Here is a 70,929-nt window from a genome sequence, read left to right on the forward strand (position 1 = left end):
GATCATCCAAAACAATCTCCGCAAAAATTTCACACCTTTACTCCCATCCACACCTAGATACCAACAATTTCAAATCCATACCAACAAATCACATCAAATTAACAAAAAATTCAGCATATTCATCATCATCATAAACAAGATCAAACAAAAACGACTGCAGGGGTTTCCCGGCACGCAAAATCGAACGGAAACATTAGATTACCTGCAGAATCAAAGGCATTGGATCACAGGGCAAGAGAGAACCTCTAGAGGTTGGAGAGGAGCCGGCCCCTTGTGAGAAGAGGGGGCCGAAGGAGGAGAGGAAAGCAGAAGACTCTGGGGATTGGGTGAGCCGTCGCTTTGCTTTTCTTTCCTTTTTCTTTGTTTTTCTGGGAAATAGTGGGTGCTCGCACGTGTGAACCACGTGATATACGGCATTTTTTCCTTTTCCCCCTCTTAATTTTCAGAAATATATAAAGAAAATTATTGCTCATATAGTCTTATACTCTTATGTATATAGATGCTTTTTATAATGTATATTATGCCTCTAGATACATTAGGTTATCATACATTTAATAATGAAATTATGATTTTTTTTTTTAGAAAAAATTTTTTTATTTATTTATTTATTTATTTATTTTATGAATCACGACATGCGCCGCCTATAAAGAATGTCAAAAGAATAGACAAATACAGTAATGCACTAGTCATAATTACTTAACAATCCCTTAAAAATTTACTTTATGAGGATAATTAGGGCATGTCACTGATACCTAAAATGATATATTAATAACTATAATTTCACATAGTAAATTCTTTTATTTTGTAAATCTGGAGCAGTGATAGAAGTAGAACTCATCCCACGACGGACCAAGTGAATATTAAATAAACAGACTAATATAATATTTTTATAATATATTTATAGTATATTTGCATGGTATTATGGTATAATGTTTATAAAACCCGGTAAAAACATTCAAAAGAAAAAACGTCAGATAATATAATACAATTTATTAAAAGAATTAATTTTATTTAGAAAACATTAAACTAAATCACTTATCTTCTTATCAGTGGCCACGAGTTATTGACCGTAAGATGGACTCGAGATTGATCGATATCTCGATCTCGAGGCATATGGACGGAGGATGTCTCGTCTCTTAACGGCGGATGACGGCGTTTCCCGCAAGTCACGACTCACGCGAGCTACATCTTCTCTCTCCGTTTCCGTATTCCCGAAATACCCCTCTTCCCGAAATGCCCCTCTGATAGCAATCGTCTCCCTCCCTCGCTCCCCCAAATTCCCAAGCCCTAATCCTCTCTTCTCGCCTGCCCCAGTGGAGAGCTCTTATGAATCAGCGGCACATTCATGCTTTCAATGCTCTGTTGATTTCTCTGGCTTTCTGGGTCTTTCCTGATTTTTTTTCTCTCTCGAAAGGTGGTATCTTTCTGCTTGATTGTCCTAGTTCTGGTGTTGATTTTGTACTCAAGTTTGCTTTTTTGCATTTTAGTTTTTCAATCAATCTAACTTGTTGTAGGATTTACGGAAGTGTTGTTTAGTAGATTTTAGCTTTGTGTTTTTAAACCAATCTTTTTGGTTTATATCTGGTCACTGTTTGATTTCAGACATGAAAGCTCATTTTATGTAACTTCTGCATTAGTTCAGGGCATGAATTTACTTAAGTTTTCTTTTTCATGAAGTATGTGAAGTAGTTAATTCAACTGAAAGTTGTTGAGATGGCATGCATTCTTTGATTATAATTACTGAATTAAATTGCGTCTGTCTCAATTGTACACTTCTTTACGTCCACTTCACGGAAAGTTTCCGTGATTTCTTGTGTATCATTCATTTTTTTTTTAATATTTGAAAGAAACAGCAGTTGTACAGATTTTGGAGTAAGCTAACTTGAAATGTATGCTTAGTTTAGGTGGTACAATCTAATGGATGAAATAACCAAGTAGAGAAATCATGTTGCGCTTTTAAGTGAATCAAACTTCTGGTCTGAGAAGTGAATGAAATGATGGCAGCTGGCCAACAAAAGAAGAGATTAACAAGCTCTAATCTGCATGACCAATATAGAGGGAAGAAAAAGAAGCAGAAGCAGCAGCTGGATCCCTCTGATTATGTATTGAATTTCAGATCTCATGTGCAGCTCGAGTGGGATGATAGTCGGAACAGAGTCATAGGAAAGAGAGAGCAAGTTGGGGTAACATGGACAGACATGGCTCCTTTCATTGATTCTCCTCATCCACACTATTCAGGTCTAGCTGATGTCCTTTCTGTGCCTCCAACAATTTTTGATCTGGAAAATTTGATGGAGGTGCTCTCTTATGAGGTAAATATACTCCGATGACGACCTGCGCTTATGTTTTGAAGTGGTGATCTTTGGTTTTATATACATGTGTCGTTTTATGATTGCCAATCTTATTTCTCTTGTCATCAGGTTTGGGCCAAATTTCTGTCTGAATCAGATAGAAAGCTTCTCACTCAATTCCTTCCTAGTGGGACCAGTGGAGAACAAGTACTGAAGCCATTGCTAATGGGGGATAACCTTCACTTTGGAAATCCATTTCTCAAATGGCAAGTTAACATATGATTGGCAAGTTAACATATAATATCATGTTCAAAGTTCTAGTGCAATAGCATAATGTCCATTAATTCCATGGAAAGTGAAACCTGTATTTTAGCCATTTGCTAATCATTCTGTCAGTTTTCCATTTGTTGTTTTTAAAAAAATTGTCAGAAGGTTAGTGCTGATTTTTGTCCTGGTAGTTGTTTGTCTCATCCTTTCAGTTTGTATTTCATTTACTAATTATATCAAATGAAAAGGGGTTCAATGAAATATGAGTTTCAAACATTATTAATTGTCAACTTTTATTTCCTGTTCCTATTTGTATTGCATGACTAAATTTCTTAAAGGAAAACCATTACATTTTTTTGGAATCATGTCCCCTATATATTTTTGTATCAATTATTGAACCATCTGTGTTGTATATTGATTATTGATAGGTCTACTTCACTTTGTTCTGGTGATCTTCATCCTGATAAAGTTCTTCAAAAAGAACGGCACATCAAAGCCGACAAGAGGGCATATTATTCAGAGTTGAGCAAATATCATAATGAGTACGTCTACTGTGTAGTAATTCAAGGTTTTTATCATTTTTGCTCTCCTTTAACATTTTGTTTGAGGTTATCTGATGTCTGCAATTATATTTCTGCTGGTAGCATACTCGAAATTCTTAAGAAGTGGAGGGAACAGTGGGCTAGTTGCAAGGATCCAGAGATATCGTGGAGGTCATTTTCTTATAAGAACAAGGAACACTTATGGTTCATTATGGCTATAATGAATGTTTAGAAATACATTAGAAGATTGCTACATTCGTAGAACACTCTTAATTGACTATGGCTATAATGAATATTTGGAAACTCCTAAGCACTTTCTCCTTGTACTTAATTTTTTTAAAAAAATACAGCTTTTCTTCCATACGTCATATGCTGCTACTAATCTAGCATTTCTTCACCAAGCAATAGCATCTTACTTAACTGTTTAAAGTTGAGTTAGATGCTGTTGTTAAGCAATTAGTTGAACTTGTCGTCATTCGGAGGGTTTTTTTTTTTTGTTTAATTTTATTTTTTACCAACTTTACATACTACTTAGTTTTGTATCCTCAACTCAAGTGATGTGAGCTATTTAAGTCAGACTAGCTTTCTAACCCTAAATATGTGGAAGACAGATTATCATCCATTCAGTTTTGGAGGATTTTGTTATACAAAGAGGAATTGGAGGGTGACAGTGTCACAGTGGACTGGGTAGCCCTAGCTCATAAAATTTTCGATTTGGACATAGTTCATTGGACATTGGGACAGGCCCTGGCTTGGAATTTCCTTATACCCATATTTTCTTGATTTTCTTTTGGTGCTAATTTATTCAAAATTGAAATTAGCTTGGCCCAAATGAATAGATCATCACTAGTCCAGGATGATCAATCCAGGGTCTGCAGTTGCCTTTCAAAGATTTTCATCCGTTCAGCCTATTGCACTCCAAATTTAGATTAAAAATAAAGGCTTGCTACTCAAGGGATGATCATTTGATTGCTTGTATGCAATAAAGACAGTTTTTGTGGGTGATGCCAAGGTGGTCCTGATTGTCTTTTACTCGCAAAAAAGGTAATCATGACCCAATCTGGCTGATATTTGTGAGAGCAAGACTAATATTCTTCTACTTGTTTGCAGCATGTTGCTGTTTTCTGGATGAGCTTCTTGACTAAGTTATATTCTTTTTTTCTCCTTTAAATTTTGTGATTATTAGAATTTTTTTCAAAGTTGGACTACATTGGATTTTATTCACTTTGTTGTTATATTTTGGCACATGCAGATAATTGGGCCTTTTGATTCTGCAGGAAAGAGTTCACCAAGCACAACCAAGAAATTGTATCAGTTTCAACAGAAAGGACTGTTGTTCCCATCTCCAAGAAAGAGATTCCTCATGAAAATTGTGTTCCTGGAGGTGATGTTGGTAAATATATGTCCTATATCAAGGTTACAACACCTTTTTCTTCTTCTTCTTCTTCTTTCTCTTTCTTTTTTTTTGGTTTTTTCTTTCTTTCTTTCTTTTTGTTTTTGTTTTTGGTTAGTTATATTCATAGAATTTGTGCAGCTTCTTATTCTCTCTTTTTATTGTTCGCCTTGGTTCTTATAGCATTATGGAAGCATCTCTTCACTAAAGTATGAATAAATTTCCCTTGCTTCAACAGACAAATTTTTATTGTTGTTTGCATGGAAATTGTGATCTTTAATATGAAACCAGGGGGAGATGACATACGATATGGATGAGCATAGGATGATGTGTAATTAATCCCATTGAAGGTTTCTTGAAGATCTCTATTTCGGTGCCATGTATTCTTAGTTCAAATATGTTGTGCAACTAGATTATTGCAAATAGGCTCTTGTCTTGACCTTAGCTTGATAAGTGAGCCTAAATAGGTATATTGTTGTAAATGGGCCCTTTAGCAAGGACACATTGCTTTAGTGCTTAGGCTCTAAAGTAATTGGATAATAAAAACCAAGGAGCTTTTAACTTACGTTTGTATTTTGCTTTAGACTGAAATGCGTGCATAATATTATTTTGGAAACATTACTCTCTCATAATGGTGTCATTTGTAGTTGATTATGTGACACAGTTAGGTTGCGATTCTACCTAACATTTTATTTACTCTTCAAACATATTCAGATAAGTAAACAGCAGCTCCAGCTCATAAAAAATTTGAAGCGAAAATGGTGACGAGATTCAGCCCATTTCCCTCAACCGCGTGCTTGGTGATATCAAAGACTTTGTTGTGGAACCATATGCATCATTTGAAATGGAAGAAAGGAAGAGGTTTAATGATCACTGGTTAGTACTTCTTTGTGTCATTAATGTTTGTTTTACATGAGAATATTCAGGCTTTGGAATGTTAATCTTGTGTTTACAGGTTAAAAGTTGTTAACAAAGATCTCTCAACAGCTTTTAATATCTGGAGAGACAAGAAGTGGAAGAGAGAAGAATGGAGCAAAACTTTGAAGCAGGAACTTACTGAAAAGATGAAACTACGGGTAAGGCTTCCCATGGCTTCTTATATCCTAGTTAACCCTCACAAAAACGTCACTGGATGTTAATGATTATGCTTATCGCTTCTATTGACAATATTTAAGTTTGCTCTTGTTAGTTATTAGAGAATTTTTTTTTTTTCTTGTTTTAAAATGGTTAACATATATTTGGTGTTATATCTCTCATGCATGCTCAATTGCTTTCATTCTTTGTGGGTACCTCCATCCTTTAAGTTGCTGCAGACTAAATTTGATGTCAATGTCGGAGTTGACAATGGGCCTGGCGATGTCTCGCAGAGCATGTCTGTGATATAGCATTTGATAGAACTCCATCAAATTGTTCTTGCAAAATTCATATATGGTATCTGTCCCTGTAAGAAATAATAGACATGATGGGATGCTTTTGAATAAGAGATCTCAAATATCAATGAGGCTAAGAAATCTCGTGGTACTTGTGTTGTTGGACTTTTTATTTAAAGCAACTTTGAAGATAGAGCCTTTACTTTAAAACTTATGTACCTACCTTTCAGCCAAATTGGCTCCTTTTGTTTGGAAATAATTTCTTGCCACTGTAGAATTCTGTCCATCCAATGTGAGATTTGCAAAATTGGAAATGCTTGACATCCAAATGACCTTGATTATGATGTCTTCATCCATGCTTTTGAACATCTTGATTGCATTGGATATATAGGAACTTTCTGGTAATCAAACTTGCTTCTCAGACAATGACAGCGGTGCAGATGGCTGGTATGGAAGAGATGATTTGATAGCAGACAGTACTCATGCCATTCTTCATTTGGTTAGGCTGATAAGCTTCATAGTGTTAATTATAATAGACTTTACTTTAGATCTTTGAAAATTTCCTGTGACGCACCATGAAATGTTATAGTGAACATGGAATTCTTGATTCATTAGCCATGCTTATGTTAACCTTCCCATTGTTTAAATTTTAAGTTTCGGCCTATTCATTCTCACGCACAAACTGACCTCGTTTAAGTTTGGGACAATCATGTGGAAGCTAGTTTGATTGGTGATTTGATTTATAAAGTCAGATGCAAACCAACCCTGCTATCTGGAGCCAATTCAACCCAAAAGCTTCAGTTGATAGGATGAGAGACTTGGGTTTATATATTCAAATCCATATTTACCAAATCAACTGTTGATACTTGCTAGTCTATTTTAACTAATCACGTTTACAAATAAAAAAAAATAAACTAAACTCTAATACCATGTAAGCTGATATGATAAGAAACCCATGCTTATATACTAAGATCCATATTTATTGGTTAGTGTAATGTACATTAATGCAAATGTGGATCAGTTTTGATGTCTTGCTGGACGATCGCATGTTACTTTTTTGCATACATTGATGTCAGTTAATTTATTATCCTTGAATCAACATTTTTCTGGTTATTGCACGAGAATAGATTATGCTATCTCAGGAGATGAAATATTTCAATCAATCGTTGTCTGGTTTAGCTTTTAAGAAAATCTTAATGGCAAATTAGATAATTTAAAGCCTTTGGGTTCATTATTTTGGAAAGAATATATTATTGTTGTGCTAGTAGAAGTCTTATGGAGAATGTCTTACTTATAACTATGTATCTAAATTGAATGTTGTTTATTTGAGAAATAGGATTGGCATATATTATGTTTTCTAAACCTGGGTGAAACTCTTCTTCTTTATATGCACTTTTGATAAAGATAAATATAAACATGCTTTGATCTTGGCAAGTTCATATTAATCTGAAATCAATCGGAGATGGTCATGACTGTTGTTTTTTGTCAGGGTAAGGAGGGAACCAAGTTGGTGATTTTAGTCGAAAAACAAATGGAAAATGGAAATTCTGACCCCTGTATGGATAGTGATTTGATAAATCAAGAAAAAGTGAGCTCCCTAGATATACCAGAATTGACTCGGAGTTCTCTAGTCTCTTCACGTTTTGTCAAAAAAAGAAATCCTTTGGAAGGTGATGCTAAATCACAGGATCAAGCAGTAGTGTGTCAAGGCACAACAAAACCAGCAGAGGATTCTTCGGTCATTCAAAAGTTTCTCGGAAAAAGTAATCCTCCAGATAGTACCATGGAACAGAAGGTGTCTGCATCATTCCCGGACGACATGTGGCAATCTGTTACTACTCAGGATTCATGCTATCAGGCTGCTGAAGAGAACCATAGATATCCGTCTGCTAGTGGGATTTCTCTTGGACAACTTCAGCCTACTGCACAGGTGATAGATTTGGAAAGAGATGCTCTAGAACATGACACTAGAGACGATGACACATCCTCACTTTGTTCATATGCTAAAAAGAAACATGATGAGCTCCTTCAACCTTTTCCAAATGGACCTGGGACGATGCCCTCATACATCTTGAGACAATTTCAGGAGCAACGAGGTTTGGTGGAGCAGAGGCAGGCCAGAGAGAAAGAGCTTTACATTCATCAAATAATGAACAAGAATGTCTACTCTAATGGGGAATTCCCAGGGCGAACGCATATTGCATCAACTGAAGTGCAGGACTTCTCTGAATTGCCATCTTCAACAAATGGCGGGATGGCGAGCCAAAGTTGGTTTTCCGATGATCATCTGCCGTCTAACGGGTGGCCTGGATATGAATTGTCAAACAATGGTCAGAATTTGGGAGATGCTCTCAGTGCAGATGGGAGTCTCTTCAGTGTTCTATCTGAATGCAGAAAGTTGCCATCTCGCCCATCTTACGCCGAAACTACAAGTTCAGAACGGTTCATCCAAGCCGGGAATTTTAGTGGTGCTGAGAACATACGTGGATTCCCTGCTCGGCAACCCAACAGCTCAACTCCCAGTGATGCAGATGAGGTCTCTCCGGCCTTAGATAACGTCTCTTGGAACTTTTCGCATCAGAATAAGATGCCTTGGAAGCACTAACATTAAGGTTTTGGCTTCATTGGCATGGTTATTAGGTTTTTGTACATATGCATCTGGGAGGAACAAAGTTGGTCGGTCGCTTTTCTCGTTCAAAATACGAGCTCTTTCTGTAAAATTGTCTGGCTTCTTGCCTCACTCTTTTTTTCATTCTAAATAAGATATAACTGGTTATTTTCCATTGTTGATTTGATTCCTTTGGCAAACAATGTTCTTTTGCTTATCATTTGTTTCTCTTGTGACCAGGTTTATTGTTAATGATCATCTAACTGTTTGCTAATCTGCAACACTGAAATCTGGATTCACACCAATGCCAATAATTTAATTGATATGCCACAGCAAATAACAGCAAAAAAAGAGGGTTTGTTTACACATGAATTCCCATGAATTTATGGGAGGTAAAAAGAAAAATTACAAAGAATACAACGCTTCTTTTTACACTTAACTCAAAGCTGATGAACTAATTTACAGGTTTGCTCTGAGAGTTTGAATAGAAAGATGTTGGTATTCATTTATCTTGCTGCTGTAAAGAGGTGGCTTCCAAGGGTGACGGTCGGGGTACCTTCGCCCATGACCGTTGTCAGGCTGATTTCTTTTTCATGTATTCTGTTGAGCTCTAACACGACAAAACTCATCGGTGGGCGTCTTTCTGAAGATGTGTTCAGGCACCAGAAGGCAAGCCTCAAGAACTCTTTCATGCCTTCTGTGGTGAAACTGCTGCCCATTCGGGAATCAACGAGGGATGAGATGGTGCTCGGGTCTTGATAGTTTTGTACCTTCACTTGCCAAGCCCAAAATACCGAGTTTTTCTATTAGATTACCGAATTTGAGAAATCGAGGACAGTAAATAATTGCAGCAGATTGATGCTATAAAAGCTATCATGTTGGAATTACATTTGCTTGACATCTGAAGTGGGAAAACAAGTTTTGACAATGAAGAATAATGTGGTCATACCAGAAACATGTTTCGGTCTAGGTCACTGATCCATGAAAAGTGCAGTCCTAAACATCAACATCAACAAAATTATTGTTTATGTCTTGAGGATCTGAGAGAGTGAAGCTACTAGAATGCAAACAATTATCATTGTGGAAACATGTGGTAGCTTTATTGTCGAGGTAGGTGATCGGAAGAAGATCATGAAAAGAGGAACAAATGCTTTAGCAGTAAGTATGAGGGAGGAATGCACTAATTTTGATCAGAGCATGATCAGAAAAAGCTTTACTGTTGAAAATTTTGAAATTTTCCTGCATATGTCTGAAAGGATCTATTTCTAGACAAAATATTAAGTGAAACAAGGACTACTAAGTTTACCTTTGCAATGAGACTTTGATCTGTTCTAGCATCCCGTCCGCTAACCAATTCAAGAAGAAAAACTCCAAAACTATAAACATCACTCTTTGCACAGAAAGTCCCTGAATGCTTTACCCTGTGTATATGTTAAATATAAACATGGATGATAAGTATCTGAATCATCAAAGTTAATAGATGATGCATGGTTTATATTACATAAAGAAATCCTCATAAATGCAAAGTAATAGCATTTCAAAAGGCATAGAATTAGTCAAGGGAGTACTCAGGATCGATGAAAACATCGTCCACTATCATTTGGGAGGTTGAAGAGGCACCACCAATTCTTTCCATCAAATTTCGGAGCCCAGCATCTGCAACTTTAGGAATGAAATCCTCATCCACTAGGACATTTGCCGTCTTAAAGTTCTTATGTATCACCGGAGGATCAAAACCATGCAAGTGAGCCAGACCTAAACAACAAGAACATGCAAGAAGTCACAAAGAACGCATAACTTCAGTAGTGTCTTTTACTAGGCAATATGAAAAGAAAAACTTCAGCTTCAGGAAACAACAAGAAGATTTCAGGCAAGGTTAAGTAGCACCTAAATAGAGTCCTTTGTTTTTTTTTTTAAATATATCTCACTAGAGAAAAACCTGTATCATGATAACCACCAAGGCTCAGTTATTTTGCAAATGATCACCTTTAGCTGCGTTGTGGGCTATCGAGAGCCTGTTCTTGAATTCTAGCTTTTCACTCGACATCTGATTGGCACCTAGAAAATATGCCAAAATTCATCCAAATTGAAGCTTGTATGATGAATTAAACGATGAAGACCGAAGAGAAAAAAAATCTGATGTGAAGAGAGTTCCAAGTTACCATATAAATGGCTGGAAACACTGCCATTCGGTATGTACTCATAAACGAGCATCTGCAAGTCCTTTTCTTGACAAAATCCCAAGAGGCTCACTAGATTTCGATGCCGAATAGTTGATAAATTACGTACCTAAAAGAAAAGATTAAGCTTCCTAATGTTGTAAGCATAAGAGCATCGAAAGGTGCAGATAATTGATTAGAAGGAACTTCTGAGCACCTCTTCAACAAATTCCCGACTAGGGGCAGCTTGACGACTTTTAATGGCAACGATCATCCCATCTTGAAGCAAACCCTTATACACTTCTCCAAATCTACCATATCCAATAAGATTAACGCTGCTGAAGTTTTTGGTAGCAAGATTTAATTCTTCAAGAGAGAAGGATCTTGCGCCTTGCAAGCCGGACGGGTAAGACACACCCCCGGACAGTTCGACATTTCCTCCGGCTGAATCATTATGGAAAGCATACACTAAATCAAATGCTGAACAATCCAAAGAATTGACTGAGAGAATGAGTACCCTGTATCGATGGTTCTGATGAATTAGTTTCCGAAGTTCTTGAAATACTTTTACGAAATAAGCAATACCATAGTAGAAAAATTATCCCCACAAATGCCACCACTCCTGCAGCAGCTATGAGAGCTACTACAAGAGTTCCTGACATTTGGCTCGGGATTCACTTCAATCCAATGGCAATGTGGCTGAGAAATCTTTGTCTCTACACATTTGACCTGAAGACATAAAAAGAATCAATCAAGAATTACATTGATTCGAATATGACAAAAGATTTGGTAACAAAAATTAAACAAGTAATCAGTAGAAGAGATTATAGACCATTCAATATAAGCAACATTGTGAATTTCTGAAAAGCTTCATAAGAGACACACAAAAGGTACATTCCCATATGCATGAGCAACAAGATGAAACCCAAAAGAACAATGAAAATCGAACACAGGACTCTCAACAAACACATATACCTGCAGTTTCTTCGAAATCAAACACCAGGGTGGCTCTGAACAGCTTCGCCTCATTCGGCAATCATCGAAACGAAGAAGATCACATTCCCCATTTACTGAGCATGCCAAATCCAAAACTTGCAATCCCAAACACACACCAGCCCCAAATCACAACAACAACAACAACAACAACAACAACAATGGCAATGAAAATGGCAATGGTTCATTACAACTAAGCAATTGGTTGCTCAGTCAGCATCACCAAACAAAAAATAGCAAGGAAAAAAAAAAGAAGAAAAGAAAAAAGCTTAAATTTTGCAATGATTCATATCATCTAGTGAATGCAGACAACGCATAGGGACAGTGACTAAGCGCCGACACAATTTGATACCCTCTCTGAACTTCTCAAACTCTCAACTCCCTACCAAACTCACAACCATTAAAAATCCCACCTTTATAAGGACAAACAGCAAGGAATGAAAAATCAATGAAGCCACAAAGAGTGCATACCATGATTACCATTGAATTGAAAGCAGATGAGTAATGAAGTGGAGAAAGTACTTGTTTTCATTGGCTGTAAAGCAATCTGAGAGGGTCTTTGTTGTCTGCTACTACAAAGCTTGTGTTGAATCTCTCTCTTTTCCTTCTCATCATCATCCTCCTCCCTCCTCCTCTTCCTCCTTCTTTTCATTCCTCTTTTCTCATGGTCATCTTCATCTTCATCTTCATCTTCATCTTCATCTTCATCAATGGCAATAGAAAAACTATTGCTTCTTTGTTGATTAGTGAAAGTATCACACAAGAGGGTGTAGAGAGAGAGAGATAGAAATAGAGAAAGATTTAATTGAATATTGGAACTTGATTGAAAGAAAGAGAGCTTCAAGTTTTTTTAATTTTATATATATATATATATATATACACTGGTTTGGCCTTCTTTATTAATTGCCAAAAATAGTATTGAGATGGAATGGTAAATATTAATTCAGTTAAATAAATTAGCACATAAGATTAGAATGTCTGGGTTGAATAAAATTGGACTATAATAATAATATTTATTATTATTATTATTATTATTATTATTATTAACAAAATACAGTGTCACAAGTGTGAAGCATGCAATAAGCACCCGTGCCATCAACTTGCTTGAATTATTGAACTCAGAATTAATAAACTAAAATATCATTGATATAATTATTATTTATCAACTAATTTATTCTTTTAATATTAATTTTTTTTAACAATGTAAACAAGCCATTCTTTACCTAGAGTCAAATGTTTTAACTATTCTAACATTATCATATTAGAGTTGAATGTTTTAACCGTTTGGTTATTACCACGGTGTCTGAATTTAATTTCTTTCATGGAATTTTTAAAGTTTGTTTTATCTTTTTTATTTATTGTCAAAATATTTTTGATAGAAAATGGTTAATATTAATTCAGTAAAATAAATTAGTACATGAGATCAGAATTTTCAGATTAAATGTAAATGGACTGTACTTATTATTAGTCAATCAATTTAATTTCATGAGTTGAACTTTTATTCTTGTTTGATCTCTTTTTGTTTATTGTCAAAATGGTTTTGATATCAAATGGTAAATATTAATTCCATGAAATAAATCTGGACATTAGATTAAAAGGGTTTATGGTCAATATAAATCAATCAGTTTAATTTAATCAGCTGAGCTTTTTCATTTTATTTGCTCTACATATCAAACTTTTAAATTTTAATTGAACTGATTAATATTATTTGTAAAATTTAAATTTAGAATTGTATTTTTTTAATAACAATGTCGGTAAAGTTTCTACTCCACACATATGAGATGCAGTTGTTATCAATCAATTAGTTTGGTTCAACAAGCTTAATATATTAATCTCATTTGATCTTAGAGTTGATTGATTTAAATTTATTAATATAGTTAATACTACATAAAATTATATATGTTGTTAATTATTTTAATTAAGTATATATAATAAGTGAATTTTTTCTACAACACATGTATGATAAACTCCGGCAAATTTTATTTAACTTTCAATTATGAATTAGAAGGAAGTCGAATTTTGATCTATATAGGAGTATGTTATTAATTATTTTAATTAATTATTTTAATTAAGTATATGTAATAAGATATTTTTTTCGCAACACAAGATCAAAATCCCATAAATTTTATTTTGACTTCAATTATGTATAGAAGAAAATTGAATTTTGACTCATACATGAGTTAAATACTTTACCTATGACCTTTAGTTTTTTAAATATATTTAGTCAATCAATTTATATCAATCAATAATTAATAGTTAACATTATAATTTATTATTGATTATATAAAAAGGGAATATTTTGGTTGGGAGTATGGGTGAAGTTTCTAATGATAAGAAAAAGGAGGTGGTTAGATTAAGGGAGACAACAGGCTGGTAATCCTTGGATTCTATAATGTTTCCTACCTGGATTGGATTTAACTTTTGTTTTCTTGTTTTTGTTTTTATTTTTGTGTTTTTTTTATTATTATTTTATTATTATTTAATTATTTTTTGGGGTTTGGAAATGAGTGCAATACAGCTGGATGTTATGGGAATTTAATGAGAGGACCAATTGCACCTCAATGGGCCACAGGACATTTGGTGAGGAAGGTTTGGGATTTAAGCTTCCTCTATTTTATTATTATTATTATTATTTAATTTTTATTTTTATATAAATGTTTTTTTTTCTGTGATTTAATTATGTATTGGTTTCAAGTGTGGGTTTCTAGGATTTTGATTCTGTATTATACCTCAAAGACAAAATATTTATTGGTATTTGGACTTATTGGTAAATTGGATGGAAGTGGAAATATAATAATTAAAGTTATTTTATGTTTTATGATATATATATATTATTAGCTGTCTTATGTATTTGACTTTTAAATTTTTGATTAAATATTGAGTTTCTATATAAAATTTTGTAGAAAAACACTAACTTGACTTTATGTTTGAAATTGGATATATATCAAAACATGTCTAAACTTTATTTATATTAGAATTCAGGATCTTATGAGTAAAAAAAAAAAAATTTAATGAAAGAAAATAATCAAAAATCCTTAACACTATGGTATGACAAAACTACTATAGACTAATAGATAGATAATTTTTTTGGACAATTATTTTTTAGAATTTTTATTTACATGATTCTAGCTCTTTTATACAGTTTATATGTATATATATATATATATATATATATATATATTCCAGTTCTTTATGTATATGTACTACATGTGTTTTATTATAGAGTTTACGCATATAATTACTTTATTCTTTCTTGATATATTTTATGCTTTTTATTAATTTTAAAAGAGTATTAGATGGGTTTGGAAAAGACAGATTTAAAAAAAAAAAATTATAATGTAACATTTTACACAAAACAAGCTCTCATTTAAAATAAAACCAAGAATAAGAACATGTACATGATTTAAAGAGGAAACAATGCTATATAATAATAAACTTGGATTTATGTTGACCTTGGGAACAAATGGAACAAAGTTATGGGATGAACTTTAGTAAGATAGAAAGAAAGAAAGAAAGAAGGAATCATCTTAAAAGAATGGACCAGCTGCCACTCTGGTCAGTATCAACAGAAAGACTATGGACAACTTCTTGATTGGTGGAAGCCAATACTAAGATCCTCCTTATTTAATCAACCCTCTCAATCTCCTAAATTATATATCTATCCGTATATGGATCAAATTAAAATTTTCTTTTTTTTTTTAATGTGAGTGAAATAGAGCAAAAAAGATAGTTCCCATTGATCCCAACCGTTGCCAAAGGACCTTTGTCCAATGACATTTGCTTTAGTGTGAAAGGTTTAGTTTACGGGATGCTCATTACTTGGATATTGGAAATGCACTAATTACAGTAGTAATGTAATACTAAAGATCCCTGACTGTAGATGTGGTTTTGCAGCCCATTTTTTATGTCTGCTGAATGAAAATTTATTTTTGGGCCATCATTGCCATTTGTGTATATGTCCTTCATTGTATATGTGCTTGTCACGTTCATCGATATATATATATATATATATATATATATATATATATATATATATATGCAAATACTTGTTTTGATTAAAAAAAAAGAAAGGATAGGGAAGAAAAGAGGTATTTATTTAGATTATATTAAATGTTTTGCTCATTTTGATGTATATCTATTGTATGTTATAGTTATTTAGATAATAAAAATAATTCTTGAAGTTAGTATACAAATTTTTATGAATTGTTTATAGTGGTTAGTTTGAAATATCTAGAAGTAAAAAAATTTATAGTGACGTGATGCCGGTGTCAGTGATAAGTCAAAATTCAAGGTAAAAAAATGCAATATAGAATAAAAGATATAAAAGAGAACTTCTATATCGTTACATATATTAAAAACTATATAAAAAACATACTATATATATATCTAAATTAGTTTGAGGAAATATAATTTAGGTACGCCCCTAAATTGTTGTTGTTTAGGGTATTTAATCACAGTCATCGAATTATTATCTAACAAATATTTATTTATATAAGTACTATACATTTTTTTACTGTTCATAAATATTGTGTGATATTGTATAACGCGTTTTGATACTATTTATGATGATAGTAGCCGTCAAATGGTAATCCGATAGCTACTAAGACGTTTAAGTCCTTTACAGCATTGGTAGACGATAAGAAAAAAAAAATGCGAGAAGAGAGAGAATGAGAATGGGTTGAATGAGACATGGGCTAATCATGTAATAGAGACGTTAGATTAACATTCAACGATCTAACAACATCTCACAAGACACAAGCGTTATATAAATATTGGATGAGAAATGTTTCTTTTATGTGGAGGTTATTGGGATGATAATTGAATTTTAATCCAATGGTTAAACACAACGTAGATTTTATATATTTATTTTTGGGAGTAGAAAATCTTATAAATCATCATCAAGTTCAAATATTGGAAACTTAAATGAGCTCAAAATTCTCAATAAATAAATAAAATACGGGGAAGTACCAGAAAATCCCTCAAAAGTTTCAGTTATTCATTTTAATCCCCCAAAAGTTTGTGTTTCCGCAGGGTCCCTCCTTTTTCTGTAAATTCTTTTTCAGCCCAAAATCGGTTGACGGTGAGGACGGAGGCGTTAAATGGGGTGTGCAATGACGATGCTGCCCCTGAGAGAGTTGTGTGCTTTGGATTAAATTCAGCCCACTGAATGGACATTTTTACCCCTGTTTTTGTCCTTAGGAACCGCCGGAGAAATTTGATTGGACTGCAAATCGTTGGGATTCAGGAACTTTAGTTTTTTTATTTTAAAGATAATAAATTTAAAATTTATTTTTTAAAAAATTTATAGTATTTTAATTTTGTTTAAAGATTAATATAGTTTTAAATAATATTTAATTATTATTTTATAAGTAATTAATGGACGCATTTTTAAATTGGTTAATGAAACTTATTTTATTTTGTAAGAATATCAATCACTCTTAATGATCTATAACAATTTCTTTACTTCTTTCTTGTCATGCTACTTTTTTTTTAATTTTTTTATTAATGAAATTATGACTTATTCAATTTTATAAAAAAAATTCATTCCATATCTAATTAGACCATTATTCATAAAAAAAAATCCAAAAATATATTAAGTTTTTCAACAATTTTGAAGAATTATTGAATTTGTAATTTGTTTTTTTTTTATAATTTTGAAAATTTGGTTTATGCAATATATATATATATATATATATATATATGTTTACTGATTGTTTTAATTAAACTTTTTTTAATTTTAATGGTGTGTTATACATGATGGATATTAACTATATAAATTAAGCTTTTCTTAATTTTAATGGTGTGTTATACATGATGGAGGAGACAATGGTAGACTTAAACGGCAAACCTGAGATAAATCTATAGGGCTCTGACATCAGTACCTAATATAAACATTAACATTGCAAGAACTTCAGTATCCATATTATTACTTGTCTTTTTTTCTTTTTTGTAAGTGACAAATATTGTTGTTTGTAATTACAAAATCAGTTGTAAATCCGAAATGTACTCAACAAATGATGCACATCAAATGGAATATTAAACAGAAAAATATGGACAATACACAATAAACATAAATAATTAATGTGTAGTGTTTCACTTTTATGTGTATATTATATATTAACTGTGTATGATATGCTGACAACATTATATTTGTTTTGTGTTTGCTTTGTAGTTCTTCAAACTTGTGTTAGCTAGTAACAAAGAGAGTTGTTGACGTTAGGACATCGACAGCAAAAAAGAAGCTATTGCGAACGACGAAGCCGTTTCAAAACGGTCATAATGTTGATGTATTCCGTATTCATGTGAATAAAAACATTTTCATAACTTTAGTTTCCATATATGTATTTGTGTTTTTTTTTTGTTCTTTGTGAATAAAAACATTGCGTATACAGTTAATTATAAAATCGGCCTTAAATAAGAAATGTACATAGAAAATAATGCAGATCAACATAATTTACTAAACAAGAAAAAATTAAAGATACACAGGAAATGTAAATAATACAAACCAACTCAATACAACACATAGGAAACGGATATAGTACACAACAAACCGAAGCACACCAGAGGAAGTCGGTTGTCTACACATGAAACGAAAATAATACATAGTACTCCGAATATATACACATGAAACAAATTTAATACACAAGTAAAAAGAAAACTACACAACAACAACAAAACAAACACAGTTCATGCTTATATTAGACAAAAACTAAACATGGCAACAGTAAAAACAAATAAATTACGTTACCTTTATGAATAGAATGTTTAGTCCGCTATGACTGCATTATATGATCTACGATTATGTCCAGCTTGATGGCACAGGTTACAATGTAAATAGCATGCATCAAAGGCTTATGACTCAATTCTTTTCCTTCTTGGACGGTTGGACCATTTTTTTTTATATTGGCGGTTGAATTAAAAGCTCCTGCTTATCGTCAGATAGCTTGTCATTGTCAGAAAATTGAGGATATTGGGTTGGCATACGCCCGACAATACCATTCAACTGTGAATTAATCGTATATGTAAAAAAAAAACATGAACAGTTACACAATTCCATGTAAGATCTTGCGTTTGTAATGAATAAGTTTGTCTGTAATTGAAAATGTCGTTATGCACTAACATATAACGCCTGCAAAATAGCCATAGATTCCCGATGTAGTACACAGCAAAACATATATCATACACAGTAAAGCAAAAGTATACACAGGAAAATGTATTTTACACACAACAAATTTAAAACATACACAGGAAATAAGGTTTTCAACACACAAACGGGAGAATAACACAGGTAAATGAAAATGTCATAAAAGTCGTGCTTCCGAACATGTGAAAGCAAAATCAAATGTCATACGCTACCGTGAGGTTTACCATGGTCAGTCCGCTATAACGGCATTGCATGATCGCTGGTTATGGCCAGCCTCGTGGCACCAGCTACAATGTAATTCACTAACATCGAAGGCTTGTGACTCTATTCGCTTCCTTCTAGGACGTCCTGGCTGTTTCTTTCATATTGGTGGCCGAAGTCGTAGTTGATGGTTGTCGTCAGATGGTTTGTCACTGTCAGGAACATGGGATATTGGATTTGCATACGCCCGACGATACCATTCCACTGTAAAGTAATCATCAACATAAGGATGGACATTCGTGTCTGTTTGCATAATCGCTACACATGCATGCTTGCGCGGTAGGCCATGTACTTCCCACCTTCTACATGAACAGCTACGAGACTGAAGGCTGATCGTGTTGTTGTTATTGTCATTCTTGAGCAATACTGCACGCCCCAGAAGAATTATGTTGGGAGAGAAAACTATCAACATTGAAGTTGATGCTGTCTGACAACGACTCTTTGCGGTTAAAAAATACACACAATCAAAAAGTATACACAGGAAACATATATTATATACAGGAAACAAAAATTATACATATGAAACACATATTATACATGGGAAATTTAAATAAGATACAGGAATCTTGTATTATACACAGGAAACATTTTTAATACAGTAAGATATATTAATACACATGATATATTAACAAAGGAACACATAAACAATAAGTAACCAGCAAAATCAGTGATTGTAGTATTACAATGGGATCAAGGAGGCCGAGTTTCCATCTGCAGAGACACTGACATCCTCGATGATGATGTCCACGACAAATTTATTGAAACTATGGTATATATAACGCATACGTTGAAAATTAGCGTCAGACTTAATTGGGCAAAGTGTTTTGTATGTGCCAGGTGTTACAAAATTCACTTTCACTTGAGAAACATCTACGGCCCAACGAGCACATATCTCACCCATGACTGACTCCCATGAACTTAAAACGGTGAATTGAAGCACACGTCCTTCACCTTTGTATCGCGCCACGGTGGAAAATGTTTCCATTGTTACTGACGCTTGCCTGGAATTCCAAAAATGACAAAAGTGATTAAGCTTCGTATATTACAGATGCAAAAGCGTGCTTAATTGGACTTAACAATAATAATAATAATAATAATAATAATAATAATAATAATAATAAGAAGAAGAAGAAGAAGACAAAATGAGCAAGATGAAGACAAGATGACGAAGAAGAAGGTTAAGAAGATGAAGTTGATGAAGAGCAGATGAAGAAAATGATGTAAAAGAAGGAGAACAACATGAACAAGATGAAGAAGAAGAAGAACAAGAAGAGGAAGAAGAAGATGCCGAAGAAGAAGAAGAACAACAACAACAACAACAACGGGAGCAACAGCAGCTTACGTATAAATATTTTCACTCCAACCTGCTAACTAAACAAGGTGGGAGACGAAGTTGAAGCTTTGGCAACCAGATCAAGATGAACAAGCACAACTTCAAAAACAATGGCAACGTTGAGAAGAAGGAGTGAAATATCATCTTTTCTCTGACAAGGAAGCTTCATTGGAATATTTGACCATACTTTACATTAAATGTGATGTGACTTGGAGGGAAACTTTTTGTTTTTTTTTGTTTTTTTTTTTTTTCATCTCACATGGTTACATGGACATTTGAGTCATTTTACCTCCACTTAACTAACGGAACTAACATGAAGGACTGAAGAGAACATGGCTATAAAAAGAAGGGATCTAATGGGAAACGAAATTGTCAGAGGGACTGCAGTAGAAGTTTGAAACAATACAGGGACTTTTAGGTAATTTTTCCAATAAAATAAATACTGAGCACTACTTATTGAGTAAAGCATGCAAAGTTAATTATGCTTCACTCATTGTAAAATAGTAATCAAAGGAGATTCTTAACTAATCTCTTACAATTAATTTCAATATTAAAAAAAATCCAAAAAAATAGCATAACATGTGGCATGCCATTCGTCATTAATAAAACAATTTTAAGCAATTCGTATGAGATTCGTATGAGATAATATGGCATCTAGATTATCATCAATATATATATATAACAAAATGGATAAACATCTAAAATATATTGAAATAAAATTAACATATAGGACAAAAATAAAATGAAATAAAGCGTAAAATTTTAAAAAAATAAATTTTCATTAATTAATATTGAAATACTAGTGGTTTATATAAAAGATAAGTTACATCACATGTCATATATAACATATCCTTTGCATGTTCGGCAACATGCAAAATAACAAGTGGTTTGTTGTTTTTTTCTAAAAAATAAATAATTATATCCTCATAAATAAAAACTGATGTAAATGAATAACTATGACCGATGTCATCCGATGCCACTCAAACTTATTAAAGACAATGATATTGTATTTTTATTTATTTATTTATTTTTGACTAAAAATATATAATTATATCATATATCCTGTTAAATAAAAACTTACAAAAAGTATTAACTGTGGTAGATCGATGTCATTATATATATCTCCAAAATAATTAACAAGGCCCATGTCACATAGAAAATAACATTAAGTGCAAATATGATCATAAATCATAAATACATTAAAAAAAATTCATTAGTTTGGATGCATACAATAATTTTATACATAATTATTTTTTATTATTTTTTTACAAATATAGGCAAGCCATACAAATAGGGAGTTACTATTTTTAACATATGTGTTACCTTAATCTCACCCCGCTTAAAAAGAAAAGTTTAAACTCATCTTTAACATGGACATTTTAGGTACAGAATTCAGTAACTATAGATCAAAAGATTATTGAAAACTATAATTAATGGTTAAATGGTTGGATAACAAATAAAAAAAAAAAAAATTGAAACGGTACAAAATCTAGATAACAAGTGACATGAAAACTTTAAGTTTATGATAAATTTTTAAAAATATTTTATAAAATATTTTGAATTATATTTTCACTGTTATAAAAAATTAATCAATGAATCAATCATAAATTTGACTATAAGAAAAAAACAGAAGTTGAAGTTATGCATTCTCTGAACTTGCCACAAAGTCCAGAGTTATCTGACAGAGGCAAGCCTATCCTGATTGTAGGAATAAACAATTAAATCCAAACAGCATTGAAATCATCAATCAACAAAGACAGCATTGATGATGTTTTCAAACCAATTCAGACTTAAACCTTTTCTCTATTTTAGCACTTCTGCCTTTTCCTTATCATTTTCAATCTCAACAATCCTTCAACAAATAATTTAACACAAATAATAATAATAAAAAAAAAAAACAAAAGCTAGAGTTATTCATGCAACTCACTTGGTTTTAATTGATAACGATTTTTTTATTTAGTAGTACTAATTTTTTTATATAAAATATTTATATCCTAAAAAAAATCAAGCGTTAGCTTACCTAAAGTAAAAATAAATATGATTTGACCGATTTTATGCTCAGTTTTAATATAATTTATTTATATTTTATTAAAAAAATTTAATTGGTCCAATCATGAACACTCCAAGTCCTTTCAACAGTTATCATTGGGGCATATCGTTGTTTTTGTACCCTTTATATTTTTATTTATAAGTACAAAGACATCAAAGTATCAAACTTGCTATAAAGATTTTTTTTTTATAATAATTAAAGTGAATAATAAAATGTTTATATATATGCATCCAATTGCTATGGCATAAATTTAATAATAATAAAAAAATATTGGTTGTAAAGAGTCTTAGGTGGCAATTGTTTGGCAAATTGGCCAAGTTGGAGATTTTGTACTTTGTAGGGACTTAAAACAGCGCAGCATTGCACTCTCCCATGCCATGATAAGAAGCTTAACTATTGCTTTGAAAACAAAAGAAAAAGATAAAGTTAAGCATTTTAGAATCTCATTATAAGTTGACAACTTCATGGCAAAGAGAAAGGCAGATTTATCCACTTACTATTATTTAAAAATCATCAACATTTCTTCTCATTCTCTTTCAATTGTTTAATTATAATATATATATATATATATATATATATATATATATATATAATATTTTAAAAAAACTAAACTTGATCATATTAACACTCACATGAAGAATTAACTAACTTAATATAATTAATCATATATATATATTGATCAAGATGATGATTAGAGTTAATTAATCATGTGGAGTAGTGCGCATCATTAGTGAACAACTCCCTAATGTGGTTTACAACTAATAATGAAATGGAAAAAGGTGTGATCAACATTTAGAACAGACAAGTTAGTTCAAAGGTTTCATTCTTCACTTATCCATCTATCAATTGCACCAAATGATCCACTATAATACATTAGTGCAAATTGTTGCATTCAGTTTGTTTTTATGTACTTATTTGAGACCCGTTCAATGTTCAAAAATTTCATAAAGCAAAATAGCGAGGAGAAGTCCATGTTCTTGGTAAAGAAGTGAGTAAAATTCGATGTTATTGATGTAATTGAAAATGCTAAAAAAAATTATACATTAAGTAGTCATTTTTGTAATTAAAAAAAAACCCTAAGATGATCAGGAGTTTATGAGACTTCCACTATGACGGGAATGATTGAATTACTTCTCACTCATTATTCCCAATAAGATTGCCCGATAACAAATCGCTTCGTCTAAAGCACGTCCCGCGCGTTCTGCTCGCAATAATCCGATTAATTCTCCAGGTGAAAAAACATTAGACATTCCATCTTCTGAAACCAACACTCTTGATGTTACTTGACGTACAATAATTTCTATATGTCTATTATGGATCTGTACCCCCTGGGATCGATAAACCTTTTGAATCCTATTAACCAAAGAGATACGACTTTGGGCTATGGTTAGCTCAGATCCAATCATGAATCCCCAGGGTCTTCCTGTCATGATACTGACAATAAACAAAATTGAGATATATTATGCCTTTATTTAAAAAATATTATCAGTCGGCAACGAAGACACGGACATGGTGCTACAGTGCCATGCCAGTACCTGGCCACACTTGGTGGAGGGGTCACAGTCCACGGGCCGGAAAGGCCCATAACTTAACGCCCCATGTTAGGTGTGGGACACAGTACGGACATTTGGGTCTCTCTGGGTTGAGTGGTCGCAGCCCAAAGGCCGGCAAGACCCATAACTTGGCCCACCATGGTTTTACAACCAAGTGAACTGCCCATCTTGTTTCCTTTTCTCTCTCTCTCTCTTTTAAATGTATATATGTATGTATATTATTTAAATATTTTATAGTAAAACAAGTGAAAATTTTAATTATAATTGTGAAATTATATATAACTAAATGAATGAATAGGTTAAAGGGGGAAAAGTGATTTTATTAAATAATTTTTAATAATAATATGTGTATTTGTCAAGCATATAACTATATTAAATTTTAAACTGAGATAAAGTCTTATTTTAAAAATAATGGCTAAACTACAACTTTAATAAATTAGAAATAAACACTCTTACGAGGTTAATGTAACACAAGAGAAAAATAGTCATGAGATATAAATTAAAAAGAAAAACTAAAAAAAAAAGACTAATTCATTAGTTATGAATAGACTCCAATTGACACAATAAAGAGCATACAATACTTTAAAAATGGTTTTACAAGAAACCCGAAAATAATAATTCAGTAAAAAAACTAATAATCGTTGTCTAGGCGGAATGGCATAAAATGTACATGCCCCACAGTTGTTTGTTGCAATTGATGAAGAGCTTAGTTTATATGTATAAATTTATAATGCATGCGTTTTAAATTAATTCTATTAAATAAATTTTAAATAAAGAAATGTGAGAGATTTATAATATAATTTTTTAAATCTACATTTAGGTATATATATAAATCTAAAATTGAGCATCTCCATAAAAATTAACATTATTAAGTATTTAGAAGATAAAAGAGTGATATAAAAATTGAGGATAAACATAAATAAATTAGAAAATATTGTAAATAGTACGCCATTTTAACCATTCTGTAGAAAACTTAAACAGTACTTGTTGGGTTTAAATTTTAACTTGCTTAAGATTATGCTTGTTTAATTAATAAAAACCTGAGCCAGCAAGATTTGAAATCATGTATATAAGCAAATAAGTTTAGAATAGTGTGTCATTTTTAGTACATTTGTCAATAGTTTATTAATAAAATATCTAATTATGAATTTATTTTTAATGAATGGTTTTTATATAATTTAATTTAGTGGAAAAAAATTTTTTAAAAAAAATTTATTTGGAGTCCGGACGAGGCTATGAAAGGGCCAATATAAATTTGGACATGCCATTACATGATTAACATGAAAATTGCAAATGGGTTTCTTAAAATAAAATAAAATAAAATAAATTGTTGAGAGTGGGATTTGAACCCACGCCCTTTCGGACCAGAACCTTAATCTGGCGCCTTAGACCAACTCGGCCATCTCAACCATTTGGTATTGTAATAAAATAATATTTATATATATAATAAAATCTTTGTGGAATTTTCTTACTAACAACCTTTTCTAGTCAAATTTAAAGATATTTGCTCTTCAATGATCAAGACTTTCACCTAACTAGCATGGAATAAAAAGATCCTTAATCTAGAGAATCTATATAAAAGAGGTTGCAAATGACTTCCTATGCCCACTTATATGTTATGTTATGTGATTATTAAAATGGTGGATCAGTACTTATTTTTCTGTTGTTGATCATCTATTAAGCACATATGGGAACACTTTAGTTAAAGCTTAGAATTACTCAGCCTTTATAATTTCTTGTCAAATATGTGGGAACTTGGAGGTCTCAATTTACGGTTTGTTTGGATGAAGGTAATAAACACTGTTAGAATGGTAATCATTATCAATAGTAGTTTATACCCATGTTTGGATGCACAACTGTTAGAATGAGAATTGAATGTATAGGTAATAAATAATGGTACTGTAGAGGCATATGCATTACCCCCAAAATTGGGAGAAATAAAACTATTTAGGGAGAAATAAATAGTATTAAATATTAACTTTTGAAATGACACTTTTCCCCCTATGTATATTTAATTAAATAAAACTTATAAATTAAATAATTAACTATGATAATTAAATTAAATAATAATTAAAATAAAAAAATATTTTATATAATTACAATAATAAAAGTAAAATGACATTTTTGTCTATTAAACTAATAATTAATTATAAATAAATATTTAATCTGAAATATTTAATTATAATAATTATTTTTAATAATAATATTTAGAATATTCTTTAGATAAAAGATTTATTTATTATTAATCTGATTTTTGTGTATTAAGGGTATAAAAGTAATTTTGTCACATTCTCATTTTTAATTTTTTTCATTCCCAATGAAATATTTTTCCAACCAAACACAGTTTTTATTTATATTCTTATTCCTACAGTATCATTACCATTATCTTCCCCATTCTCAATCCATTTCAATTTTCCATTCCGTCAATCAAACGCACAGTACAACAAAGAAAACTTGGGGTTCTCTCACTAGAGTTTATTCTCTGAAATTGTGCGGTTAGAAAAAAATAGGTGTATTTTTGGCATATATTTTCTTCCCTCTCTTAATTATTAAAATTACTTATACATTCTATTTATGGCATTTTGTAGCCCTAGATCTAAAACAATAGAAGTTGAAGAAGGCAGCAAGCACAATAGAGAAGCCTGGAGCTCATTGATCCCATAAAAGGTGAGGCTTGTAGCCCCAGAGAGATGTGTGATAGCACCAGCTCAACATGATAAGAGAGCTCCTCTAGAGATCCCTCATACTCTAGCAGGGTGTTTTTGTTTTAATAGAGTACAATTTATGTTTCCGGTTGTTTCACTCATGGTGGACTTTTATATTTGTTGCTTATCATGGCTTTACTCTACATTGTTTGTACTTTCTTTTTTTAATTAAAAAATTTTACTATTTTTTAAAAACAAGTTGTGGTGAAGAGGAGATTTGGAAGTAGATGTGAAAACGTGTGTGCATATATATATATATATATATATATATATATCCATGCTATGATATTTTTCATTTTTTTGTACTCCTACGTCATCGCTTACTCCTCAAAATCAATGAACAATAAATTTATTCGACGGAGGCTTGTCCTTCTCATTAACATTTCTTGCTTGGCACTTCCAATCAATCAAATTAAAGTTCCCAATTAATTAATGTCATTGACAATATCCTCATACTCATATTCTTTAAATTTTATTTTATTTTTTAACTAGTGGATTGATTAAATGTAGTCTTTTAAAATAATAATAAAAAAAATAATAATAAATGTAGCTCTTCATAGACAAAAAATAGACCAGAAAATACGCCAATATTTATGTCAATATTTTGTAATATGTACAAAAAAAAATTGCTATATATTGTATATCAATAATTGTAATAAACTCAACTATTTGCATATGGGAGAATAAGCTTTTAGACAAATCTTTAACTAAGATTTACAGAAAAGTTTGTGAACTACTTAAGATAAAAACAGTTAATTAAATCAGGAAAAATAGTTAATTTAACTATCAATTAAAATCTTTTTTTTATTTATTTGAAGGAGATCAAATATATTTGTTTATGGTGCACAATGAAAATCATACATCAACCAACATTGGATAGGAAGAGTAATGCAGTGATAATAATAATAAATATTTCATTTTTATCACATTAATTAAACCCCATCCATCATCAAAACCAAAGTTCTCTTCTTTTTATAATTTAAATAACATTTCATTTTCATTATCAAAACTAACGCCCCAAGAAAGAAGAAATTAATAAACTCATAATTTTAAAAAGGAGAAATTTCATGAAGTCTTGATCCTGATTTAACGCAAGGATGCAGTCAGCATTGCCACGTTGATGCATTAAATGTATAAAACCATGCCATGAATAAATGAACTGCCTTCATTGCACCACCACTTGTGCACTTATTTTTAAGACTTCAAAACAACAGGTGAGCGTGGTTAGTTTTTCCTCTTTCTAATTTCTCTATGCCTTAATTTCTTAGTTATATATTCATCTTTAGTCATATTACTTTCCTCATTCCATGAGTTTTGTGCTTCTGTTGTACTTTGATGTGTAACTTTGAGAAGCAGTGATGTTTTTCTTGATTAATTCTTAAGTTCTATTGGAAATAGAGAATGATCTTTTCTTCTTCTTCTTCTTCTTCTTCTTCTTCTTCTTAGTATTTGTTTTATAGCTTTCTATATATTTATGTTTTTAATTTCTTTAGATATTTCGCTTTGTTTTTAGTTTCTATTGGAATTCCAGTGATGTACTTCTTTGATATTTTTGTTCTTTAATTGTTTATGTTTTCTTTAAGAATTATTATATATAGTTTCTTCTGCTTTACTTTGATTTATAGGATGTTGTTTGAGCTCAAGTTCTAGAAGACATAAAACAACATCTTCTTCTTTGGCTTTTCTGTTTCTATATATGCCTGCTTTTCTTTTGATATTTATATGTATCTGTTTCTGTTGAATTAATTTGATATTTAGTTTTGAGCACCACTATATATAGTGAATCATCATCATCATCATATATCATCATCATCTTTTTCTGATAATCATTGTTTTTAGCAGCACTTATCAATTTTTAGCAGTATTTGAGCTGATCAGTACTCATATATTATTTATGATAGTCAAACATATTCATAGATAGTTTTGGTTAGATTTTAATGGATATTATAGTACAAGGAACAATATGAATGAATTTGAGTACTTCAGTTTTTCCCTTAGCATTCTTTCTTGCAAATAGATACTAATTATTTGGCTTTTCTGCTTCATCCAAACAACAACGACAAAATTAAATTAGCAAGATAGTTTAAATAGTTTCTTACTCTAGTAATTCTCCACAGATAAACTCAGAGTAATTCATAATTGAATAATTTTCCGCAGATAATTAAATTCAGAGTTAACTGTAGTCTCCTTAGTCTATATCTTGTTTTGTGTTCATTTGTTTTTTAGTTAATGATGTATTTTGCTGTACCCATCCACTTCTGAAAGATGTTTTATTCATGTTGTTTCATCTTTGTTTTGTTATGTTTTGGTTGTTTTTAGTCTGTATTTGTCTTGTCGTGTTGTTTTGTCTTTTTTTTTTTATTTAATAAATTATAGTTTACCTATTTTTATTTAAAAAAAAAACTTAACTGCAGTGAAAATGTATGTTTGATGCTTTGATTACTGTCATAGTTAATTTTTTTTTTTCTGCCGTCAATTGAGTTGAACCGGTAAAAAAGTTTCACTAGCAATGTAGTCTTCTACACTTTCTTACTTGAGTATAATTTTCAGCAGATAAACTCAGAGCTAATTGCAGTGAAAATGCTCGATGCTCGAGTTTGTTTAGTGTGTATTTTCATCTTGTCATCTTCACTAACACTCAATGCAATTCGATCTCCGGGGAGATCCTTAAACTCTGTCAAGTCTGCTATCTTCCTCTCGCCGCCATTTTTCTTAAGTCCGGGCTCAGTTATAAACAAGTACTACTTTGATGTACCCTTTCCAAGAGGACATATTGCTCTCAAGAGCTTCGATGCTGAAGTTGTCGGTGAGGCCGGCATTCCGGTCCCCCTCCATGAGACATACCTTCATCATTGGGTGGTTGAAGGGTACTATGGCCGAAAAATTACTAAAGATCCAATTGAGGCAAATCCTTCAGATTTTCAATTCTTCGATTATCAGTTTGTGAGAAACTCTGGAATTTGCAACAGAACTCTTAGGCAATACTTTGGACTTGGGTCGGAAACTCGAAGGACAAAAACTTGGGTCCCTGATCCCTACGGAATTGAAGTTGGAAATCCAGAGCAAATCCCAGATGGATTTGAGCATCGATGGTTGATGAATGTTCATGCTATTGATACAAGAGGAGTGGTCGATAAACTCGGGTGCACCGAATGCAAATGTAGTCTCTATAATGTGACTAAGGATGAATACGGGAGGCCATTACGAAAAGATTACATCGGTGGACTGCGGTGCTGTTATGATCACACTCAATGTCTGGTTCAAGAAGGGTATGGAGGATCAAGGAGGAAGCTTTACCTCCGGTATAAGGTCACTTGGCAAGAATGGGATAACACCATTATCCCTGTCAAGATCTATATATTTGATGTCACTTACACGGCAACAGAAAAAGAAGGTGCTCTCTCCGGTTGCAAGGTGAGCAAACGATAACATAATTATGTAAAAGTATTTAAACCATAAATGTCGTTTGAAATGATGGCTAGCTATTGTTCCTTCCACTCTATTAGATGCAAATTAAATATATTATATGAGCTCGATTCAATCTCAAAAGCTTAAGTTGACAGGATGAGAGACCCAAAACTTGTATAATCTAATTGATACATTCTAATTTATTTTAAGTAGTTGCGTTGCAAACAAACTAATTTAACCCAAACCAAACTCTTATACTATATTATATACAAATTTAACATATTATCTGCGTTCTATTTAAGCCAAAAACTTAAACTGATAAGATGAAATGCTCAGATTTATACAAAATAGTGATACAATTTTTACAGGTAGAATACCAAGTCGAGCAGTGTGATTTGTCTGAAAGATCAAACAAGGAATGCATTGATACAAAGAAGGCAAAAATGATTATTCCTAGAGGAGGTGACATTGTTTACGGTAGTGCACACCAACATTCAGCCGGAATTGGGTCTACTCTTTACGGTCAGGTAATTATCGGTTATCGGTTATCGTTTATCATACATGTCCAAAGAATTTATATATGAATATCTCACATAGTTCAATCTTAATTATAATCTGCAATATGATCAGGATGGAAGAGTGTTATGTACTTCAATGCCTACATATGGAAATGGAAAAGAAGCAGGGAATGAGAAGGGTTACATTGTCGGAATGTCTACTTGCTATCCAACACCAGGCTCAGTAAAAGTTTCAGATGGAGAAGTTCTCACTCTTGTATCCAATTACAGAAACACTGAGATGCATACTGGAGTGATGGGTTTGTTCTATATTTTGGTAGCTGAAAAGCAAGAACAAGTGAAGAAAATGAGTCTGGATTTCCACTCCTTTCCTCTTTCAGGTGAGTTGTGTCTCTTATTTGATTTTGATTTATGTTTCAATGAAATTTATACATGAGTTTGTTCTTCTTTTTCTTTTTCTTGTTTTGTGTGATATTTAGTTTGTTTTTATTTTTCTTGGTCTATATATATATATATATATATATATTTTGTTTCTCATGAGTTTCATGTGAATGCATTAATGCAGTGAGGGATGAAGTTGCTTGAAGAAAATGCTCAAATTGTCTCATGAGTTTCATGCGCATGCGGTGAGGGATGTGTGAACTACATATATTCCATCATCTTTGTATGCATGTGATGTACAACAGTACCCATGTATAAGATTATAAGGGCTCGTAAATAAATCATGCAATGTTTAAACAGGATCATATATATGTATATATAAATGTGCATTGTATTGGACATGCATGCACGTATGTATGTATATCAATAAATAATATCTCATGTCATAGAATAATGTCATATAAAACCGTGGCCGTTCTAGTACCAGGAAATTCTGGTTGTTATACGTGTTGAAATAACATTTTTCCCCATTTAAAGATATCAAAAAATTAATAGATATCAAGGTGCATCAGTGATTTAATGGCCCTGTAAAGATTCACCACGTGGGTTGTGGTCTAATATGTGAGATAATGATGATCGTCACTTGCACCTAAAATGATTTATTAAAAATTATAATCCCGTAATGGTAAATTTCTCACACATGTAATTCTAGAGGAGTGGAGAATATAACTTTTCCACATTGAAACTTAATGTATAGTATATCTTTAATTTACAATAGTTATAATTTAACATTTATTAAAAGAGTTATCCTTTTCTCAATCTATTCTGGTTGGTTAAATTTTTTTATTTTTTATTTTTTTTTTGGTCTTTTGATCACCGGTATTTAGAACTAATGGCTTGTAGGCTACTCTTGAGCAAAGTTATTGAAAATCCATTACAAGAGTTAATCTCACTCAAGAATTTTTCGCACTAGGCTTTTAACCACTAGGATTAATACCCGTTCATAAGAATTATTTCTTATTATTTTTAAACCAACAATTGAATAAATAATTCTTAAAAAACACTACAAGCACAATATAAATCATGAGAGAAGAGCCCCATAATTTTTTTGTTTGTCATCATTGTCACAATTATGACTTCCGATTTATCGTACATTAATTCATTTCTTATATAACTACAATCAAACTCATAATTAATATTGAATATTTATTAAATTACGGAGATAAAAAAATGTGCTATTAAGTATTGGGGATCGTCTTAATAAAATTGTGGTTAACGGATTATGTATTTCTATGATATAATTTATATTTTATAAATAATGAGATAATAATATAAATAACCGATTTCATTAATCATGTAGAAGTACATGTTACATTGACCTTAAGTTATTAAAGTGTTATATCTAATTTTTTAAAAAAATTCGCTTTATGATTATTAATATTTTTCAAAAAAAATCCTGGGCCTGATGTTACATAGTCAATACGAGGCAAAAATGAGGTCCGGCCCAATTTAAAAGTCCTTGAAATCTGATAGACGGCCAAGATTTCATCATCTCTCCATCCAATGGCTGAGTTTCATCTCCCTGCTCTTTATATTGCAGTTAGGGTTTTGTGGCTCCTTCTCGTTCAATCCCTAGAGCGCGGCTTTTGTGGAGCATCCACCGCGCGAAACAAGATGGTGAGTTTTCTCGTTGATTTCTTCTCCGTTTGGCTTCGATTCCGGTTGAAATGGATGTTATTGATTTAGATCTGATTTCTTGTTGTTAATGGCGCTTATATGACTTGTAAATTCTCTAATTTTTCTTTTTTTTTCTTAGATTTATTATTGATTAAGGTTTGTGGTTCAAATGTGCTGGACTTTTTGTTCAATCTAGGATTCATGTGCCATGATCTGTTCTTAGGTTGAGCTAGATGATATCGACGTGAATTTCTATTCCAAGGTGTTTCTTTTCATGTTTCTTTTTTTGTGAGTAATCTGTATTTTTTTTTAAAAGAACAAATTTTGTGGTTGATTAATATGTTAGGGTTTCAAAGATCATATATACTGATGAAGTTCTTGATTTGGTTCTAATTTGATATTGTACTAGATGTGGTGCTTTGATTATTTCCAGCAATTCAAAGTTGAAATCTTTGGTTGGGATGTTTGTCTTTGGTATTGATCTTTTGATTTGATGAATAGGTGCTCCCAAACGATATTGATCTGCTGAATCCCCCAGCTGATCTTGAAAAGAGGAGGCACAAGCTCAAGAGGCTCGTTCAATCACCAAACTCTTTCTTCATGGTATTTATATTTCTATCCTTTTTCTTTTTTTCTTTTTGTGTACTTTGTATATTGGTTGATTGTGCTTGATGAGTCTATATGGCTGTTTGTTTGTTATGGTTGAAGGATGTGAAGTGCCAAGGATGCTTTAACATGTAAGAATTGTTTTTGACTTAAACAAGAATTTTTTGATTTTAGTAAACTTGGATTTGTGATTTTGTAAATGTACTGTTGTGCTTTTGCAGCACTACGGTATTCAGTCACTCTCAGACTGTTGTTGTATGTGGTAACTGTCAAACTGTCCTCTGTCAACCCACCGGAGGTCGTGCTAGGCTCACTGAGGGATGCTCTTTCCGGAGAAAGGGTGATTAAGAGCGGTGTGTACTCAATTGTTTTGTTGGAAGAGGTCTTACTATTTTTAGATGTTTGCAAAGTACTATGTGATGTCTATTGGCAATTTTGTGGTTTAATTTGGCAAAACTTGCGCTATATTGATGAAACATTGTTACTCTTCCCTTGCTTTCATTTGAAATGATGTTTTGTTCCTAAAAACAGCCAGTTATTTTATTTGTTGGTTTTTATTATTTAAGTATGAGGCTTTTTTGCTTCTTTGCACTAGTTTCTTCTATCTTGTTGGGTTTGAGATGCCTGAGTGTACATGATGAAAACATTTGAATTTAATTTAGGATCCTGCTGCTGCTGCATATAGGGATATATGGCTGGCCTATCCTAATATGGTATTATCTGAATTTTGCCACTTGAATTCGTATTGAAATCTTTGCATTCCTTTGTCTTCTGTTCTATTTATTTTCTTTCAAGCAAAGTGACTATTGTCATTTGTATCCACAGATTACCTATCTGCTATATTTATTGTGGCTGGAGGGAATAATGTCTTAATTTCTTATCCTTTTGGACTGTAGTTTCTAAAATAGAACCGGTTAGTTATGTCTTGCTGCACTTAGATTTTGATTATCTTATGTAATGCATTGAAATATTATATTTCATGTTATATTAGTTATTATTTGGATGGGTATTCTTTTGAGGGTTGTTTTAATGCTAGTGTAGTAATGTTTTGAATTGACTACTGTTTAAAGATGTGAGGACGAAGGCTAAAGACAATAGATACCAGTATACCACTGCCAACCATAAGTAAACCTGCTTTCATGTTTTGAATTAGCAAGTGAAATCTGAAAATCGAGCAAATGAGGATGTTAACCTCGTGTTATTAACTAGGATTCATTATGGATTAATTTTTTTTTTAAACAGTAGTTTGTTTGCTACTTCTGCTTTATTTGCTTAGAGTTTTGGTGTTCATATTCTCATAATTTTAGATGTGCTAAGACAGGTGATTTACATACATGGACATATACATTATGGTGTATGTATCTATTATATTAAGCTTGATTTATGTTGCATGATTACATTTGTAATCTCTTCAAAGTTGCTTGTTCTCTTTATTGGTCAACTTGCAAAATGTTTTGTGACTATTTTGATCAAAAGCCCACATGTTACCTTGAGTATAGTTTTTATTTATTTAAAATATCTTTTTTATTTTAAATAATGCTTTCAATTCAAAATAACAGTTTTTAGGTTGATGAATTCAATTTCAATTTGATTTCTGTTTCAAGGTAAACCGACTTAACTCTTGAAAATCAAGATTGCAAGGAAAGACAGATTTGAACCGCACAAGGAATAATGTTTCTTTTCAAGCCATTAATAGGTTATTGATTTGGAATAGTGTTTCTTTTCAAGCCATTAAAGATTATTGATTTCAATTTTCAAGGGATGTACTCTGAGAAGCTTTTTGCTCATGGCATGTAATTGTTTGAGCTCTAATTTGCATTTTTGCAATTAGGGTAATATCTATACTAATGTTAATTTGCATGTAGATGGTTGGTTCACATGGTTTTCTATGCTATTTCAGATGAACGTATTTCAGATGAAGTATATTTTATTTATGAGTGGCTTTTTTTTTTTTTCTTTTCATTTGCCTGAGCTATTGAGTTACTAATGATTTGTTTGATAGTGCTGTAATCAATGGTCCATTGTGTGGTGTGAATTTGTTAGATGTTAAATTAAAAAAATAAATGCATTTGAGGAAACTTAGTTCGTTGAGAATACTAAATTAGAAAAAAAGAATTGAATACAGAATTTTAATTTGTTCAAAGTTTTAGAAAGGGCTTTTTAATGTTATTTATTTTACATTGCCATTAGAATGAACACTAAGATTTGCATTTCTAATAGCCATTTTTGTTACATTTGTCTTTTTTTAAGACAATTATTAAATTTTTAATTTTAATATCAATTGATAAATATAGTCAAATAAAAAATTATTAATGAAAAAACATTAAAAAGTTGAATGTCAATTATATCTTAATACACAAAAGATTTAAGTGTTATGTGATTTTTTGTTAATATTGGAAAGATTTATTGATAAAATGTTTTCTTATTATGTCCTTCCAACATTGAGTTGTCATCACAGATATTTTTAGGGAAATGAAGGATTGATAGTAACTTTATGAGTACCAATTATATCTTTTTCATATTTACATTTCAATAAATGACTTTATACACAAATGTTTTGTTTTAACCATTATTTGTAATTACTTGAGTAATATTTATCAGAAAAAGGGTATGTGGAGTATAGAATCTTTTTCTTATTAAATGTTGTAATTGTTTGAAATTTGTAAAGTTTTGTTAAATCTGATTTATGAGTAAAAGGTATGTATTTGAAATCATCTGGTTTTTGGGGAAATTCTGGTGATTTTTTTTAAATTTTATTTTCTGAATCAGTAGCACGAGTAATGTCAATATACTGCGAAGGTTATTTTTAAAAAAATCTCTGAAATAAATATAATTTGTCATAAATTACTGAATAACATTTAGACAATCCAATCATATCCTCATCCAAAACTTTGTGCATAAAAAATTAACAAGGCTTAATATCATGAACAACATGAGTTTATAATTATAATTTTTTTAAAATGGTCAAATTTTATATTGTTATCAAGTTTTTAGCTTGATAATCCTTTTTTATTGTCAATAAATTAGCCCTTCGAGCTCTTTCCCAAACTTTAAATAAAAAAAAACCATTTTGTCTTGTGTTTTAAATTAAATTGTGCTTGGTTATAATCTAGAATTAACTCAAAACAAAGTTCAGACTCTAGCTTAGAGAAATAGAGAGGCAGTTGCTCCTTGCCATTAATCTCAGGATTGCAAGGAAAGATAATTTTAAATGTATGAAAATAAATGAAAATTGTTCCCTTTTTTTCAAGTCTTTTGACAAACATGATTTCAATTGATGTCTTTGTGAAGCCTTTATTCATGAAAAATGTGTGTTTCATCTGTTGGATATACCAAACATTAGACTTATGTTTAAGTAGCATGTAAATGTTTGGTTAACACTCACAAATAAGGTCTGAGATGACTTTATTTTAAGTTTTATTCGGTTATTTAATATAAATTAAGTTTAAATGGTCTATTTTGATTAATCTTATCTCATTCACGAGTAATCTGTGATGCTTTATTTGGTTTGGTTATAAATGTAGGATTGAGTTGCTTGGAGTTTCTGAAAATCAATGTTGAATCATACATTGTTGTTCAGTGTTATTAAAGTTTTGATATAAAATATTAGAGGAAATCAAATAAAATATATTAACAGTTTTAAAACTTGAAGGCCGGAAGGGATGGGCACAGGGCGGGTTAGGGGAGAGGGAGTATCTCCCCACTAACTCCTTCATTCCGGTTAAATATTCCCCGTCTTCGCCCCGGTTAGGGAATTGAGGAGGAGGAATCTCCCACTCCCGGCCGGTCTTCCTACACATTTTTTTTTTAATTCTCTAATTTAATATTTAAATTCATGAACTTAGAATCTTAAATACCAATTAAGATACATTTTTTTATTAATAAGAAACATGATATTATATTATATATTTTTTATTTTTTTTTTTATTTTAATACATTTTTAAAAAATACAATAAATTTAAAAAAAATTCATAAAATTAGATATTAATTGAGACTAATCATTACTAATAACAAACATTATCCTATATTATATTATATTATATATATATATATAGGCAGAGAGAGATCACTCTTCGTCCTTGCCCCTGCCCCAACTCCGCTATAGTAACCAGGGAATTTTATTTCTCATTAGAGAGGAAACGGGGGATTCCCGGTCCCTAACTATCCTCACGGAGACGGGACTCTCTGCCCCATGCCCATCTCTACTGGATGTCTTGCAATTGGAATGAGATCTATCTTAATTTATATAAATTAACTATCAATTTATGAATAAAATGGTGAACTAATTAAATGATAAATTTATGAAACGGTTTTAAAAATTATAATTTATTTTTACATGTTTCTTTAATTCATACGAAATCAGATTTTGGTGTATCATTTGATGTGCAAGTGCATAACTCATCAACTATTTAAATTAGGTGAAGTCAATTTTTTATGCTGGTCATCATTGGAGTGAGATAAAAGATATAAAGGAAAAACAGATATAACTAATAAATTATTATGGAGTTAAAAAAGACATGAGATAATCCAGAAAATATAATCCATGATCAATGATCAAATCACTAAATCTGTATGAATACTGCACATTTAGCATTAATAAATGAATTCTTTGCTGCAAGGATGCATAAGAAAAATGACCGACCCATACCCATGGCTTGTACTTTCATGTCTAACATGAGTTTGCTTTTTCCGTGTATTTTAATGGATAATGTAACTTTAATTATTGTCTTTAATTTTGTTATTTATAAAATAATTACATATATATGATCAACATGTCAACATGTATTAGCTATCTTAATCATGATTACACAACTCCACATGTTTTTAATGGAATTTTAATTTGCAGAAATATATATCTATATATATATATAAACATAATACAAAAGTTAAATTTATTTAATTAAATGACTAAGATGCAAACTAATTAATATAATATTTGCATAAATAAGAATTCAATTGGCAATTTCCTTAAAATAGTATAAATAATAAAATATAACGTCAAAGGAAAATGATAATACCAAGAAACCACCCAATTAAAGAGCTTGCCTCAAGTCTGAACATAAAATGAATTTAACTGATACTTTACAATAATATTCATGTTACTCAACAGATTTCCTTGTTTCTTTTTAGTAAAATAAATAGACATTGTCAGTTCTAACACAAATGATAAACAATTTTAATAAAAATAATTAATAAAAGTCAGGAGGCAAAACATTGAGGCAATCAAAACCTACTAAATTTTTTGCTTTTTCACATAAAAATTTGTGTATCGCACACGTTGTCACATAAAGCAAAAAATAGAAAATTATGAGAAACAAACGAAAATTGTGTTACATTAGATTGGCTGGGAAACAAACCTCTAAACTAATTTATGTAGCAATAGCAAGCAAGCTGAGCAGCTAATTAGGGTGGGTTTATTTTACAAATGGATCTGGAACTACTGCTCGCTTTGACCTAATTTCCATCAAACACATATATACATACAATTTAAAAGAAAATTAAAAAAAAAAAAGATTAGAATAAACAGCCACGTAAATATGGGCTTCATACCAAACATAGCATAAGAAAGTTAATGTGAATCAGGCTGCTCATGCTTCACTTGTAAGTTCACCGTGGCAGCAGATGATGAAGAGCCAGAACTGCCGTTTTGAGGGCCGAAGCTCCGAGCTACAACTGAATCACTCACAATGTCGAAGTTTAGCCTTCCATTGACTTTTTTACTGCTGAATCGAAAGTGCGAAGACAATGAAAGAAAAGGAAATCAGCTGAATTTTTGTATTTGTTTTTTAATTGGAATGTGTGGTTAGAGTGTAAGAAGAATTAGCTAAGTGAAATAGATGGTTCATGGAGATGAAATGTCATATTTGTATGCATTGATTAGATTATTAGTAGTCAAAAGACAAACCAATTTAGGCGGTTGTTGATGGCTGTGAGATCTTTGGATGGGCTTTGGTAAGCATGAGTGCTCTCGCCGACGCAGGCATAGTAGCTTTTGGAGCTGGGTGAAAGCAAAGCATCCATCTGCCCAGTAATAAATTAATTTGTCATGAGGATAACACTTGGATAGAAATAATGTTTTACAGTTTAATAATCAATTCTTTCAAAGTAGTACACATTTAGCTTTGAAACCATGCATGAACATGAAATTTTTATTTGATTTTTCATCATTTGTTGACAATACCAAAAGGGGTGGAAAATCATTGCAGCTTCTAAAATTATTGCACTACACATGGTGTCCTTTATGAGCTCTTACTTAAAAATCTAACAACAATATATTATAAAGAACTAAGTTTCCTTCTCCAAACAGATCCCATAAAGGAAAAAGACCAAAACAAACTATTTGTTGTAAAAAAGCATTAAACATAAGAAAAAGAAAAATGAAAAGAAATAAAGACAGCTATTTAATAGAAGAGCAATGCTATTCATCATGAATAGCTTTCACGAAATCCAATACTAACCCCAAAGCTGGGGTTAGCAAACCTAGCTCTGGGGTTACTATTAGCGTGATTTTTCGTGCAAACTATTCGTGATGAATAGCATTTCTCTTAATAGAAACACTGCATTCAAACATGCTGAGGAAGGTATAGAGCAAAGTAAACATACCTTTGATGATCGTAAGGGAGAAACATAAACATTATGACAAGCAGAAACTTTCTTAGGAGACATATCTGGCAAACTAGGGAAAGGAGATAACCGAGGTGATCCTGGAAGTTGTCCTGTTCATTTAAATAAGCATACTTCAAACACTATCCTCAGAAAAATTTTGTATGTATCTATGTATATATACATATGTGTTTGTGTGTGTTCATGGCGCACAGTCATTCATTCAAGGACAATAAATCTTAATTATACAAAATTTTATATATATATAAAAGCACCAAATAGTTAGCAGTCAGGAAAAGCAAGATAGCATACCCTCGGCATTGCTTTTGTCATCTGGAAACTTGGTATGCTTCTCGCTAGCTGTAGTGGGTCCTAAATCCACCAGTAAAGGCTTGACAGATGGAATAAATACCTCATTGTAGAAGGTAATAATATCAACATGTTCCTGCCCTGTTCTCTGTTATCAGCCCAATTCAGCTTAGAAATGACAAACAAGCTTTAACTATCAAAAACCAGTAGCAAGGATATATTACCCCATTGCGGCTTGTCGAAGGCCAATCAACAAAGACACTGCGAAAGACCTGAGGTTTACATTGTGGTTGTTTTCTGTAGTTGTAGATGATCTCCTTAAAAGTCAGGGTTAATTGAGAAATCTACCATAGACAAAGTAAAATCTGATTAGAACAGAAATAAGATACTATCTAAAACAATAATGACATTCAAGGATAATTGCAATTTATACCTTAGCAACACCGTAAAAGCTGCATAAAATAATTTGATCAATATGACGATTGAAAAGAAGAGCAGTTCGTTGACTAAGAATTTGTTGGAAAAGACAGTAAACACGCTCTAAAATTTGAGGAGACAGCTGCAGCTTTTCACACAAGCTTCTGATTCTAATAGCAGCCAGCTTTATAATCTGCAAGATATAATAGCATATAAGTATCATTGACAAATAAACAATGTAGGTAGTAAGGATTCCTCCTGTACCTTACTGAAGAAAACATTAATCCCTGTCTCAGCATAAGTTTCCCCCTCTCCTGCAGGGTTGGGGCGTGTTGGACTGCAGTTAAAAATTTCATAATTACTTGTAAGCTTGAGGAAACATAATATTCACTGTGCTAAAAATTAAATTATTTAAGACCTAACCTTGCAAAAGCAGATTGCAGAGGTGGTAACTTGGACTTGAGACTATTAAAGGACAGCAAACGCTCCTTAACAGGTGATGTGAAGGAATTGCGCTCCACCAAGACAATTCGTTGTTCATTACTTACTGCCTTTGGACTAGCATCACCATTTTGATCTGTAATGCAGCAAATGACAATTAAATGCAAACTAAATTTGATTCATGATTAAGAAGACTTTCATGAGCATACAGGAAGAATGCTAAATTGAATTTTTTCGCTCAATCAAAATCAAAGAGGAAAGTATTGAATATATAACTTAAGTTATATAGATATTCACAGAAAGATCACTAAATCTAGTGATGGCCTTTTACATAATTAATAAAAAGCAAGAACCATTCTAGCAAATAGCAATATTCAGGAGAAAGTTTATTTTCAAGAAAAACAAATGTTCTCTAGTAGGAAAGGTTGAGCAACATCTACAAAATATGACAAGAGAGCTAACATTCTCAAATCAGAAGAATACAAGAATTGTTGCTGCCAATATAAGAAGCATCCTTTGCATATGCTGTGCCCAATGAAAGAAAGCTAATGCATGTTGAATCGCATTCCAAAACAAGAGCTTTTAAATGCAGAGTAATGCTAGAAGTAGCAGGTCAAGAAATATTTAATATTTTAAAGACCTTAGAAAAATATAATAAGTTATTGTTGCATGTTAACAATTCCCATGGAACATTTTATTTTAGTGCACCTGCAGGCGTTTAGCTAAAAACGGGATCAACCCTTAACAGAATTCTCATAAAAAGGAAAAGGCCTCAAGTCTTTGAAAGAAAAAAAATAAGTACCTGTTAATGTCTCACGCTTTTGAAAAGGCAGAGGTGGCAAGTTTCCATTTGGAATGTTATAATGTATAGAAATTGCATCAAGAGATGGCATTGGTTCCGCTAGTAGTCCCAAACGGTTTATTTCTGCAGCGAGAGCTGGTCTTGCAATAATTAAGGAATTGTACATTGATGACCCTTTTTCCCATGACATGCTCTCCAAGAGTCGTTCTTCCAGAGAATTCAAATGGCGTTTTAACTCTCGAGGAAGTGTTTCTTCATGTCTTACAAAACCCTCAATAACTTTGCTCAAATCAAAAGCAGTGATACCTGCTCTCTCCAAAGCAGCAGGAAACATCATAGTGACTGTCTTGTGTGTAGCCAGAACAAGCTCAGCTGAACATGCGAGCATGCATCTGTGGAAACGTTCATTTGATAACAGTGATGTAAGATTATTCCCATTCAGTATCTGGGATTCTGCCCTGCACATTGCTTCCAGAACCTTATAATATAACTTTAAAGCTTCCATCTTTCTTTGTTCTGCCCATATACTATCCGTCAACTTTGCACTCTGCAGATTTCCAGTAATGCATCGCTCGCCAAGGGAACTGGTCGGGAAAATTGCGCCCAATATTATGTTTGTCCTACGCACAACATCACTGCTTAAATCTCTCTCACAAGATGAAAGGAATAGTGCAAGCTCTGGTGAAGGTTTTGAAGGAAGTGGAGAAATGACATTCCGCAGCCACTTTGCTGTTGTCATGGCAGTGCTCACAGGTGTAATGGGGGTCATCTTCAAATTACCAACAATACTAGCATTTATTGTTGATGAAGGAGTTCTTGGAGGTGACAACGGACTTGTTATTGTCTTAGTTGGAGATGCAATTTCATCAAATCTCCGCTGTTAAATGACAGATTTAAATATGAAATAAGACTCTTGCAGTAATGGAATAGATTGTAAGACCTTTTATCTTTTGCTTGAGAACACAAGCTTACCTTTGTGCCACATATGTGTATAGCATTTCCAGATAAGCTTCCACTGCCAAGAAGACTATCCTCATCATTCACAAACAACCTTTCATCTATGATACCTTTGACGTAAATAGCCTCATCATAATCCTTCTCCAAAATGGCCAAACTTGATTGCAGTGAACTTTCCTCCAGTAGATCTTCAAAATATGTCAAGTTATCTGCCATGTGAATGACTAAGTTAAAAGACTGAAAAAGAGAAGGCTCTTGAACTCTAAAATATGTTTCCATAAAGGAAGATCAACAAACCACTTGACTAACTGTTTTACCTGTGTCAACATGATGCAGGGTTTCACTTTTGCATCGTGAAGCTGGGCATGGTTTCTTTTTCAATATATCAGCAATCAAGATATTAGTTTGTTCAAGTGTTCTCTTCAACTCATCTTCAGATGTGTGAAACATGTCACACAAAGAAGCAAGAAGGTTGACACCATTGTTTGATTTCTTTGCTGGTTCACACAATAGTTATGCAGACAATAGAAATATTAGAAATGACAATAAATACATACATTAATTAAAAAAAAAAAAAAACATGCACAAATAACATATAATGAACTTCAGGATTACCAAAGCGTGGGGCATTTTGCATGGTAAAAGTTCTGAGGTGTACAGGAACATGGAGGACAAGTATGGCCTGCCATGAAATTTATAGCAAATTAGCACATGCTGGACAAAAATAAGATAACACTTGTAATGCTACCAAAGGGTAAGAGTAGTGATAACTAACCAATATAGATACCAATCCATTGGTACAGGTCACAAGATCCTTGAACTGGCTGAATGCGTGAACACGTAAAGCCAAGAATAGCAACCATCCAAAACGATGGTAGTCTGAAATGTATCCTTTATTGTTACAAAATGCAGAATGCGGGCCACTGCTTTGGCTTGGCATAAAGAACTCCTGATATGCTTGCCTATAGTACCTGTTGTGCCATGTGCCTTTATAATCAGACATTACAATTACTTGCACTATGGGTAAAATGATGTAATTAAGATAACTAACTATTATAGAACAAAGGCAACCAAGCAACAACACATGGATTTGTGCAAGCCTAAAAATAAACAAATGCGTAAACATCCAAACCATCAATGCCGCATTCATTCAAGAACAAGGGAAAGTTCCTACATCAACCTATTGAATTCATCTTTATGAGCAAGTATATTCATCACTCAAAAAATTTCACCAAAAACTAAAAAAATTAAAAAATAAAAATAAAAATAAGAAAACAGAAACATTATTTCATCAGCAAGGACAAAGAGATCTATCTGGAGTTTTCAGAACTATAACATACTTTAAATAATACATAATCTCTCAATATGGTATTTGTGGTAATCATTAGCAACTCAATGTTGTTAATCTATCAGCATAAGATTTTTCCTCTACCATTTAGCAAAATGATTTTTACATACTGTTTAGCAAAACAAACCCATATGCAGCACACTTTGGTGTGGAGAGGAGGGGAAGGGGAAATAAGATCATATTTCCTCACCTGCTAAGGGCACGCAAGTGGACAATATCAGCCTGCAACTCCTTTAACTGAACAAAAGAATGAAAGCAATGGTTAAGAATTTCCAAAAAGGAGACAATACCAGCAAACTAAAAACATAAAAAATTTGATGTTTTCCACACTGGATTAATACCTCAAGTCTCTTCTCCCAGTCAGATCCATATAGAGAAACCAGAATATATCCAACCTTCAGATAAAACTGAGGCATTTCTTTGAAGAAATCCACCACACTATAATTCAAACAATCACAGCAGTGATAAAACTTACAAATTCAAATAAACTAAAATAGAGAAAAATGGGGAAAAAGACAGCGTACTTCACTTTAGATGCCCTCAGGATCTGGCACAATGTAACCCCTTTCTCATCCTCCTGCTTTCTCCCTTTGCTTAGCCTCGTCACACAGTACAGAACAAAAGCAGACCAAAGTCTCTCAATCTCTTCCGGCTAATGAAAAAAATGCAAATGTACACATTTTAACACCAAATTACCATGAAAACTACCAAAAAAAAAACGATTTCATGGCAATAAATGGGGGAAAACAAAGAGATTAATGAAATCACCGATCCACTCCCAATTGAAGACATGGTTGCCAAGAGAATGTGCTTGCTCTCTTTGTACAAGACCACGGCATGCATCGCCGCACTCTCATCCAAACCAACTCCATTCTGCGAATCACTAACCCATGTAAATCCCCACAGAACAATATATCAAAGCACACAAACCATTCAAAACCAAGAAAGACTGAGACCTTGCATAGATCAACGAACCGCGCTTCCATTGCGCCTCCATCATCCCCCCGGAAAGAAATCAAAGGCTTAGACTCCTCCATAAGCTCCTCCGCTGAACTCCAACACAAATCCCCAACCAACCCACCAATCCAATCCCTGGATCTCGACCCAAATCCTCAATTTCAGCTCCAGAGGCTTTCGATCCACCACCAGCAGCGGTGGAAATGGGAGTTTTGTCAGCGAATTTTGGGGCGGAGGCGCTAGGGTTTGGTGTGGATCACGGAGAGGATTCCAAAAACCCTCGTTTCTAATTTTCCCTCCTTTTTTTCCCTCCGGGTCTTTATAACCCTTTGGTTAGCGCGGGAAACGATGGCCATGCCATGGGCCCATCATGCATGACCTCTCATCATACATACATGAGAGATTGACACGTGTAACTATTAATTAATTTTTACCGCCAAGTTCTCAGTGGAGATATGACGGAACCAGCGGTTAGATATGCGCGGGTGAAACGAGAACTGGTTCTTAACCTGCACCTTATGAAGGTGGGTCCCACGGATTACGTCTTGTGATGTTGCCGTGTGTCGGTATTGGATTGTCCTGCGATATGTCTTACCGCTTGTGAATATTCCTGCTGTGCCTGTGAGTCAGTCACTTGCTAATTTTAGGCAATGGATTGAACGGTATCATGGATCATCCTTTTCTTTATAGCCTTTTTCCACTTGTAAATGTTATTAGCAGGACTTGTCATTTATTTTGGAAATAATGAGAAATTTTGTCCATGATTTCCCAACTTGCATATGAATTTCTTATTTTTTAAATATATAAAATTTTTTGACGCAATGTGTGCAAGCTGTCGTCAAGTGCCAGAGGTGTGTATTTAGGTTGAAGATTGATCATTTAACCCCCACACCCTTAATAAAAAATGAAAGATTTAAATTACGAAGGCACGTTTACAAGTAGTGACTAGTTACCGTCATTTTTTTACATCAAATTTTGAATTTAAAATCTTTAAAATGTCTCCGAATAGATTCGGATTACTTACAATACATAGCTCTACGAAAAAAATAAAAATAAAAAAATACTTAGAACATGCAAGAGAATGTAGTCTACTAAATAATAACGGAAAACATTCACACTGAGAGGATGGATTGAGTGGTGATTATATTCTTATTTATAAAATCGGCTTTTATATAACTCTCATTTATTTATTGAACAGTTATTTGAAGCTTCAATTATAAATCATGACGGAAAAATCACGCAAAGAACTTATTAAATTAAGTACAACTAGTATATGAGTTTTTTGATAATATATAAATTTCCATATCACAAACAAAACTTCACTTTACTCATAATAAAAACTAGATAATTTATCTATACATTGATAAATTCATTTTTATCATTGCAGGGTCTGCATCTTCCTCTGTAATATATTTGGCATAATAAATCATGTCCATATAATCATTTAATATTTTTAAAACAAGTTATATAACTTAAGATAAAACAGGGCCGTTAAATCTTCAGATTATAAAACAAAAAAAAAAGGCAATTATCACAAATTTTCTCATAAATAAATAAATAAATAATTAATTAATTATTCAAGCTCCACAAATTCACTCAAATATCCCTCCACCTTCAACTCCCATGCCAACAAGTCCATCATCCTCTCAACCTCCGTCTCACAAACCTCTCCGATTACAAACCTCCGACCACCGCCTCCCACCTCCACCGAGCTCCACCCGGGTGGCTTCTTCATCCCCCGCCCTCTCATCATCGCCCTGACCTTCGCTACTCCCTCCCATCTCCCCGCCCTCGCATATATGTTCGACAACAACACATAGTTCCCCGCATTCTCCGGCTCCATCTCCATCAACCTCCTCGCCGCCTCCTCCCCCACTTCCACCTCCCCATGGCTCCGGCACCCACTCAGCAACGCTCCCCACACTCCGGCACTCGGTCGAACACCTCTCCTGCACATCTCCTCCGCGATCAACCTCCTCGCCTCCTCCACCAACCCTGCTCGCCCGAGCATGTCCACCATGCACATATAGTGCTCCATGCTTGGAGCAATCCCGTGCTCCTTCTTCATCGCCTCGAAGTATCTCCGGCCCTCCTTCACCATTCCAGCGTGACTACAAGCTGTGAGCACTGAAACAAAGACGATGCTATCAGGTTTCAATCCAGCCGCTATGAGATCATCGAACACTCTCATTGCTTCCTCGCCATGGCCGTGAATCCCAAACCCGGCGATCATTGAGCTATAACATATCAAGTCTCTGTGTGGCCAATGGTCGAACACCTCGCGTGCTTTCTGGAGATCCCCACATTTCGCGTGGAGATCGACGAGAGCTGCTACTGTGTGTCTGTTCATTAGCTCAGAGCCATGATGGTCAACATAGTGCTGCAATGCTCTTGCTGTGTTCCGAGATCCTAGCTGCGCGCACGCAGAGGCGATTGTAGCAATGGTGGCTCTGTTTGGCTTGGTATTGCTATTGAGCATTGCCCGGAAGAGGTCTAATGCATCATCTGGGTGATCAGAGTGTGTATAGCCAGTGATCATCGCATTCCAAGACGCAACATCTCTGTCGGTCATTTTGTCGAATACTGATCGTGCAGATGTTATGTCCCCGCACTTTGAATAACCGCAGATAATTGCCGTGCAGACGACCGCATTGTGATCTCCGGGAGCTAAGCTCGTTTCGAAGAGTCCCTGGGCGTGTTCCATCTGGCCAATTGCTGCATACCCTTGGATCATCTCTACTAATGTGAATGTGTTCCATTGCGGCATTCTATCAAACAGATGGCGGGCACTGTCCATGTCTCCGGCCTCTGCATACCGTGCTATCACCGTGTTGCATGCATGTATGTCTCTAACTCCGGCAGCTTGCATTTTATCAAACACCTGCTGCGCATCTGGCATTCTCCGACACTTCCCATAGAAACCAATGAGTGCAGTCTGAACGGAAGCATCAAACTGAAATCCATGCTTAAAAGCATTAGCATGCACTTGCATTCCTTCACTCAAAGCTGAAGCTCGTGCGCAGGCTTTCAGCACCGATGACACTGTGAACGTCAGTGGTTCTATTGACGGAGAGCATCGCCGCATTCTTCTGTATAATGAGAAGACTTCTTTAAACTGGAATTCTGGTTCATCATGTTGTGAGTAGCCTCTGATTAGTGCTGTCCAGACGAATGCATTGGGGTTGGTCATCTCATCCGCAATTGATCGAGCACTATGTAGGCATCCCAACTCTGTGAAACTTCGGACAAGCTTTGCCGCCAAAGTAACTATTCTGAGACTGACCGTGTAGAAGAATGTGCGCATGCACCTGCTTCAACTGGCGCACAGCCTTGCAGAGCTTGATCAGAGCGATGACCTGATCCTCCTCCGCACGGCTCCAGCGCCGCAGCGCTACCATAGGACTACTTGCAAGGAATCTGACGGAATGCTCAAGAGAAACAATGTAAACATGAGAATAAAGTCAGCTGCTGATATATAAGAAACAATGTTACATTGATTCAGCTATTAAATGAATGAACTCATTCTATCCCAAAACTTGGAACTGCATTCTTAATTCCCAGTTCTCATTCATCTACAGGGCAAGACAACCAACCAGAATACTGATTAAAGAACACTCAGCTGTTCCGATGCATCAAATAAGCCATACAATACAACAAACTCAGGCAAACAGAAATGATTTTACAGACACCAAACAAACAATCTCTGTCTTGCTTTTGGAACAATTGTGATTTTTTATCTGCATAAACAGCAGGATACAATGTGGCATTAGAAAACTTTGGAGGTGCACGGTTTCTCGCGGTCTCAGTGATTGTGAGGTTGAACTCCTACACTTGTTACGGTTGTGTCAGTGATATTCCTGAACCTTTTCTCTGTTAGGATACCCGTAATCCATTCCAAATTCAGTAGACACTGTCTGCATATCATAATTCAGTTCCCAATTCACCTTCCGATCCCCAAAGCTTGAGTGCATTGGCTGTGTGCCACACCTCTCCAAATTTCGGACGCTGCCAATCTCACTCAGTATGTCTTCCAATTCCTCCTCAACTACACCCTGCCGTTTCCTGCCTGTCTCCAAATCAACACTTGTTTTAGCTGGGGTTGAGACTTGTCCAAGAGAGAGCGAAGAGAAGACGGTTGAATTCTGTTTGACGATAGCACGGAAATTATTCTTGGACTTTGGAATACTTGAGAAGAAGATTTCCACTATATTTCTCGCGCATCCATGATTGTAAGGGTTGGCCTTCTTATCGTAGCGATATCGGAAGTTTTCATATGTAGTCTGCATGATCAGGCTTGTAAGAACCAGGAATACATTGTGTGAAAAAATCGACAATTAAAGATGGTGGAATATACCTGGTTGGTACAAATCAAGTACATGTGGAAAGTGGTCAATCCTCCGACAAACCAAGCTGCTATGAATGTGTAGATGATAAGAATGCCAGAAACAGGAGATCTCATGACAGCTTTCCACAGGTTACACTCGTATGCATTCATTGTTTTCTTGAGGTTAACCCAGCAAAAACTGAAGACAAACAGACATAGCACAGTCGTGGATGACACAAACATAAAGAAGAAACGATAATTTCTCTGCATCAAGAGAAGTTACAGTCAAAGATTGGAGACTGGAATAAGATGAACGCCGTTGTGCAGTATTTTATCAACAGCTTTACCATGACATGTGAGCTAACTAGTTTCCTCATTGCATCTGACAATCCTTAGAAATAAAGTAAAAAACCAAGCTCACCTTTCCAATGCACTGCCCAACCCAAGGACAGTGATGATCAAAACGGTCAACACAGTTATTGCAGATTGAACAATGTGAGCACCGTGGGGGCCGATAGAGCATGCATGTATGGCAATACTTGACCTTCACTATAATGCCGTTTACAAGGACGTCCTTTGTTGGTGGCAAGCTTGATGAATTATGCTGACTTCCCATCCAGTCTGAAGAATAAGTAGAGGATCCAGCATCATCATCTGGTTCTGGAGGATGTGCACTACGAGGAACAATGCCTGGATCTCTTCCAGATGTGAACAGCAGAAGAAAGATAACCTGCATGAATGAGTCACCACAGCAGCACCAATGACTTAAACCTCAGGATACCCTCAACAGTATGACATGCTATAAGTAGAGAAAAACTCAACTAAATCTAGCAAATGAACACATTTCTTTCCTTGTATTTTTCTTCTGTATTCATTAGCCTTTCATTTTATTATTATTTCTTTTTTCCTTCATATTCTCCCCAAGTAAAAATGATTGATTCTTAAGTGCTAACTCAAGCAACCGATAATGTTCAATTCTAACATTCAGAAAGCTGCATTGTTCATGACTTGAGTTCTTACTGATGAATTTCTATATCCATTGAAAATTTAACCTGTTAAAAGGTTTTTTGTATTTAATATGAATGAGCTTGATGCAGTATAAAGAACAGAGCAACGAAAAAATGTAAAAGAGATTCTGAGACTCACATATGTTGTAAAGGTCACAGTTATACCCATAATCAGAGATGCGAATCTGTGTGAGAATTCAGTAGCCAGCTTTGGCGTCACAAAAACCACAAACAGGATTATCGGTACTAAAATTAGACATACTGTGAGTGCCATTGATCTAACATCTGGACCAAAAATAAGCCTCCCTCCACAGAAGAACTTCTGCAATAGTTTAAAAGGCACCATGAGTTATTCATGAAGTCAGCTGAGATACCAACAGCAAATATTTTCTTAATAAATGAATAACTGCAGCCACTACATTGAAGAGGAAGTGGTTTTAATAAGATTTTTGAAATAGAAAGTCATAAATCATGATTAGCCATCTGCTTTACACCAACAAAATGAAATTTTCAGATGTTGTTGGTTAAGTTTACATTGATCATTTCAGGAGTCATAAGAAAAAGGTATTGCAACCAGAAAGATAATGATTAAACTTTGCATACAATGTCATTCGACACTCTCAAAGTACCAGTACATGCATGAAATCTTGTAATTAGACGTTAAGGTGGGACATGCAATTATTTCATTGGTTTTCATTAATGGAATGTGATTAATTAAGGTAACATAGACACATAAACAGGCTTTAGCATAAGGCTTCTGACATAATTCAAGTCTGGTCACAGAGTTGGTGGGTTTCCATATAATTATCCTTCAAAAAACACACACTCAAGATATTCCATAACATTATCACCATCCATAACTTTTTATTATAAAGCTTAACCAAGGTCTATATTAGCAAATCTTCTGCAACAAAATGATACCTGTTCCTAATCTCACCTTCACTGGACCACAGTTCATAGAATTCCACAAACTTAGAAGTAATAGCATCATTCATTGTCCTCTAACATATCATATCATTATTTGATGATATGCTCATTCTCTATCTACCATATGACCTTCACCTACTTACATTGTCTACATTCCCATTCCCCCTACTAAAAGCCAACATTCCTTTTATCTCTGGCGGGCCAAGCATATGATATATAATTCCTTAAGGGAGTAGCTTGACAAAACAAGTCATCATACTCTAAAATTAAACCAGAGAAGCACATGGCAACTCATACTCTAAAAAACTGAGCTTTTTCAACTTGGCAGCTTCCTAACAAGAATTAAATATCAATTCAACCATATTTAGCATTCAATTCATAAAAAGGTCAAACCTTTCACAATCTACCTACAAACATTAAAATCAAGAAAAAAAAGACTTACATTGCTCCCTTTCCAGACTTGGTACACCCTCATTGATGATCTATTCGTCTCAGTAATGGTATGATTTGATTCAGAGAGCTTGGAAGGCTGAGAAACAGAGTGCACGTTCCCCTCCATCCTTCCAGTGATCAATTATCCTCCAACTGATTTTATTGATCAAATCCCACACATTTTCTTGCAAATTCCTCCAATCTGCTAATCAAACCACAAGAAAATCCAACCCTAATCAGGAAAAATCAGTGAAATTAATACATAAAAACCAAGAACACCAAAATATCAACAATTTGCAAACTATCAAAAATAAATAAACACAAATTAAGATAAATGCAACAATAACAAGATCTAAACATGAACACAAAATTGAAAAAATCAAACAAAACCAGCAAAAAGAGATCAGAAACTCGCAGCATTGTGTCAATTAATAATCAATAGAACAAAAAAACCCAAGCTCCGGCGAGGGATACGGTGACCGACGGTGAGCTCACCGTCGGACGGTGGCAATGCGGAGTCGGATCCAAATCTCAGGGGAGAAAACGGATGCGGATCGGATTCTTATCGGAGTCCAAACGGGTCATCGGCGGGAAGAGGCCCGAGATCCGATAAACTCTCCGCCCGGCTCCGATTCCCGAACCCAAATTAGAACGAGGATTTATTTAATTAAAAAAAGTTTAATATCAATACGACGCCAAAAGCGCCACTATTAATTATTATTATTAAATAATAAATTAAAGTGTTTTTGAGGAATATCAAGCGCTTTGGCCCCTAAACTTTAAAAATATTTTTGGGCTGGACGTAATAGAAAATGTTGGCATGTTTATTTCATTATTTAATTGAAAATATTTTCGTAAATAATTTTTTTTAAACAAAGTCGACAAGCGACAAAATAAAAAATAAGCGGGTACAAAAATGCATCAGTTATGACCCATTATGCAACCCTTGGAGGGAAGAATGAGAGGCTATCCTCACACAAGAAGTCTGAACATAAATTATAATATGAGAGATTTGAGCTTGAGACCTCTCAATTACAACCTCGGGTAATTCCACCATTTTTGGTAGAGAATTTTTAACAAGTGAAGATTTACCTGGATTTTATTAAAAAAAAATTTATTGGCATGTTATATTGAGGCTCATGGTTAGGTAAGGTTATTATTATTTTACTTCATCTTCTATGCATGATTTTAATATGGATATCACAATTAATCATTAATGTTTTACTCTATTGAACACAATTATTTTTATGTTTATAAATCACTTGAAAAAAATGTAAGAAATAATAATTAAATGGTAAAATTTAGACATAAATAAATTTGGAAGAACACATTTAGAAATATCAAATGCAATCTCGACTTCCTAACTCTTATAAATACTTTAAAAGAAATATACCCAACGTCAATCTATCATGCTATCTATAACAAATGATCTTTTATGACCTGTTAACAAATGATCTTTTAAGACCTATTAGTTGTCTTCTCAGTTATTTTATACTATATCACTCAAAATGAATATATAATTTTATTTATTCCTTTATTCAACTAAATTTGGTTTATTCATTTTATTAGTATTTTATTTCCTTGATATTATTTTTATAGGTGCCGCTACCACCATCTATTCATTTATTTATTTTATTGATGTCGATATTCACTTGCTAGATATAAAATCTCTCTTACTTTTGTAATCTATTAGTTGTGTTCGATATTACTTTATTTTATATCATCATATCTCATTATTTGATTCATTTGTTTCTTTTATTCAGCTATGGTATATTCATTTTGTTAATATTTTTGTTTTTTTTAATATCAGTTACATATATTTTAGAAAAAAAATTACAAAAATAGTTTGTTTTTGGAGGGATAATACTAAGAATTAATTGATGGAAAAACAAATAAATAAATAAATAACTAGTTGATTGGTTTAAAAAATGACACGCGAGCTCCCTCCATTAATTAAACAAAATATCTCTAGCTAGCCATGTTAAGACACAATTGCTTTATTGATTATGATAACATACTTTACAAGATATGGAAATATCTTCTTCAGAGAAATCATATTCTATTTTAGATCTTTGGAAGTATGTAATTAGGAACATTAATCACTTTTTGTTTGTGAAATAATTTAATTTGTCATTAACTAACACTTGATCCAGTGCACCATACTCACTTCTGAATGAAATTTTGACACGTTATCAATATATGATACGAACTCATGTTTTTGTTTAACAAATAGTAATATCAAATGATTATATTAAATAAGCAATTATAATTAATAAGCTCATTTGCTACGGTAATAGATGGGAAGCATATGGCTTTGAAGGGCAAGATTGTAGAGACGTCGAAGGAGATGGATTCTGGTTCTCCAAAAGTTGTGGTTTTGAAGTTGTTGGACAGTGGAGAGGAGGTTAGACTTGGTGGAGATATGATTGTGGAAATGGGATCAGTGGAGGAAAAGAAGCATTTGAGGAAACCGAAGGAGTTGGATATTCGGAGGAATGATGAGAAGAAGAGTAGGGATAGAATGAAGGAGGAGAAGAGAAGTAGGGATGGCGAAAGGGAGGTCACTAACGGGAGCTTGCTAAGAGTTCAAATCAAGCGCTTTCTTTGTAAATGCTTTAAATCCATACTGTTCATAAATTTCAAATCTATTTTTAAATTTGACTTTGGCTAGAAAATATAGTTGATAATTTAGACCATGTTTTTTTTATTCATAGCTTCCAAGTATTAAATATTGGCTTGATATCCTTATGATGAAGCCAAAATCTTGATATCTTTTAATCCAACGGTCTAAATTGCTCTATTGTTTATATAGGGTTATGTTTGTTGGGTGTTGTGTAATGAGAGAAAAGAGAGAAAGATAGAGAGGGTGAGTTCTCTTGTATTTGGAGAGTGTAAAGAGTGAAAGTGTAGAGGAGAGCTATTGTTCTTGCTTGATCTCATTAAAGCAAGATAAGACCATTGTTTTTGAGGTAAGGTTAGTTTTTAGAGCTTGGTAATCCTCTTGTGGCTTTATGCCTATTTCTTATAATCTTATATTCTTGTTATTCCCCCATGATATAGTGAAGCATTGTTCTCCCGTGGATATAGGCTTGTTCTTAGCCGAACCACATTAAATTGGTATCTCTTATTTTATTCTTGCGAGATTGGTTGTATGTTATCCTTGCATTGCTCATTCATTGTGTGATTGCTACGTATTGTGATATTGCACACCAAGTGTTCGATGAATTGCCACACTAATTCCGCGCTTTCTCACACGCAACAATTGGTATCAGAGCCAGGTTCTAGGATTGTGGAGGTTGCCTAAGCTTGCAATTGAAAGAATTGGGGCTTGTATTGGTGGTAATTTGATTTCATATCAATGGATAAGGCAATGGAGTTTGAAAAGCTTAAGGAGGACAATTGACCAATATGGAAGATAATGATAGAGGATCACTTTGTCTATAAGGAATTGGATCTACCACTATTGGGGAATGATGTTAAACTCTCATCTATAAGTGATAAACAATGGAAAGTTCTTGATCGAAAATTCTTGCCGGTGATAAGGCCATGTATTTCATCATCCATCTTGTTTGTTGTTTATCAATGTAAGACCGCTCATGAACTTTGGAGTACTTTGGAGCAATCTTTTGAGCAACCATCTGGTATCGATAAGATGCATGCCATGAAGAGGTTATTTCTCTTGAAAATGAAGGATGGTGTCACGGTGCGAAAACATGTGAATGAGTTTAACTCTATTGTGGCACAATTAAAGGTTCTAAAGATAAATCTTGATGAAGAGGTCTTATGCTTGCTACTTTTGAGCTCTTTGCCTCCAAGTTGGGATACTCTTGTTACTACCGTGACAAATACAATGGGGAACAAGTTCAAGTTGAATGATGTTTCTTCATTGAGTAGTGAGGAGACTAGAAGGCTTCTTCACAAATGTCTAGTGACTCAAGTCAAGCACTAGCGGCCCGTAAAAGAGGAAGATCTCAACAAAGGGATGATGTTTCGGCAAGTAAGGGCAAGTCACAAGCAAAAGGAAGATCAAGGTCACGGGCCCGAGTTGTTACTTGTTGGTATTGCAAGAAACAAGGTTATGTGAGGAATGATTGTAATCTTTTGAAGAGCAAGCGAAAAGGGAACCAAGTTGATGGTGAAGCAAGTATAGCATTTCAAAGTGATGATGGAGTCACATTAAGCATTGCTTGTATGGTATCTTCTTCCATAGATACTTGGGTGTTGGACTCGATGCTTCATTTCACATATGTTCGGATCGATCATTTTTCTCCACTAATAAAGATGTTGATTGTGGTAATGTCTACCTCGGCAATGATCGTGCTTGTAAATTTTGGGCATTGGTGATGTGGTAATTAAGCAAGCAAATGGGAAGGAGCATACATTGACTAATGTGAGGCATGTTCCCGAAATACTCTTTGGAGAGGTTAGCGAAGCTATTTATAAGTGAAGTGGTTGGGTGACCACGTACTCTTCAGGGGCATGACGTTGTGTGGGTTATTGTGGACCGTTTGACAAAATCAGCCCATTTTCTGGTCATTCATACCAAATACTCTTTGGAGAGGTTAGCGAAGCTATTTATAAGCGAAGTTGTTGAACTCCATGGAGTGCCTGTTTCAATTGTGTCTGATCGTAACCCGAGATTTATGTCTCAGTTTTGGCCTAAGTTTCATCAAGCTCTTGGGACGACTTTGAGATTCATTACTGCATACCATCCTCAGATAGACAACCAATCAGAGCATACGATCCAGACACTTGAGGACACGCTGAGAGCTTGTGTTCTTGATTTCCAAGGAAGTTGGGACAAGCATTTACCTCTTGTGAAATTCGCTTATAATAATAGTTTCCATACAAGTATTGGTATGGCTCCTTATAAAGCTTTGTATGGACGTAAGTGTCGAACACCCCTCTGTTGGAGTGAAGTCGGTGAAAGAAAGTTACAAAGTGTGGAACTAATTGAGGTGACCACAGAAAAGGTGAAGGTAATATAAGATAGATTAAAAGTAGACCAAGACCGACAAAAGAGTTATGCTGACAATAGAAGAAGAGATGTAGAGTTCCAAGTTGTTGACAGAGTTTTCCTGAAGATATCACCTTGGAAGGGGGTAATTTGGTTCCGTAATAGGGTAAAATTAAATCCTCGTTATATTGGGCCATTTTTGATACTTGAAAGAATTGGGCCAGTGGCTTATAGACTACAGTTACCACCAGAGTTAGAGAGGATCCATAATGTCTTCCATGTTTTGTTGTTGAAGAAGTATGTACCAGATCCGTCGCATGCACTTAAAACACCTCCAGTAGAACTTCGAGAAGATTTGACTTTTGAAGTGAGGCATGTTCGTATCCTTGATCGACTAGAAAAAGTGCTTTGGGGAAAGGTGGTGCTAGTTGTAAAAGTTCTTTGGAAAAGTGATCAGATTGAGGAATTGACTTGGGAGACTGAACTGTTCATGAGAAAGAAATATCCTCATTTATTCAGTGAGTTTGGTAAGCTGAAATTTTGAGGACAAAATTTCTTTAAGGAGGGTAGAGTGTTGTACCCTGACCTGATTTAGACCTCGGGCCTATTTAGATTTTTATGCTTGCATTAGGGGTAAAATGGTCATTTAGAAGTAGTGACATTATGCATGTTTGTATAGTAGCTTTTATGTATAAAAATCCGGGGCAATTTCGCCATTTGGATCCATTTTCTATGATTTTTCTATTAAGAGGGCAATTAGGTCATTTCCTATATTTTTTTTTAAAAATGAATGAATGAGAGAAACCAACCTGGATTCTTCTCCTTCTTCATTTCCTTTTTCTTTGTTTCTTGTTCGGCCGACCATAACTTTAGAAGAAATTTTTTTTCCGGCTAGAATTTCCGGCGAACTCAAATACCAAAATCCTTCCTCCCTAACTCCTGAATTCGGTAAGCCTTAGATCCAATGTTTTTATTTTGTATTTCTCCCGTATTTCCTTGTTTTTGGAAATGTATAAAAATTTCAATCTCTCCATGGATTTGATGGTTTATAGGCTTAAATTTAAGCCAATGATTTATGATTCATGTGTGAAAATGTTGTTGAAGAAATTTCTTGTTTTAGTGTTATAAATTGGGAGAAAACCATAGTATAAGGGCCGATTTTACTGCAGCAAACGCGGAGTTACTGTAGCACCGAAAATTTTGAACCTTTCCGGGTTCTTCCTTGGTCCAAATTGAAGCCCTTCTTACCTTGAACTCTTTGGAACTAGGTTTACTTCATTCTGATGTCATTTGGGTCCAACATGACGTTGTTTTGCCTCAAAACCCTAAGGTTTCGTAGTCGACTTGTATCATTGCAATTGCAGGCATTCTTTTTAGCTATCATTCTTGTGTTCATTAGTATTTGGATTCCCTGCTTGTATCTAGGTGGTGAAACATCCTCAAATGGGGAAGGAACTCGCTGATCAGTGAGCGTGTCTCGAGACGAGACGAGACGACTAGTTCTGTGAGTGGTTAAATTTTTTAAATGCATAGATTTAACAACCAAGAGTATTACAGTATTTCCTTATATGTTTTATAACATAAATTTGATATATACATATATATATATGTTGTGGGTATGAATATATTTGAAATGTCTAAACCTAGAATACTTACGTGTATTCATTTTGGAATAAACATGTTTACATGTATAAGTATGTTATTTGCAAATGGAATAAGGGTTGATGCATATTTCCGTATTTAAACATTGTTAGATGGTTTCTTTGAGTTGGAAATCGGAAAGAATTTTATTCTTGTATTTGATTTTTGATGGTAACTTCGGACTTTAGTCCGACACTGCAGTGTGGAGTCTCACGGTCTGACCTAATGGGAGCGGGGTGGTTAACCCTGTGTTTACCCTGGTCAAGAGGTGCGCGGAGCCATTGACAGGGGTTCTTTTTTTGAGAAACCCGGGGTTACCACAAGGGAATCTCAGTGGCCAACACCAAGGAAAGGGCAACATTATTATTTTTTAGGTTTTAAAACATCTTGGTGGTCCTGTAGCTAGTCTCGACCACGATTAGCTTGGGAATTGTTTGAGGCCAACCCGTATTTTTTTTTTATTTAAAAACTGTGTTCAATGTGTTGGAAAGGTTACTTGCTTATTCTATTGTCAGACATTGTGTTATTTGTTAACCTGTTGAATATTTGGAAAATTTCTTTTATATGTTAATATTATTATGGTAAATAAAAATTTGAAATACTTTATCTCTTTGTTATATCTATGCTGTCACCACTCACTGGGTAATATGTGTTACTAACCACTCTCCTTTTTTCTTTCTCAACCTGTGACGTTGGACTGGGTTGTGCTGTGCAAGCAGTAGAGTGATTGTCTGTTCTACTTTTCTAGGTTTGTTATAGTGTGCATGTAAATTTTATGGATCCACTAGACTTGACCATTATGTATTATTCTTATATTTGTACCTTTGGATTGTAACTGGAAACTCTGATCTGTACTTTCTGTGATGTTCTTTTGTATTTAGGGTCCTTGGTATGAAGGAACTCTATTATGTTTTCATTGTTGATTTTGCTCCATGTTCTAGTAATTGTTTTAGCAGGTTTGTGTTGAGCCTTACGGCGACTTGAAGATGGGGGCCGTTATGGGACCCACTTCTTGTTGTCGTAGCGGTTGCCACGTGCCCGGCTAGGTTCGGGGCGTGACATTTGTTATATATAAATAATATAATGCATGTCCTAATAAAACTCAATGTCCTAATGGAAACAAAATTCCAATTTAATTTAAATTCTAATATATCCTGATCATAGATATATTTAGAATTAAACTTAAATGTCCTAATCTTAATCTTAATTGATTATTTGGTTGTCTTGGACTAGGATGCAAATTCCAAGTTAAATACAAAATGCAAATTACAAAGTTGCCCTTGAGAACATATCTCAAGGCATAAAAAAATTATTATTATTACAAGATTACCCCTGAGAACCCCTATCTTGAGGCAATCTCAAATCTTAGGATAGCCCAAACACACATCTCGAGGCAATCCTAAATTTTATGAGGCATGAGAACGGATCTCGAGGTAATGGGAGAAATGCAAATCCTGAAGCACTGAGTACGTATCTCGAGGTAGAGTGAATTTTTTTATAATAATAAAAATATTAATAAGATAATAAATAAAATGCGAATAATAAAATAATAAATAAAAAAATAACATTCGAAATTTAAATTTTAAAAAATTAATAATAATAAAAAATTCGAAATTTAAATTTTTAAAATTTTTTAAAAAAATAATAATAGAAAAAAATTCGAAATTTAAATTTTTTTAAATTTGAAATTATAATTCAAATTTAAATTTTTAAAAAATAAAAATTAATAATAATAATAATAAAATAAATAAAAAAATAAAAAAATAAAAATAAAAAAAGGAAATAAAAAAATAAAAAGGAACCCGATCTTACCGCTCATCTGTGATCCGACGGAAGTTAGAGGGCTTTTGTTTTGGAAAAAAATTTTTAGGAAAAAAATATATAATATATATAATAAAAAGAAAATTAATTAAAAAAAATAATAATAATATAAAAATAAGTAAAAATAATAATAATAATAAATAATAAATTTTATAAAAATTAATTATTAAATTGAACTAAATAAAAAGTTTATTAAATTAAAAAATTAAATTAAAAAAAAAAGAAGTTTTTTTAAAAAAATGTATATATATTTTAACAATAAAATTAAAAAAAAATTTTAAAAAAAAATAAATTTAAAAAATAATAATAATAATAAAATAAAATAATTAAAAAAATTATTATTATTAAAAAAAAATTTTAAAAAAAAATTTTAAAAAAATTTTAAAAAAATTTATTTGACGGAGGTGGTTGGGGGAAAAAAAGATAAGATCTGTTTTTTTTTTCTTTTAAAAGGTGGGAGAAGAATGGAGAAGAGAGGAGAAGAACTGAGAAAGAAAGAAGAAAAGAAAAAAAAAAAGAAGAAGGTTTTCTTCTCGTCCCCATACTATATATATAATATATAAAAAAAGAAGAAGAAAAAGGATTTTCCATCGCTGCCGCCTCTCGTCACTGCTACCGCCGCCCATTACCTGTCATCGCTGCGCCCTGCCGTCGTTGCTGTTCACCGCCGTGGCATGCTTGAGTGGCTGAAATAATGCCGCCAAGCATGCCACTGCTCGCCATCATCACTGTTGTTGCTGTTGTTGCCCGCCGTGTCCATCGTTGATGCCGCCGGCGTGATCGAACGGCTGAGATAATGCCGTCGATCATGCCGGATGTATCCGCCGTCTCTGCTGTCTTATGCTTGCCGTCGTTTGATGCTCTTGCCGCTGCTATCGTTTGCTGTCCACCGTCATCACCGCTGCTGTTGCACACCGCTTTGGCTGCTTGAGTGGCTGAGATAATACCGTCGAGCATGTCATCTGCCTGCTGCTCGTGCTGTTGCTCCTTCTTAGTCTTCAGTGCCGTCAGAATACTCAGTATCTCGAAATGGATCCCGAACTTACTATAAGACCAAGAGAATCCCAAAAGGGTGGCCTCCATCACTGTCATTGCCTTCTTCTTTGTTGCCTCGTCCTTCTCTGCCTCGTCTACAAAGCCCTCCAAGACTGTTGGTGGGGCCCCTGAAAGCCTGGATGTCCTTGTTGGCCTGCAGGTCAAAGCTAATGTTCAGGTTGCTCCCAAGATCAACGAGACTAAGATAAGCTTGAAAACCGATACTCAAAAGTGTGAGGATAAGGCTTTCTATTTGGCCTTGAGGATATTCTACAACTAATTACTATCATGACCATTTTCTTGACAGCAGAGAAGCAGTGTACCCTCCTTGATTGGAAACCAAAGAGGTCTGACATGCTTACAGATGCATTTAGCCTTGGGAGAATGGTTAATGATGGGCTTGTCTTTAAGCAAAACTTTTCTATACGGTCTTATGAGGTTTCGATTGCGCTCCATCAATAACGTCTGTGAACTACAAGGAGCAGCTCACAGTATTGGTGGACTCCATGCTCCGAGAGGGTATGTTGGATGAGCAGTTCATGAAGTTGCTCACATTGCAAGATGAGACCGGTCCTGGCCTTGTTACGGAGGTGGTCACCATGTTTTGAGACTATCATTTATCAGGTTGTGATCCAAAATGTGGATCCTCTTGTTCAGTAGTTGCACCGTTGGAGTCCGAAGATGAAACTGGCTTGTGTTCAATATCGTCAGCCAAGTAGTGGCACTGGCGTTGATCGCATGGCATCGTACAAATGATGTAATTGTTGGAATGTTTTATTGGTGATGCTTATATGCAATTAGTTCAAATCTCTTATTCATAAACACTGCCAGTACGTTAAACATTAAGCCATGTTTGCTCTTTTGATAACAAATAATTTAAAAAAAAAGCAGGTTTATTAGGAAAAATAAATAAATAAATAAATAAATAAAATGGTTTCCACTATGCAAGAGATACACATGGAAATAAAAAAAATTGTAGGCATGTATACGTACATTGGGAAGCATGTATTAAAAAAAATATATGAAATGAAATGCTTCTAAGTTGTTAGCATGTGAAAGCTCATGGTTTATATATATATATATATATATATATATATATAGGGAATGAAAAAAATAAGAAGTATGCACAGGTGTGCATATTCACGGTTAAAAAAAAAAGAAAGCATGGGTCGTGTGAGACAAAATTATGTGATTTGCATGTAAAAATCCAAAAATAAATAAATAAATAAATAAATAAATAAATAAATAAAAAAATAAAAAAATATAATGCAATTATGGGCATATAAAAGATATCCAAAAAGACAAGGGGTTTCTGACATGAACTGCAGTTCACGATGAGCAAAAATGATTAAAAAAATAGAAATATTACATGGGAAGTACGTAATGGCTACTTGCTTTTTTTAAAGTAGAAACATCTGAAAACTCGATGAGTGGAGGATCGTTAATTTCTTTGTCGTAAATTCGATAGTGAATGACCCACCATAAAAAGAGACACTTGCAAAAAAATATATATATATATATAATATAAAAAAATGAAAAATGCACCTGGAACGAATAACATGCATAAAAAAATAATAATAATAAAAAAAATTGAAAAGCATGCATTTTCATGATTTAAAGAGGCGGGCCCACCACGGATGAACATGGTTCAGGTTTTTTTAAAATAATAATAAAATAAAAAATAAAAAAATATATATATTTAGAAGCCCATGATTACGTGACTCATGCATGACAAGAGGTGCACATTGAGTTGAAAAATAAAAAATAATAATAATAATAATGAAAAATAAAAAAAATAAAAAAATAAAAATAAAAAATAAAATTGCATGCATGCATGCAGGCTCACACATTTAGAAGCCTATGATCTTAAAAAAAAAAACCATCCATCCTATGGACTTATGATATGCATGCATATACATGCAAGTGGGATCCACCATTTAAATGATGAGTATGGGGTAAAAAAAAAAGTATATAACAATAGAAAGCATACTATTGCCTCATGACTCAAAAAAAATAAAAAAATAATAATAATAATAAAACATAAATAATAAAAAAATAAAAAAATTTATATGATAATAAAAAAATGATGAAATAATCGGCCCACCTTTGCACATAAGGTAAACTTAGAGTTTCACCATGCACGTTGAATGAAAGACATGTATGTTTAAGTGCATACATATTTGTTAGAAATATATACATGGCGCTAAGGTGTTGGAAGGAACCCAAGAGCACCCTCTCGTATTATCTAAGGTACCTTGAGATAAAAGAAGAAGACAACAATGACAAGATTACTTGAAGCAATAACAAGAATGATCAAGGAAACGGCAGATTTTAGGAAATAAGACATAATTTATGAGAAGGATATTTCAAAATGACATACGGTGCAGTGATAAAAGCATAGGCAATGGTTAATTTCAAGGCAATAATGAGATATATATCTCAAAATGGCAACAAGGCAGGCAATGCAGTGACAAGGCATAGGCAGCGGCAGGCAACGCAGTGACAAGGCACAGGCAGCGAAATAACAAATTTCATAATTCGCAAATTTTCTTGCTTTTATTTGTACTTTTTGCCCTTAATCGGAGGTTCCTAAGATTTCTAATCTAGGATAATTAATAATAGAGGCTTGCCTCTATTAGGAATGAAAGAACCCACACAAAACAAATATGATATTTGTGCTTCGATATATCGTCTGGTGTCTTTTCATGATGCCAGATGCATATTTTCAATCCCACAACATTATCTATTAGCATCCAAGGATCAATTTTTTGAAACTTTCAAGAAGTTCAAGGCCCATGTTGAGAAAGAAAGTGAAAGGTTTATAAAATGCTTGCAAACCGACAATGGTGGAGAGTTTTGCTCTAGTGCTTTTGATGGCTTTTGTGCGGAGAGTGGCATCAAGAGAGTGAAGACGGTCCCTTACACCACACAACAAAATGGTGTCATTGAAAGAATGAATAGGACCATTGTGGAAAGGGTAAGAAGTATGTTGTCTCACTCCGGTCTTCCTAAGTTCTTTTGGGCGGAAGCGGCAAATATGGCGGTATACCTTATCAATAGATCACTAAGTGCTCCATTGGATGGTGATATTCCGGAAATTCTATAGAGTGGTATGAAAATCTCTTATAATCATTTAAAAGTTTTTGGTTATGAAGCTTATATGCATGTGCCTTTCAAAAAGAGAAGTAAGCTTGATTTGAAATCAAGGAGATGTGCTTTTCTTCGTTATGGTGGTGATGATAGAGGCTATAGGTTGTGGGATCCAATTAAAAGGAAGACAATTAGAAGTCGTGATGTCATATTTCATGAGAATGTGATGTTTAAAGAAAGCCATCATGAAGAGCAAAAGGATGAGAAACTTGTTCGCATGCAAGTTGACTCATGTGTTCCTCCTCGGCAAGTAGAAGAAATTCTTTCTCAAGATCATGATGATGGAGATGGCCATGGTGATGTTGGTGGCCATGATGATAGCATGGAGGTGATTGGGCAAGAATATGCTCATGTTGATAAGGAAGAACAAGAATTTGAGTCTCCACAAATTTTGAGGAGATCTACAAGGACTCCTAAATCCATCCAAAGGTATTCTCCATCCTGGTATTATGCTTTATTTACTGATGGGGGTGAGCCCGAGTCTTTTCATGAAGCACAAAATTGTCTTGAGAAAGCTAGGTGGCAAAAGGCTATGGATGAAGAGATGGACTCTTTGCATCGGAACCAAACTTGGGACTTGGTGTAGCTTCCAAGTGGAAAGAAAGCATTAAAGAATAGATGGGTGTATGCGATAAAGCATGAAGCCGATGGATCAAAAAGGTACAAGGCAAGACTAGTGGTGAAGGGATATGGTCAAAAACATGGTATTGATTTCAATGAAATATTTGCTCCGGTGGTGAAGCATAGCTCCATATGAGTTATTCTATCTTTGGTAGCTAATCTTGATTTGGAGTTTGAACAACTTGACATCAAGACGGCTTTCTTACATGGTGACCTTGAAGAAGAAATTTATATATCTCAACCGGAAGGCTTTGCTAACAAGTCTAATCCTAACTTGGTGTGCAAGTTGAAGAAGGGGTTGTACGGTTTGAAATAAGCTTCTCGACAATGGTACAAGAAGTTTGACACTTTTATGCAAGATGAGGGCTATTCTAGATGTGATTTTGATCATTGTGTTTACTTCAAGAGTTCCACATGTGGCATGTTTAATTGCTTGTTGCTTTATGTGGATGATATGTTGATAGCTAGCAATGATTGGAAGGAGATTAAGTCCTTGAAGCTCCATATGTCGAGGAAGTTTACTACTAAAGATCTTGGCGTTGTAAAGAAGATTCTAGGCATACACATTCACCGAGATAGAGAGCATGAGAAATTGTGGTTAAGTCAATCCGAATACATTGGAAAAGTTCTTGAAAGGTTTAGAATGGTTGATTGCAAACCGGTTTCTACACTTCTAGCGGCACATTTTAATCTATCCAAGAAGAGTTCTCCAAAGGATGATAAATTTGAAAATGTTCCTTATACATCCGCGGTTGGTAGCTTGATGTATGCTATGATATGCACAAGGCCGGATATTGCTTATGCAGTGGGGGTTGTTTCAAGGTATATATCTTGTGCCGGTTGAGCATTGGCAAGCCGTCAAGTGGGTTCTTCGTTACTTGAAGGGTACACAAAATTTATGCTTGTGCTTTGGAGGTTCTTCATTGGTGGTTAATGGTTATGTTGATTCCGATTATGCCGTTTGTAGAGAGACAAGGAAGTCCACTACGGGTTATGTTTTCACATTTGGTGGTAGTGCGGTGAGTTGGATGTCTAAACTTAAAGACATTGTTGCCTTGTCTACCACGGAAGCGGAATATATTGCCTTGACCGAAGGAGCAAAGGAAATGATTTGGTTGAAGCATGTGCTTAATCAATTTGAAGTGGTACAAGAAAAATGTGTGTTGTATTGTGATAGTCAAAGTGCGATACATCTTGCTAAGAATGCGGCTTTTCATTCTAGAACAAAGCACATTGATGTGCGGTACCACTTTATTCGGCTTGCTTTAGAGAGTGGATATTTACATGTTGAGAAAATCCACACAAATGACAACCTTACGGATTTGTTGACAAAGGTTGTGCTTACGGAGAAGACTTCTCATTGTAGGAGGCTTTACGGGTTAATGGAGATATAACCCGGATGTTTGGAGGACAATGCTTAATGATTCATTGATGCTTGATTGAAGATTTGTCTTCAAGTGGGGGATTGTTAAATATTGGCTTGATATCCTTGTGATGAAGCCAAAATCTTGATCTCTTTTAATCCAACGGTCTAGATTGCTCTATTGTTTATATATGGTTATGTTTGTTGGGTGTTGTGTAACGAGAGAAAACAGAGAAAGATAGAGAGGGTGAGTTCTCTTGTATTTGGAGAGTGGAAAGAGTGAAGGTGTAGAGGAGAGCTCTTGTTCTTGTTTGATCTCATTAAAGCAAAGTAAGACCCTTGTTTTTTAGGTAAGGCTAGTTTTTAGATCTTGGTAATCCTCTTGTGGCTTTATGCCTATTTCTTATAATCTTGTACTCTTGTTATTCCCCCATGATATAGTGAAGCATTGTTCTCCTGTGGATGTAGGCTTGTTCTTAGCCGAGCCACATTAAATTGGTATTTCTTATTTTATTCTTGTGATATTGGTTGTATGTTATCCTTGCATTACCCATTCATTGTGTGATTGCTAGGTATTATGATATTGCACACCAAGTGTTCGACGAATTGCCACACTAATTCCGCGCTTCCTCACACGTAACACCAAGCGGTAACTTTAATTTTCCCAAAATCTCCTCAGGCGGCACCTTAAATTGAGCAATGTCAAAAACACGACATTCGTCTTCCATTTATCATTTTTTTACTATTGTGCTTTCTTGAAGGCAAAAAAAAAAAAAAAATTTTGTCAATGAATTGCATAAACAAAATGTCATAAGTAATTGTAAATTGATAGTAATTCAAGTAAATATAATATTTAAATACGAAAAAGATCATAATGATATGAATATTTTATGTAATATTTTATAATAATTTATATTTTTAGAATCAAGAAATTATTTATTAATATTTTCAAAAAAAAAACTTTTAGGCCAATGTAGCAAAGATTTATAAAGAGGGAAATGGTACCTCAACAAAGGGAAGGTTGTGGATGTTGTTGGGCCTATGCAATGTGATATTTCAATAGATGACAATGGTGAACTAGTCTAGGTGTGCATCAAGATATCTAGAATGCAATACCTAAGCGGGGAGGCTCGGTTCTTATGTTGTATGGTAGGCATGAGGATGTATATGGTAAATTGGAGGAGAGGAACACAGTGGAGACTGGTGTTGTCAGGGATGCGGACAATCATGCTTTGATTAATTTGAATTTGGAGCAGATTGCCGAATATGTTGGTGATCCAAGCTATATTGGTTATTGAATGCCCTTTAGATAGCACGGCTAAGCCGCCTTCTTTAAAGTAACGAAGCCCTTACCTTCCTTTAGTTTGTGGTGGTTTATTTTGACACATTGTACATTTGTTTTAATTTTGTGTTTGCTTTATATGATTTGCTTAAATTTTATTACGTAACATGAATTTCAATTAGAACATGTATGGATGCAGTATAATGAATCTTGTCTTGATGCTACTTAGGGCATTTTCTTAAAGTAGAATACCCAATTTAATCCATATCTAATATAGTCAGTCTGTCCTTTTAGTCTCTCTAATATAATTTGTCCCTAGGAGGTCCCTATATTTTTAATTTTTTGAGAAATGTAAGTCCTCATAAAGACCTCCTAGGGACAAATTATATTAGAGAGAGGGATTTATATTTTTCAAAAATTAAAATACAGGGACCTCTTAGGAACAAATCATATTAGAGGGACCAAAATGATATACTGACTATATTAGAGGGACTAAATAGGGTATTCTACCTTTGCTTAACTGTATTCTAACTATCATGTTTAATATTTGATTTTCCAAGCAACATGAACTTCTTTTGTCAATTATGTGATTTTAAAATGACAAAGTTGCTAGACTATCAACCATGCTAAAAAGGAAAAGTAGATGAAATAAATCGGTATGTCTATTAATGTATGGTGAGTTAGGTCTTTTTTTGTTACCATGCAAGATTACAATATGATCGTGCATTGAAATTAGGAAGATGTGAAGGTAATATAGATGAATGAGAAAAATATGCTAAGTTTGTGTTGCATGTATGTTTTCATTGGTCAGAAACAAGCATATTTTCTTCATCACAGGTTATATGATGGTATGGAATAATTCACATTTGGAGATTAATTCATGCTTCTAATTTCTCTTATGGGGGTTTGGTACTCTATTTGTTGGCATGGGAGGATAAAGCAATAGGCAAATATGCGAACTAAAAGTTAATTTAAGCTGGAAGTATTGTCTTTTGAACCTGAACCATTGCATTTCCTTTTTAAGATTTTGACTTGTTTAGGTGTATTCATGTGTGACCATCACCATCATAAGTTCTCAAAAGTTCATTAGCTACTAGTGTAATAATAGAATAAAGGAATTCTTCACCAATTTGCTTATTGCAGTAGATAGATTTTTTTTTTATAAACATATGACATTCATCTTGAGATTTTTGTTTGTGAGAGAGATGCTTCTTCAGCAATGGTAAATTATATAATTGGGTAAGGCCCTAGAATTTACCAAAATAGTTTTTTTGGCTAAGTGTGTATTGCTTGTTTTGCACCCGTCATATTCTGCAAGATAGTTAATCATAGTGAAGAGTGTTAATTTGATGAGCTATTAATTCTTAATGGCAGATGTCATTCGATTAAGAAAGGATTTTTTTCCTTGAAGTTTGAAAAGATAGTTCAATGATTGTGGAGATTTGAGAGAAAAAAAAAGTAGAACTGAAAAAAATATGAAATGCTGTAATTTTTATTAACTAATTTCAGCTTACCATACACAACTATATATAGATGGAATAAAAAAACAAACTAAACAAGCTAATCCTATCAAATAATTAAAGTAATCTTATCTTATTGAACAACCATCTATACCAGAATTTGTTACAACTTGAAACTCTTTGTCACTATCCACATTCGACTACAATTTAAGATTACATATATCAACCTTATCACTCCATGATTTGTTAGAACCGTCCTTATCTCTCCATAAACTCACAGAATCATCACTGTAACTGCCAATAGCGCTGTAACGGCCAATAATTTGGAGATTAGAAGACGTTTAAACATACTTCCCTATAAACACTTGTATGCTTCCAACTGGCTTATATTACATATTAGGTATATGATTTACTGATAGCCATGAGTCTTGTCGTATCAAATTTCTTAGATGTATACTCCCCTTTTGGATTGTAATATTTCCATTTCACCCAAACCTCCAACCTCCTTTTTTGTCCCTAATTATTTCTATCTATTTTGTTTGTCGTATTTATCTAGTGGTGTTTATTTTAAAGGATATCTTTTTAAACTCAAGTGTTTGTATTGAGGTATTTCATTTTTCATGTGTTTTTGAAATCTCATCATTGAGGGTTTTGGTTTATGACCAAAATGACCATAAAACCAAATCCCAGGAGTTTAAAACCAATATATATGCATGTGTGTACACAAACATATAAATGGTATAATACCTAGATTAGTCCCTCTACTTTTCTCTCTTCTCTTTTGATCCCTCTACTCAGAAATGCTCCCGACTAACTAGTCCCTCTGCTTTTGAAAATATACCCACTTAGTCCTTTTTACTCATGCAAATGGGTCAACTACTTCTTGCATGTTCAAAAGTAGAGGAGCTTGTTGGGAAGAGGCTAAGAATAAAGGGACTAAACGGGCCCATTTTCAAGAGTAGAGGGACTAGTTGAAAGAATTTCTGAGTAGAGAGACCAAAAAGGAAGAGAGAGAAAAGTAGAGGAACCAATTTGGGTATTATACCTATAGAAATCTATACATATACTTATACACATACACATATGCATATATACACACACATATATACATATAAATATTTATATAAACATACATAGGTATTTTTACATACATACATACATACATACATTTATGTATATACACTATACATACATGCATGTATATACACTTCTATATATACCTATACATAGTATATTTACATATAAAATACACATATATAGGTATGTATATATATGCATATATGCACAGATACACACATATACATATACTTATATATATATATGCATATATGCACATATATACATATATTTTTACGGATATATACATACTCATATATATATATATATATATGCATATATGCATATACACAGACATAATACATACACTTATACACATGTGTTTTCCAATTTCAAATTTACAAATCTTTCCAAACAAACATAAAATCTTATAATACATTAACTACAATTATATCCAACCAAACAAAAGATTTGACTGTACTGTATCTTAAAAACCAAATATTTCCAGTTATATTATAATTAGAAATACACTACATTTAAAATTACATCAAACCAAATACTACCATAGAGAGATTGTAATAGCAATCTTAAACGTCAAGCACAATATCTGAAAGATTTTTTTTAATTTGATTTCTCTGTTTCTTTATTAACTGAAGCTATGAATATTTGCTCTAATGAATTTTGAATTCTAGACTTTTGAGTAAGCTGTCATAAGCAGATAGAATATGAATAGTGCTTTGTGAATTTATTCACAGGACAT

The 70,929-nt window shown here is 33.6% G+C and overlaps 8 protein-coding genes and 1 non-coding gene across 20 annotated transcripts in view; 3 read left to right on the plus strand and 6 right to left on the minus strand.

Moving 5' to 3' along the window:
* The window catches only part of LOC120275488 (E3 ubiquitin-protein ligase At3g02290-like), a 5,414-nt gene extending 5,059 nt beyond the window's left edge, over positions 1–355 (minus strand). For 2 of the 6 annotated variants that reach the window (XM_039282086.1, XM_039282082.1), the window contains exon 1: positions 203–355. The gene's annotated coding sequence lies outside the window, so the exon portion shown is untranslated. The remainder of the gene's footprint in view (positions 1–202) is intronic. The other 4 variants (XM_039282087.1, XM_039282085.1, XM_039282083.1 and 1 more) reach the window with 3 other exon arrangements.
* Positions 356–1,177: 822 nt separating this feature from the next.
* On the plus strand, positions 1,178–8,646 carry LOC120275482. The gene is given in 10 exon segments (XM_039282074.1): positions 1,178–1,414; positions 1,905–2,312; positions 2,421–2,557; positions 2,987–3,100; positions 3,203–3,271; positions 4,378–4,516; positions 5,208–5,246; positions 5,248–5,369; positions 5,449–5,569; positions 7,353–8,646. Coding segments are annotated over 9 exon segments (2,175 nt in total). The 5' UTR covers positions 1,178–1,414; positions 1,905–1,994; the 3' UTR covers positions 8,469–8,646.
* A 116-nt stretch (positions 8,647–8,762) lies between these two features.
* On the minus strand, positions 8,763–12,451 carry LOC120276445 (putative serine/threonine-protein kinase). Of its 2 annotated transcripts, XM_039283189.1 has the most exons (9): positions 12,146–12,451; positions 11,606–11,721; positions 11,148–11,359; positions 10,848–11,074; positions 10,634–10,760; positions 10,458–10,529; positions 10,040–10,226; positions 9,778–9,892; positions 8,763–9,241 (listed from the first exon to the last, which is right to left on the minus strand). In XM_039283189.1, exons 3-9 carry the CDS (start codon positions 11,290–11,292, stop codon positions 8,978–8,980), a joined length of 1,137 nt encoding a protein of 378 aa, XP_039139123.1. In that variant the 5' UTR covers positions 11,293–11,359; positions 11,606–11,721; positions 12,146–12,451; the 3' UTR covers positions 8,763–8,977. The 2 variants fall into 2 exon arrangements, with proteins under 2 accessions (XP_039139123.1, XP_039139124.1); XM_039283190.1 differs by lacking the exon at positions 11,606–11,721.
* Positions 12,452–25,292: 12,841 nt separating this feature from the next.
* Positions 25,293–25,373, minus strand: TRNAL-AAG. Its single transcript has one exon. It is a non-coding gene; the product is annotated as a tRNA-Leu (tRNA).
* A 2,435-nt stretch (positions 25,374–27,808) lies between these two features.
* LOC120275331 lies at positions 27,809–31,333 on the plus strand. 2 transcript variants are annotated; one of them, XM_039281867.1, is made up of 5 exons: positions 27,809–27,883; positions 29,220–30,083; positions 30,446–30,604; positions 30,708–30,975; positions 31,161–31,333. In XM_039281867.1, exons 1-5 carry the CDS (start codon positions 27,824–27,826, stop codon positions 31,178–31,180), a joined length of 1,371 nt encoding a protein of 456 aa, XP_039137801.1. In that variant the 5' UTR covers positions 27,809–27,823; the 3' UTR covers positions 31,181–31,333. The 2 variants fall into 2 exon arrangements, with proteins under 2 accessions (XP_039137801.1, XP_039137802.1); XM_039281868.1 differs by having other exon boundaries at positions 29,223–30,083.
* A 1,214-nt stretch (positions 31,334–32,547) lies between these two features.
* On the plus strand, positions 32,548–33,819 carry LOC120275301 (40S ribosomal protein S27-2-like). Its single transcript, XM_039281835.1, has 4 exons — positions 32,548–32,653; positions 33,155–33,256; positions 33,362–33,390; positions 33,481–33,819. Exons 1-4 carry the CDS (start codon positions 32,651–32,653, stop codon positions 33,605–33,607), a joined length of 261 nt encoding a protein of 86 aa, XP_039137769.1. The 5' UTR covers positions 32,548–32,650; the 3' UTR covers positions 33,608–33,819.
* Positions 33,820–38,547: 4,728 nt separating this feature from the next.
* Positions 38,548–45,366, minus strand: LOC120276393 (retinoblastoma-related protein-like). Of its 2 annotated transcripts, none has more exons than XM_039283120.1 (18): positions 45,093–45,366; positions 44,905–45,009; positions 44,661–44,788; positions 44,478–44,574; positions 44,327–44,373; positions 43,564–43,759; positions 43,404–43,470; positions 43,106–43,285; positions 42,804–42,997; positions 41,832–42,708; positions 41,012–41,165; positions 40,853–40,925; positions 40,605–40,781; positions 40,396–40,515; positions 40,175–40,319; positions 39,863–39,975; positions 39,165–39,280; positions 38,548–38,979 (listed from the first exon to the last, which is right to left on the minus strand). In XM_039283120.1, the coding sequence occupies exons 1-18, from the start codon at positions 45,171–45,173 to the stop codon at positions 38,829–38,831; spliced, it is 3,021 nt and encodes a 1,006-aa protein (XP_039139054.1). In that variant the 5' UTR covers positions 45,174–45,366; the 3' UTR covers positions 38,548–38,828. The 2 variants fall into 2 exon arrangements, with proteins under 2 accessions (XP_039139054.1, XP_039139053.1); XM_039283119.1 differs by having other exon boundaries at positions 38,548–38,982.
* A 1,300-nt stretch (positions 45,367–46,666) lies between these two features.
* Positions 46,667–48,397, minus strand: LOC120276206 (pentatricopeptide repeat-containing protein At3g12770-like). The gene has a single exon (XM_039282930.1). It carries the CDS (start codon positions 48,395–48,397, stop codon positions 46,667–46,669), a length of 1,731 nt encoding a protein of 576 aa, XP_039138864.1.
* Positions 48,398–48,598: 201 nt separating this feature from the next.
* Positions 48,599–52,434, minus strand: LOC120275862 (probable protein S-acyltransferase 7). 4 transcript variants are annotated; one of them, XM_039282580.1, is made up of 6 exons: positions 52,279–52,434; positions 51,794–51,985; positions 50,564–50,746; positions 49,839–50,147; positions 49,448–49,681; positions 48,599–49,373 (listed from the first exon to the last, which is right to left on the minus strand). In XM_039282580.1, exons 2-6 carry the CDS (start codon positions 51,908–51,910, stop codon positions 48,939–48,941), a joined length of 1,278 nt encoding a protein of 425 aa, XP_039138514.1. In that variant the 5' UTR covers positions 51,911–51,985; positions 52,279–52,434; the 3' UTR covers positions 48,599–48,938. The 4 variants fall into 4 exon arrangements, with proteins under 4 accessions (XP_039138514.1, XP_039138516.1, XP_039138517.1 ...); XM_039282582.1 differs by having other exon boundaries at positions 51,794–51,988; XM_039282583.1 differs by having other exon boundaries at positions 52,268–52,434.
* Between the last annotated feature and the right edge of the window lie 18,495 nt (positions 52,435–70,929).

This window comes from Dioscorea cayenensis, chromosome 14 (genome assembly GCF_009730915.1).
Source record: "Dioscorea cayenensis subsp. rotundata cultivar TDr96_F1 chromosome 14, TDr96_F1_v2_PseudoChromosome.rev07_lg8_w22 25.fasta, whole genome shotgun sequence".
NCBI lineage: Eukaryota > Viridiplantae > Streptophyta > Magnoliopsida > Dioscoreales > Dioscoreaceae > Dioscorea > Dioscorea cayenensis.

Bases quoted from the DNA above. Each gene is read 5' to 3' on its own strand.
- LOC120276445 (XM_039283190.1), bottom strand. From the start codon at position 11,292: ATGTCAGGAACTCTTGTAGTAGCTCTCATAGCTGCTGCAGGAGTGGTG. The intron at 10,761-10,847 runs GTGCTCAGAAGT...CTTTTCTTTTAG, and splicing joins GTCGGGAATTTGTTGAAGAG to GTACGTAATTTATCAACTAT. The intron at 9,893-10,039 runs GTACTCCCTTGA...ACATATACACAG, and splicing joins GATGTTTTCATCGATCCTGA to GGTAAAGCATTCAGGGACTT.
- LOC120275331 (XM_039281867.1), top strand. From the start codon at position 27,824: ATGAACTGCCTTCATTGCACCACCACTTGTGCACTTATTTTTAAGACT. The intron at 30,605-30,707 runs GTAATTATCGGT...CAATATGATCAG, and splicing joins GGTCTACTCTTTACGGTCAG to GATGGAAGAGTGTTATGTAC. The intron at 30,976-31,160 runs GTGAGTTGTGTC...GCATTAATGCAG, and splicing joins CCACTCCTTTCCTCTTTCAG to TGAGGGATGAAGTTGCTTGA.
- LOC120275301 (XM_039281835.1), top strand. The intron at 33,257-33,361 runs GTATTTATATTT...TTATGGTTGAAG, and splicing joins CACCAAACTCTTTCTTCATG to GATGTGAAGTGCCAAGGATG. The intron at 33,391-33,480 runs GTAAGAATTGTT...GTGCTTTTGCAG, and splicing joins TGCCAAGGATGCTTTAACAT to CACTACGGTATTCAGTCACT.
- LOC120276393 (XM_039283119.1), bottom strand. From the start codon at position 45,173: ATGGAGGAGTCTAAGCCTTTGATTTCTTTCCGGGGGGATGATGGAGGC. The intron at 39,976-40,174 runs GTATGCTATCTT...TTAAATGAACAG, and splicing joins TGACAAAAGCAATGCCGAGG to GACAACTTCCAGGATCACCT. The intron at 39,281-39,862 runs GTATGTTTACTT...ATTACTGGGCAG, and splicing joins CTCCCTTACGATCATCAAAG to ATGGATGCTTTGCTTTCACC.
- LOC120276206 (XM_039282930.1), bottom strand. From the start codon at position 48,397: ATGCGCACATTCTTCTACACGGTCAGTCTCAGAATAGTTACTTTGGCG.
- LOC120275862 (XM_039282580.1), bottom strand. From the start codon at position 51,910: ATGGAGGGGAACGTGCACTCTGTTTCTCAGCCTTCCAAGCTCTCTGAA. The intron at 50,747-51,793 runs GTAAGTCTTTTT...AAACTATTGCAG, and splicing joins AAGTCTGGAAAGGGAGCAAT to AAGTTCTTCTGTGGAGGGAG. The intron at 49,682-49,838 runs GTGAGCTTGGTT...CTCTTGATGCAG, and splicing joins TTGGGCAGTGCATTGGAAAG to AGAAATTATCGTTTCTTCTT.